At 35.2% G+C, this 71,689-nt stretch overlaps 7 protein-coding genes and 1 pseudogene across 12 annotated transcripts; 2 read left to right on the top strand and 6 right to left on the bottom strand.

The window, feature by feature from the left end:
• Window positions 1-4,464: 4,464 nt before the first annotated feature.
• On the bottom strand, window positions 4,465-5,083 carry LOC122282589 (annotated as a pseudogene).
• A 6,049-nt stretch (window positions 5,084-11,132) lies between these two features.
• On the top strand, window positions 11,133-11,942 carry LOC122281665 (pEARLI1-like lipid transfer protein 3). The gene has a single exon (XM_043093390.1). It carries the CDS (start codon window positions 11,231-11,233, stop codon window positions 11,690-11,692), a length of 462 nt encoding a protein of 153 aa, XP_042949324.1. The 5' UTR covers window positions 11,133-11,230; the 3' UTR covers window positions 11,693-11,942.
• Window positions 11,943-14,628: 2,686 nt separating this feature from the next.
• On the bottom strand, window positions 14,629-15,967 carry LOC122281664 (36.4 kDa proline-rich protein). The gene has a single exon (XM_043093389.1). The coding sequence runs from the start codon at window positions 15,817-15,819 to the stop codon at window positions 15,133-15,135; it is 687 nt and encodes a 228-aa protein (XP_042949323.1). The 5' UTR covers window positions 15,820-15,967; the 3' UTR covers window positions 14,629-15,132.
• A 10,567-nt stretch (window positions 15,968-26,534) lies between these two features.
• On the bottom strand, window positions 26,535-27,274 carry LOC122280670 (14 kDa proline-rich protein DC2.15-like). The gene has a single exon (XM_043091647.1). It carries the CDS (start codon window positions 27,186-27,188, stop codon window positions 26,799-26,801), a length of 390 nt encoding a protein of 129 aa, XP_042947581.1. The 5' UTR covers window positions 27,189-27,274; the 3' UTR covers window positions 26,535-26,798.
• A 3,290-nt stretch (window positions 27,275-30,564) lies between these two features.
• On the bottom strand, window positions 30,565-32,757 carry LOC122280377 (NADH dehydrogenase [ubiquinone] 1 beta subcomplex subunit 8, mitochondrial). The gene is made up of 4 exons (XM_043091253.1): window positions 32,525-32,757; window positions 32,287-32,373; window positions 32,072-32,167; window positions 30,565-30,867 (listed from the first exon to the last, which is right to left on the bottom strand). Exons 1-4 carry the CDS (start codon window positions 32,660-32,662, stop codon window positions 30,808-30,810), a joined length of 381 nt encoding a protein of 126 aa, XP_042947187.1. The 5' UTR covers window positions 32,663-32,757; the 3' UTR covers window positions 30,565-30,807.
• A 3,810-nt stretch (window positions 32,758-36,567) lies between these two features.
• LOC122280633 (L-lactate dehydrogenase B-like) lies at window positions 36,568-38,493 on the bottom strand. The gene is made up of 2 exons (XM_043091611.1): window positions 37,657-38,493; window positions 36,568-37,273 (listed from the first exon to the last, which is right to left on the bottom strand). The coding sequence occupies exons 1-2, from the start codon at window positions 38,263-38,265 to the stop codon at window positions 36,830-36,832; spliced, it is 1,053 nt and encodes a 350-aa protein (XP_042947545.1). The 5' UTR covers window positions 38,266-38,493; the 3' UTR covers window positions 36,568-36,829.
• A 16,684-nt stretch (window positions 38,494-55,177) lies between these two features.
• On the top strand, window positions 55,178-60,830 carry LOC122281332. 4 transcript variants are annotated; one of them, XR_006230199.1, is made up of 5 exons: window positions 55,178-55,569; window positions 57,628-57,705; window positions 57,798-57,882; window positions 58,640-59,319; window positions 59,957-60,096. XR_006230199.1 is itself a non-coding variant. In XM_043092731.1 (5 exons), the coding sequence occupies exons 1-5, from the start codon at window positions 55,270-55,272 to the stop codon at window positions 60,098-60,100; spliced, it is 705 nt and encodes a 234-aa protein (XP_042948665.1). In that variant the 5' UTR covers window positions 55,178-55,269; the 3' UTR covers window positions 60,101-60,830. The 4 variants fall into 4 exon arrangements, 3 of the variants coding, with proteins under 3 accessions (XP_042948665.1, XP_042948667.1, XP_042948666.1); XM_043092731.1 differs by having other exon boundaries at window positions 58,640-58,728; window positions 59,948-60,830; XM_043092733.1 differs by lacking the exon at window positions 59,957-60,096 and having other exon boundaries at window positions 58,640-58,728; window positions 59,131-59,941.
• Window positions 60,660-63,872, bottom strand: LOC122281334 (autophagy-related protein 8f-like). 3 transcript variants are annotated; one of them, XM_043092736.1, is made up of 6 exons: window positions 63,685-63,872; window positions 62,870-62,980; window positions 62,691-62,746; window positions 61,479-61,531; window positions 61,099-61,217; window positions 60,660-60,964 (listed from the first exon to the last, which is right to left on the bottom strand). In XM_043092736.1, the coding sequence occupies exons 2-6, from the start codon at window positions 62,904-62,906 to the stop codon at window positions 60,873-60,875; spliced, it is 357 nt and encodes a 118-aa protein (XP_042948670.1). In that variant the 5' UTR covers window positions 62,907-62,980; window positions 63,685-63,872; the 3' UTR covers window positions 60,660-60,872. The 3 variants fall into 3 exon arrangements, with proteins under 3 accessions (XP_042948670.1, XP_042948668.1, XP_042948669.1); XM_043092734.1 differs by having other exon boundaries at window positions 62,870-62,911; window positions 63,685-63,866; XM_043092735.1 differs by lacking the exon at window positions 63,685-63,872 and adding an exon at window positions 63,492-63,660 and having other exon boundaries at window positions 62,870-62,911.
• Window positions 63,873-71,689: the final 7,817 nt, after the last annotated feature.

Genomic DNA, 71,689 nt, shown 5'->3' on the forward strand with positions numbered 1-71,689 from the left:
CGTGCAAAATACGTTTGCCTAATTGGATCAAATAGTTGTTTGACAAAAATAATATATTTTTTTATAGAACTTGTAAAAATAGTTGATGTCATATATAGTTTAGAAGACATTACTTCAATTTTTATACAAGTAATATAATTAGTAGAATATTACAAATGAGCTTTAACAAACAAATTGACTACTACGATCAGTACTTTAATTCTTGCCAGCACACATGTATTAAGAATTTGCTAGGAAACCATTAGGAAAAATATACAATTTCTAACATGCTTAGAGGACCATTCATAGACTATGAGTTACCCATCAGAGAAAACCCTACGGGCTAACATGGTCGTCCATCCCTGCCCCAACATAGTATGGTCCAATGAAAATTGTACCAATGGATTGGGCTAGTGTTTCATTACTGCCCAACATAATTGCTTCTTTTGTGATATTCCATATTTTTGTGTATTTTAATTAAATAATTATTTTATTTATTAGTAATATTGGTTCTCTTGTTTTAAATTTAACGTGATTTTCATTGTATTATTTTGTGATTACTAAGTTATGAAATTTATTTTAATGTGCTTTCTTAATATTAATTATTGTTTAGTATTCAAATTTCTCTCTATTTTAATTTATTTCATTGTTGGGCTTTATTGTTTTATTTTATAAATTTTTAGTTGTAGTGATTTTATTTACCTTTTTTCTATTTTTTGTGTCTTTTTATTTTATTAGACCTGCATTTTTCGAATAGGGCTTGTTTGTAGTGGGTTTTCTTTATTTTGGGCCAAGCCAGTTTGGCTTTATGAAGCCCAACTTGTGGGCTTGTTTTCAGCCCAATCCTCTCTTCCTCAAAAGGTGCCATTATAGCCAGCCTTTAGGGCTTTCTTCTTCTTTTCTTCTTCTTCTGCATGCCACTGCCTTCCTTTTTCTTCATCTTCTTAGTTTCATCTCTTTTCTTCTGCAAATTAAAGTTGTTGCCTTAGCTCCCTTGCTTCATTTTCATTTGGTTTTATTCCTTTCCTATTTCTCTCTTTGATCCTCTTTTCTTCCCTTGCTAAACCCGTGTATTTCCCTTCTCTTCATTACATTTTATTTCCCATATTTTTTTGCATTGCAGGCCTTATCTGTGAGCCTCCATGCTCGCCTCTCTCTCTCTCTCTCTCTCTCTCTCTCTCTCTCTCTCTCTCTCTCTCTCTCTCTCTCTCTCTCTCTCTCTCTCTCTCTCCCTTAGTATTTTGGGTTCAAGTTTGTGAAAAATCCCATTGCATTTCCATTTTTTTTTCCTCTACCCGTGCTCTGAGAAGATTTTTTGGTTTCATCTTTCTTCATCTGCAAATCTGGTTGTGCCGTAACTCTCCTCCTCATTTTTTTGTTTTGTAATAGCTTTCATTTTAATCTCTATGATCTTGTTACTGTTTTTCTACAAATCCGAGCCTTCTCTTCTCCTCTTCTGCATTATTTTTCATTGGTTTTACTCTTCACTGCAGCTCTGTTTGTGAGCCTCCATGCTCGCCACTCTCTCTCTCTCTCTCTCTCTCTCTCTCTCTCTCTCTCTCTCTCTCTCTCTCTCTCTCTCTCTCTCTCCTCTATTCTTCAATTATGGCTAAGCAACGAGTAATAATATACATCATACTCTCATCCTACTTTCATCCTATGAAATAAGATGTGGCACATTCATCACTATTAGATGATAAAAAAATATGCAATAAATAATCATTTAATAGTGATAAATATACCACATCTTACTTAATTGGATGGAAGTAGGATGGTAGTATATATGATGTACAGAATTTTTCAAATGGAAGTGATTCAATCATATTATTTTTGATTTTCGGATAATGATATACGGCCTACAATTAGTTTATAATTAATTTACAACTCATTTTAAATCAACCAATGTAATTGTGACACCTCTTTAAAATATAATTTTAATTTTACTTAACAATCATTCATTTTAAATAGATCAGTAGTAAATTAATTGTACATTAATTATAAGTTTATCACTTTTCTTGATATACAAGCACTTTTGCCTCTACCAATAAACTCACGAATTTATGCCCGTCTTGATCATGAAATGCTTTCATGACATCAATTTTTATTTTCGGCCTATCGACGTTTTTATCTCCGGTGATAAATATGCTTTGTGGTGTTGACATGACATCTTTTTCAGCATTTCTTGGTCGGAGTACTTACGATCACATGATGCCATGCAAGCATCTTGAAGCTGCACAAAGATTTTTATTTCCTCGTGATAACTTTGTACGGTCCAGCCCATTAGTAGAACTAGGCCTTATTTCTTTTTGAGTTATTGACTCAATGGGGACGTCCATGGGCTACTGAATGGTAGAAGCTCCCTCTTTTTAAGAGAGAGTTTGGAATCACAAGTGTTTATCATTCATATATATATATATATATTTTAAATATTATCTAAATATAATTTTTTTTTAATTTTTAATTTATAACTTTTTCATCTAATCAATACCTAATCATAATAATCTTTTCAAACTCTCGGACAAAACATAAAAAAAAAAAAAATACAACTTTTAAATTTCAAAGAAAAATAATATTAAAAATTTATATTCAAATAATTTTTTAATTTTATTATAATTTTATTCAATATTTTCTCTCTCATTTCTCAAAACTCAATAAAAAATTTTAACTCAATAATTTCAGTAGTATTTAAAGATATTTTGAGATGAGTAATACTAGATAGAGTCATGATCAGTTGTGCAAATGTCGTGAATTTAAAAAAAAAAAAGAATGTGGTCTAGTATTAAAAAAAAATTTGTATAAATCATATTTATTTAATTTTTTCAAAATAAGTAGATAACATTTACGTTTTCTATAACTACAAATATATTTCTCTTCTAAAAAATTCTAAAACAATATGGGCGCCTCTGCACCCAAATGTTTTTTTTCTTTTTTCTCATGTTACCTTCTTCGTGGTCTGTATACAACGAGTGAAAGATATTACATATTAACTAATATACATTTTATCTCTTTATTTATCTCTTTTAATTTACTGTACCTAAAAGAATATTAATATATAGGTGATAAATTAAACAAATTACAGTACTCTGATTAGGCAGTTGCGTAGAAATTCGATATGAAATGATTTTATCCAAAATAATAAGAGTGGCCACCGATGACCGGAATGTGTCGAGAAAATATTTTGACAAGTAGTGTATTTTTTTTTTCTCTTTTTATATATTTTTTAATCATCATAAATATTTTTTAAAATAAATAAATAAATCACATGCAAAATTATTAAAAAATATTTTTTTAATTACTAAATTAAAAAAAAAAAAAAAGGTGTCGGCACGAGAATTAATATAAGTAGATATATAGCAATTTAATTTAGAAAAGTTAACCCTTTTCTCGGCGTCACAGTACAAACTACTGTTGATTCACATGTTGAACACAACCTAATTAGTAACCACTCCGCCATCCAATTTTCAACGCGAACTCGTGACTGGCCGGTTCAACAATATCAGCTTTTGATTCAAATAAATTCTTTAATTAATGGAAGTGTTTTGCTTAATCATGAGAGGAATTCTTGTCGGCTTCGTGAGTAGTATTCTTGTGTCTGTCTTGCACATAATAATTTCATAAGCTGAAACTTGCATTAAGCACTAGCTAGGTTGGTTGGAAACAACCGGCCTGATCTTCATGAAGCTAGCTAGGGAAATCGAAACAGGTGGAAACAATATCATTAGCTTGCATAAAATTATGGAAAAGGCGCCGGCCCATATATATTGAAAGTCACATGCATGCGTCATGTGAATATATAATGCATTCTACAAATTTTACTACAACGTTAACATGCATGATCTTTAGTGACTTTTCTACGTTGCTCACTAAACCTAAACCACCCCTTGGGGTAGCAGCCACGCACGCGCGCGGGCTTTAATTCCACAGAGACCTCGATCGGCCAAACCCTTCATCCAAAGTTTGTTTTGCAACTTATTTAATTTGTAGAACAAGAAATCAATACACCGATCGAGATCACGACTTACGATATATTCCTGTAACAATTCATTGCGACGCCCCACCCACGTGATATATTTCAAGGTAGAGTACATCCTGGCCAGATGCCTCTTGAACTAATTGCAAGTCCTATGACAGCTTGGCTGAACAATTTGCTGCAATTCGTACATTCTTAAACTGGCTAAATTACTACTTCGTCAGCCAGAGAAATGGGTTTTAAGGTTCCCCTTGTGCAGATATATCGAAGCGGAATAATTCTAATTTTGAAAAGCATGGCATACAGCTTGCTGAATTGTACGTACGTACTATATTATATGCAAATTAGTCGATGGGCATGATATATAATTAATATATATTAATCAGGAAGAGTACTATACTGCATGCATGTTTTCTTTTCTTTTATACCATTCCAATTAATTTTCCTTAAATAAGAGTACAAGCCTTGACCCTTTTTGAAAAACGTGAATTCACGCAATCAATCGTAATTTCAAATTAATTAAAATCCATGCATGAAATTAACCACAATTACAATCAGAGTTGTAGCACTCTTAGAGCAAGTTTTATTGACATATATATATATATATTATCTGAAGAAGGGCCCAGCTAGCTAGCTAGGCACATTTGAAGCCAGAGGGAAGCTTCTTCCCACAAGTATTAACAAGCAAGCTCAGCGAAACGGGAACGTTAAGGTTGATGCCAAGGATGTTGGCTTTAATGGCAGTGCAGAGGCAGACAGCGACTTCAAGATCGAGAAGCCCTCCGAGAAGTGAGCAGCAAGGGGTATCTGGTGGGGTCCCAACCACGTAATTAAGGCACCGACGGTTCCATTAAGCAGCTTGGCACAGACTCCCAGCTTTAGGGCGTCTATGGGGCAGCTATGCTTGGCAAGAGTCGGGTTTGGGCTAGGGTTTGGATTAGGTTTAGGGCAAGTGTGACAATTACCATCACTAACATGGGTGAAATAGATAAGGTTGATTGAGATCATGAAAAGAGCAGCTGACAAAGATCTCCTCGAATCCATCTCTCTCTCTGAAACTTCACTCCCAAACTCAAACTGCTAAATAATCAGTATCGATCGATAAGTACTAATGATATTGTTTAAAGTGGTTTTGCTATAACCGTGTAAAGACTTGTTATTAGGGGTCGTATTTATAGAAAGAGCTAAATATGGACACGAGACATGCATGAATACAGAGTAATTTAGGTAAATATAGAGATCAAGTGGACAGTCAGTATTATTAATTAAGCTGGCAAAAAAACAGGAGATTCTGATCTCCCCTAACAGAAATTTCATTTCATTAGGGAGAAATTGATACACAAATTCCCTTTTTTTTTCTTTTTTTCTTTTTTAAGATTCCCAGCTCTCAAGTTATCATTCAATTATTTTAGTATATCGATGAAAAAAAACATGAATATTTTTCAATGAATAAAACAAATTCAAAAAACATTAAAACCAGAAAATTATTTTCTAATTCAAACTTATAATTAAAAAACGTATTTTTTAATTGAATTTTTATTTTTTTAATTTAATAAGATATTTTGTACTTTTTGAGAGTTTTAAGGGTGGTTAATTTTATCGTTTTAAAAGGAATATAATATTTACAATAGTAATACTATATACAGTTGTGAAATATATAAATATTATGTAATCATTTTGAAAAAAAAGTTGAGTCTACTATTAAATTTTTTCTTTTATGTATGTCCTGTATTTATTCATTTTTTTTAAAATTATTGTGTGGCGCTTACACGCTCACAACTAAAAGTATTATTTCTCTATTTACAATTTAATTTCTTCATAATTTAAGAAAACCTAAATTGATCATTATAATATATAGAAATTACAAATCAGAAGATAAATATGTGCATTTTTCATCTTTCTTTAATATAAATGAATTAGTTTTGATTCAGTAGATAACAGAACTGATCAATTACTTCATGTTAAATAGGTCGTGCCCCTTTGAGATCTAAAATCTTGCAATAATCAGTTATCACCTAATTAATTAGTTTATAAATTTAAAATCGCACCATTAATTCGGACTGATATATAATTAATACATCATTATATTAACATTTATATATATATATATATGTGTGTGTATATATATGGCAATTCATGACGTGGCTCATGTTGAAATTAAACTAATTATTCCTAGAAAATTAGACGTTTGATCTACATCGATCGATCGTCATGTCCATATCATTTGGAAATTAAGTAGCCATATGTCATGTCAATCGTAATTGCTTGATCGATCAATACTTTTTGTGGATGTGACTCGATCGATCGTGTAATTTATAATGCTTATCTTTAATTTGTGGAAACGGCGACATGAGAAAACGGAAAAAGGTATTAACTATATATCATAATTGGTCACATTTGAGCGGTGAGCAAATGCTAGCTAGAGGGATGGATATTCATATTTCAGACGTATGCATATGGTTTAGACAGCTTGTACGTACGTACGTACACTGCAGATTTAGTGAATAATTATTTTTTCTATAATATATTGATCAGCCTTTTACTTACAAATGAACTCGATCTCTACATTAATATTGATATATATATACACACACACACACACGCGAAGAGAGAGCTAGCTAGTTTATAAAAATAAAAAATAAATCTCTTTAATCTAACATATTGTCAAGTACTAGTACTCATGTGTCATGAAAATTACATCCTAAGTTGCACTGATTTATACATAAAACATAGCCTTATTACAGAGGGAGCTGACAAAAGTGTGCAAAATTATTGCATGCAGTTGAGACAAAACTACGCGCGCGTTACGTTGTCAGTACTATATATTAAAGGAGATCGAGAGATTTAATAATATTAATGTTGTAAATGAAAACATTAATGTTGCTGACTATTTTTGTAACTTTTATACCTTCTGTAAATTCCATTTAATCAGATCAGGTCCACGTAAAAATTAAAACAAAAATTCCAGCTAAAGGGCGCCGTCGTTTCATGTTACTAACTTACTATACATGATACGTGGTATGATACCCTTTGACTTACTAATCATGTAATTGATCAGCTTGATCTGTTAATGCTGGGTATCGATCGTCATGTTTTGCGTGTGATTTGTACGTACGTGTAACGCTGTTTGTATTTGGTAGTTGTGGCTATAATTAAATGCATGCCCAGCTAAATATTACCTTGACTCGTGAAAGCCCTTACGTACGTACATGATGACGGCCGAAAGCCAATTTGACTGATCACCATGAAATGCTTAGCAATATAGTAATTAAATCTTGTACGTACGTGCTTTCTTATATACATGCACGACTAGTACTGTTTATATCCGCTCGGAGAAGATTCAGTACTCAAGGAATGAAAGGGATCATTCATAGAGATGTCCCTAAAGATCTGTGATCATTATATATAAGAATATCAGAACCTCGCTAGCCAGCCATAATTAGGATTGACAAATCCATGATATACCGCACGAAGATCGAGACAACAAGCTAGTCCAATATATATTAATTATTCGTTAATATTAATGCTCAATTTCAGCAAGAGAAATTCATAACGAAATAATTGATTGCTACTTTTAATTTTGCACATGCCTGCATGCGTTATCTATATATCTAGCCGAAATATCATAGCCTCGTACTGCATGTTCCCTAAATCTTTTAATGGGTCTTTTCATCTTTCCGATCCCGAATTCATGTCGTGGGAAGGGAAACAAATTTTTTTAGAAAAATAATCTTTCTTCATCCAACTTATTACATTAAACGATGGATACAAGGAGCACAAACAATGAGCACGCTAAAACATTGTAATTCCTGAGAACATAAGCCACTGTCCAGTGCTGCAATGTTACGAGCAAACCTTTAATATCTTGAATCATTAGTCCAACTAAGCTCCAATTTTCAACCTTTCCATTGATGCCATTCACCACATTCAGTGCATCACCTTCTAACATCACGTGTTGCAATTTCAAATGGACATATAACACCACTGCTTTAAGGGTTATTGTTGTCTCTGCCAGTTTTGCATCTGGAAACAAGTCTCAGGTAGATTGCAATGTGGCCACTACCTTCCCTGCATGATCTCTGATAATTACCCAAATTCCAACCTTGCATCTAATGCCATCCACAGCTGCATCCCAGTTAACTTTCAGCATATTGGGTGGGGGAGCTAACCAGTGATTAGCAACCTGTCCAGAATTCACTCTAACTTCTGAAATGCCTTCCTTTTGATGTGCAGCTTTGTAATCAGCTACAACTTGAGCAGAAATTTGTACAAGAGTACCTGGATGCAGAAACTTATCCTCAAACACAAAGGCATTCATTCTTTTCCGCACCTAGTACACAGTAGCAGCAAACATTGCCAATTCCTCTGCACTTAAAACTGATATCAGGTTAGTTACCAGCTCCTGAAAGCTAGTTTCCATAATAGACACTTTCTGTAACTTCTTCGAACTGGAACCCCACACATCTTGGACTGAAGGACACGACCACAAGGCATGAGTAGTAGATTCAACTGCCAAAGTGCAAATAGGACATAATGAAGACTCAACCATCTTCCTCTTGAATAGGTTCTGTTTTGTTGGCAAAGAATCATGACAGGCCCTCCACAACATCATTCTCATTGCATTAGGAATCTGGATTTTCCATAATTTAGTCCAAACTTCACACTTCCTTGAACTGTGAGAAGATTGTCCCTTATCAGTGGCCTTCATCTAACCTAGAAGGTGATAGGCACTTGTAACTGTGAACTTGCCATCCTTTGAAGATCTCCAAATTAGTCTATTAGGAGCATTACTCATACTTAGGGGGATTCTACTAATCACATCCACCTCCTCAGGCACAAAAAGATCCCTTAATAGAGAGATATTCCATACCCCACGAGACTGATCAATCAAATTACTAACCCTCCAACCCTCACATCCTTCCCTCACCTGATATTGCACTTTATAAGATGATGGACTGGGAAGCCATCTTTTATGCCATATGTTAACTGCTGTATCAGTACCTATTCTCCAAATCAAACCTCTCTACAAGACCTTTATTGCTGCCATAAAGCTCCTCCATAAATAAGAAGCATTAATACCCACTTTGCTCCTTAGAAAATCAGTTCTAAAGAAGTACTTGGCTTTTAGCACTCTGGCTGCTAATTAGTTTGGCTCTTGTAAACAAATTTGTCACGTACACTCATGTAACGATTGGCGTCCTGTATTAAAAAGTACCGGTATTCTCAAGATTTTTGAACGATCAATTGTTAGACATGTAAGTACTATTGGTATCAGAAACGACAATCTGTGTATAGATAAATATTAGAATATACTTATTTGATTAAACATTTAATCTTTAAGAATATAAATAATTCTAATTAATTTATGAAAAATGCTAAATGTATTTTAAAAAAATTTACAAAAAAGCTTATTTCTCCGCATGTCAATTATTGATATATATGCTGAAAATCATGAAATTTAAAATTTAAGGCTTGAATTTTGAAAAAAAAAAAAAAACAAACAGAATCATGAGTTTGGAAAATAAAATTATAAAGGTTTGGGTAGTGAGAAGTGTTAAGAAAATTATGTAAAAGTAATAATAAAATAATGAATAGTAATAAAAAATATGTGAAAAGTAATAAATAGTAATAAAAAGTAGGTAAAAAATAATAATAAAATGATAAATACTAATAGAATATTTGAGAATACATCACTCATGTACTAACAGTAGCCAAACGGAACGTATCAAGACAATAATTTACACGCTTCACAGTACTGTCCTACGCATCAAGACAATAATTTGTATAAAACATCTCGTGAAGATCAGGTGAACCAACTTATTACCAACTTCAGATTAATATTGCAATTTGCCTCTGCACAAAACAAAACATTTATAGTCAATTATATTATGAGGAGCAGGACGCATGCACTCCAGACATGATAAAATGATCGGTACTGTTGAGGCGACTGCTCTTTCTTTTAGTAGAACTAAAGATGGCTCCACATGATAGCGTGAGAAGAAAAAGAAAATAACATATATACTCCAGACATTGTTAAAGAGGAATTAGTTTCCGCCTGATGAAGAGTTTCGTAAGTTTCATATAAAGATCCCGTGGAGCCCATAATGGTTCTAGGGTTGCCCGTGAACTTCCTTCTAGCAGCAAACCTCCGCCCAGAACATGCCAAGATTAAAGTATACTAAAAAAAACATGTGTGTGTGTGTGTGTGTGAAGGAAGTCTGCTTGTCCAGCTAGCTAGTTAGTTAAATCTGATATATTAATTGACAAGAAAGAAATAACTTGCCGCAGCTTCCATAATATCATAATATATATACTGCTTTGGACCTTGAGGGATTTCTCAGTTGTAGTCCTAAATCAAAGGATCTTGCCTCTGTTCGAGTGCTAGGTGCTCATGATTACTAATTTTTCTTGAAAAATTATGTGGCTATCTATTTATTGGACAAAAGAATGTTACGAATCGCGCGCGTCATGAAGTAGAGTACTAGACATTGGCAGTTAAAGTAAAATACAAAAACGAAATAAAGATCCAGAGATCATGATCATCGGTTAAACAGATCATCACTGTGAATCGACAGCCAACCAGAATTTTTATTTTTTTAATCTTATTCATTTACCGTATGTGTCTTAGCCATGATTTGAAAGTAGTAACCGTTACAAGAAACTAATGATCTCTCTCTAGATGGAAGTGGAAATGATATTCCAGTACTGTCGCTAGCTAGCTAGCTCGTCGATCACTAATCTCAAATATTAGTAGGAATTAACTCGAATTTTTCCCCAAGGTGAATGATATACAGTCAGTATCTATGGATGATGTAGGGCAAATCTCATTACATACATTGGCCTAGCTCATTACCTTTAAGTTAGAGGTCCAACTTTAATCATGCATCTGGGTTCTGTGGATGCAGTAGAATAGAGGGTTCAAATAAGAAAAACTCGCTGGATAGATCCACCGATATTGATGATGCTAAGGCAAGACCGCATGAACATGATGGCAACTTGCCATGCCCCACAACCCACAAGCATCCAAAAGTTTTCCAAAATTTCGTTGTTTTGCCAGCTAAAATCCTTGGACGACACATGATGGGTGTTTGGGTTTATTATGTGATATTTTAATTATCTTCTAATAATATCAGATTCAACACGATCTCCCTCGATCTTGAAGCCTATAAATACCCACCCCTCACTTCAAATGGTCTATAACCTGATCATCACAAGTTCTTCTATAACTAATTTTCTGGTTTCGAACCACTGTAAGTACTACCACGTACTAGGGTTTGGGAGATGGCTTCCAAAAGCTCTGTCTCACTGGCTCTATTCTTCTCACTCAATCTTCTCTTCTTTGCACTTGTCACTGCATGTGGCAGTGGCACATGCCCTGGTCCAAGGTCAAGGAACCCAAACAACCCGAACCCAAACAACCCGAACCCAAATAATCCGAACCCAAACCCAAATAACCCAACCCCGAACCCCAACCCTTCCCGGGGTTCATGCCCTAGGGATGCCCTAAAACTTGGAGTATGCGCTAATTTGCTCGGCGGTTTGCTTAACGTTACCTTAGGCAACCCTCCGGTAACTCCTTGCTGCACTCTCATCCAAGGCCTTGCTGACCTTGAGGCTGCTGTCTGTCTTTGTACTGTCATCAGAGCTAATATATTGAACATCAACCTCAACATCCCAATTTCTCTCAGTTTGCTTCTCAATGTTTGTTCAAGGAGAGCTCCATCTGGATTCCAGTGTGCGTAGAATTAGTACAAATCTCGTTTCTTATTATTGTATGTCCATTGCTTTAATTTCCCTTGTTTGAAACTATAATATTCTAGATCTATTGTTATGTGAGTGGTGTGAGTGAGAATTTCCAGTTTTAATTGCTTGCTACATATAGTTGCTTTCGGATTTGAGGGATTATAATAATGAATAAGTCTCCTTACTGATGTTCGCTTGTGTACTTTTTATGCATGAGAAATGGAATATCATTATCTTTCTTTCGATCGTCTTTGTTCTTTTTGTTTTTTTCCCCATTTAATTGAAACTTTTTTCGTTGATCTTTCGAGGAAACTGGTTCATCCTTCGAAGTGAGGACGTGGGAGTGATAATGACAAGATAGCTAGCTAGCTAGGGAGAAGTGATCAGTACTGATCTCGTCTCTCCTTCCTGCAGAGCTTTGTTAATTATTTGTTCAACATGCGTGCCTTCATTAGGTAGCAATTGGTACATATATAAATATATATATATATATAGAAAAAAATTAAGAAATTTAACGAGAAGATTAATTCTATGCTCTGGCCAATGCATGCGCCCAATCCCCGGATGCCCTTAATTGTCATGCATGGACTCTTATAAAGGGGCAACCAATATTGCATTTTATCATATTGAGTATATGTCTGCTATTCTCAAGTAAAATCGACTAACAATATTAAATCGCAACATAATTCATGAGCCTCTTAACAATATTTAATTAAATATCTAGCCACATTTGATCCAATGTACGTAGACTCTTCATGTAGTATATATATATATGTCTAGCCACGTCAGACAATAAACATGCATTCTCATACACTAGAAAGTAATTGAACATATTAATTCATTATTTCAATGGTCGGTACATGAATTCAGCATCTATATATAGCCTCAAAGTAGATGGTTGGATCGTCAAAAGAATTATCATGGTTGTTATATAAATATGCCGTTTATTCCTTGGAGAGCTAGATCAGATCAATTTTATATATATATAGTACATCTCCTGCTTTAGGCACTCAAGTAGGTACGACTCCTTCGCATCCTTAATTTATGGTCCATGATGACAAAATCTGTGGCGTTAGGCAACCACTACATGTGCTGTTCTCCCCGTGACTCAGAATTTTATGAGGAAAATACGATCCCCTCATGATCACATGGAAGAAGGAATATAAATCTTTTCATTTCACTTCATCGATCGCCGTTTACATGCAATGCATGCATATATATATATATGCTCCCATTATATCTGGTCTCCACTTAACACGACATTCAAGAATTTAAGCCAATCCATTAATCATGTTGATCATCCAAAAGTTTCTTCAAATTAAACTTTCGATCTTTGTATGTGTTTTGGAGGAGGTCGGTAATGCAATGATACCTAAAAGGAGATAGTTGGGGAACGCCAAAAGAGATCGATGCTGATAATGACAGCTTACCGATTTGTTTAGCAAGAGCTAGCTGTCATGTGGAATCATGAAATGAAGACGTAATTACTCGCGGCCACCAAATTAAATAACAACAAAAATATACCGAAGTTCTTCAAATCGTCAAAGTCATAAGACAAAATTAATGGAGATTTACTCGATCGGTCATGCATTTACTAGCTAGGATCCTTTTTCTTCTTCTACGTACGTACAAACCCACTGTGTGGGGAATGAAGGTTTTATAAGTATTTCTGTGACTTGGGTTTTGTGTATCTACGTTATACAAATTAACCCACTGTGTGAATGATCATCTGGAACATGAACATGAACTAGTAAAAGGTACGACGTCTTTAGTATTAGACTTTCGGTTCGATTAATATTCCTGATTCTATCACATGAACTAGATTGTCCCCATGACCTAATTAATTTGTTGCAGTTCTCCCGTGAACCACTTTTGTCAACAAGCTTAATTATAAGGCCCGAGAAAAATGACTTTTTGGAGGCATTCCATATATGGATAGACAGAAAATACCGCTTATATATTTATAGATATATGTTTGTTACGACGTCTTTCCAATCCAGGGAATACAACGGCAAGAAATTTAAGGAGTGTGAACTTTTTTCTCTTCATAAACCCCGGCCCCTGTACACGAATTTATAATATTTCTTCCCTCTCCGATCCTTGACTGGCCGGTAATGTATGTTTTTTACCGTTTTAGATGGAGTACTTCTTCCCTGATGATCAGTATCGATCCTGAAGTGAGTGGGTAATATTGAATATTGGTTTTGGTGTAGAAATACGTACCTCAATCCAGGAAACACATGATCAGCTAGCTAGCGTTTAGATATTTTCAGATCAAGTCACTTGAAAATTATAATTACAGGTACTACTGTATCATATCAATATATAAAATGTGAGGTTTTCTATGGTAGCTTCCAACTTATAAAGTAATTTATAGTAAAACGAATTCGAAAATGGATAGGAAATTGTAAAAGTAAACTTTTAAGCTGATATATATAATTTTCCGATATATGACGTTGCCTGATGACCATCAACTTCTTTTTTTAGCCCCTTTCAAATTTAAGTTTTTATTGTAACATGATATTCTTTTCGAGATAAACATCGAATTAATGGAATTTGTGGTAGCTAGCTAGTTAATTTCGTCTCGAAAATGAAAAGAAAATTTCCGGATCACTTCGGTAATTAATATTCATGTTGTGGAATAAATGATTAACTTCCACTTCGCATTGAATGTTATATATATATAAAAGTTATCCATTCATCTAGTTAAGCTCTAACTCAATGAAGTCAATGAACTTAAATATTCCTCTTCCAAGAATAATAGAAGGGAATACATGAAGGCCCCGGAATACTCCTTAACCATTTTGTAAACCCATCATGACATAATTGTGTGTACATGTGTACGGGTGTGTGTGAAAGAGAGAGAGAGAGTTGACAGCCGTAAAAGTACTACTAAACCTGTAAACCATACTCAGAAACTACCAGCTGCTAGCATCTTTAGTTTTTCGAAATCAAGAATTTATTCAAAAACAGAAACGGCCAAGAACGTGCACACGAAATATATGAAGCTCCACCTAAAGAAAAAAAAAATGTGGTCCTAATGTTAGGAACATCCAAGAAGTCTAGAAGAGACTGACAATCCGATCCCAAGCAAAGAGTTATTGCAAGAAGACCCGCGTATTGAGACTTTTTCTCTCTCTTTTCTGAGCAGATTACTTCAAGACTTAACAAAGATAGCTTAACCCTCTTCAAATACAGTACCTCATTAGAGACATAGTGGAACCATTAATTCTCCAAGCCGCACGAACTCATGTATCTTTCTTTTCTACCGGACGCAGTCGCAGCACCACGACAAGTCAATTACTTTTCAAGGAGTAACTCAAAAAACAAAAGCACCGGAGACACAAAACCAACAAAACTCTAATAAGACTCGGAAAAATTATTAAATAACGAACAGCTAGCATCAGGTAAGCGCATTATGAAAGTAAAAAAAAAAATACTCATAGGAGAGGAGGACACACGAAACCAGGAGGAGGAGTCATCCCACAAGTTATTAGGACTTGAAGGGCGAGGGGGATGAAAATGTTGAGGTTGAGAAGCTTAATCCTTATGGTAGTGCAAAGACAAACAGCCGCCTCAAGTTCAAGCAGACCTTTAAGCACCGGACAGCATACATTCTCAACAGGGTTGCCTAATCCAACATGCACCAAACCTCCAAGCACGTCTACACAAAGCCCTAGTTTAAGGGCATTGATGGGACAAGTTGGTTGAGCGGAAGGCGGAGGGTTGAGACCAGGAACACCACCTCCACCTCCACCACCTCCTCCTCCACCACCACCGCCACCTCCTCCTCCGCCGCCGCCACCGCCGCCTCCAGAAGGAGGGTTGCCAGTGTAGGGTGGGTAGGGAGAAGAAGGCGGTGTAACTATAGGTGGCGATATAATAATTGGCGGAACAACTGCGGGAGGCGCAGGCGGGTTTTTGGATGGTGGGGATCCTTTTGGGTGCCCTCCATGATGTGGGGGATTTTTCGTAGTTGGTGGTTTGGGGTGTGGTATTTTCGGATGGCTTGGACGGTGGGAAGGTTGGTGTGGCTGTGTGCATGGAGCACAAGCAAGTGCTGGTGGCAAAACGTTCAACGTGAAAATCAAGGAGATGAACAACAAGGCATTGACCTTTGGACCCATGGCTTTGGGTCCTCGAAGCAGCTCACTGCTAGTAATTTCGATTGGGTTGCGATGGGTTTTAGTGTTTGATCGACCTAGGACTATATAACCGAATTTTATGAGCACCCGTGACTATTTTCTCTGACAAGGAAGCAAAACTGAGGGCCATGTATCAAATCAGAACACCAATTTTGCTAAAAACCAGGGAAACTTATAGAGCATTTCAAGAGTTCCATTGTGAAATTAAATTGAGCGAATTTCAATTTCAAATCCGTGACTGTCTGATCGGTACAACTGTACGTGAACGTATTCGACGTCAGAACCGCTTCAGTTTCACAGATTCCCATGGCTTCTACTGTTTGTTTTCCATGATTTCTTATATATATATATATATATATATACACTTTATCTCTTTGTTGCAGAGTCTTGCTTATATATCTCTCATCAGAGTACTGATTCTGCATGGTTTTAAACCATACCTACCAAAGTTGCAGCAAGGCATGCATGTCATGGGCCGGGTTACATTAATTTCTTGTCCATCCTAAATTTATTTTTTTTTGGCATATAATAAAAGGGAATTTGTGGTCTAGCCGAATCTAAGCAGATCATAGAGGCATATATATATATTGGCTGAATAGAGGCATGTATATATTATATATATAGAGCATAGGGTTCGCAGTACGTACAGACATGTATTATTGTTGAGTTCATTTCACGATGTGGACACGTGAACCATATATATGTGTGTATATATATATATAATATTTTGCTTCTCATTTTCGACCCATTCTACCATTATTAACATGATAATTGCGTTTAGGCACTCTTTATTAATTTGGTACGAGTGATCCATTATACTTGAATTTTCCTAAGATAATAAAAAGTAATTCATTATTCATCAGTTCTTGTTGAGAAATAGCAAAGCACAGTGAAGACAAGTCATTTGCTGAAATGCCTCAATGGGCTGAAACTATTTTACTCAGGTATTACAGAATGTATTTTCACTACAATACAGCACTCGGTGCTTTGTACAGTATTTATAGAGTGAAAACCAAAACCAATCTTTGCAGAATAATTCTAGATGCTTCTACATTCTTCTTCTGTAGCATTTACACGTTTTGTGCATGTGTATTGTGAGGCAGTCTGTTGAGCATTCTGTTGTGGGTGCCGTGAGCTGGTGTGCACAGGTGTAGAGTAATCAGTTGTGCTAACATCCCCCCGCGATGCAAGGGGCACCTCCTTGAGAGTGAGACTTGATCGTAAAAAAGAGAAACGAGCTGAGGAGAGTGGCTTTGTAAAAATATCTGCAATTTGGTCTTTGCTTTGAAGAAACTTGACGACAAGTGATTTGGCAGCAACACGATCACGAACAAAATGATAGTCCAAGTCAACATGTTTAATTCGTGAGTGCATAATAGGATTAACAGATAAGTAAGTAGCACCAAGATTATCACAAAATAAAGTCGGAATATCAGTAAGAACAATTCCTAATTCAGTTAACAAAGATTGTAGCCAAAGTATTTCACAAGTGGTGTTGGCCACTGATTTGTATTCAGCCTCAGTGGAGGACCTTGCAACAGTGGGTTGTTTCTTTGACCCCCAAGAGACTAAATGAGAACCAAAATAAATGCAAAAACTCCCAGTAGATTTACGATCATCAGGGCAACCAGCCCAATCCGCATCTGAAAAGGCAGTTATTCGAAAAGAAGAAGTTGGTGATAGGTGTAATCCAAAAGAAGGGGTGAGGCGAAGGTAGCGGAGAATGCGTTTAACAGCTTGCCAATGAGAGAGACGAGGACAATGCATGAATTGACATACTCTGTTAACAGCAAATGAGATGTCAGGGCGGGTAAAAGAGAGATATTGAAGGCTGCCCACTATACTTCGATAAAGTTGAGGATCCTCAAAAGAGGGTCCATCAACAACAGTGAGTTTAGTGGAAGAAGCCATCGGAGTAGTCATAGTTTTCGACTGATGCATATTGGTCTTGTGAAGTAGATTAGAAATATAACGATGCTGAGAGAGAAATAAACCAGAAGAATTTCTACAAACTTGAATTCCTAAAAAATAATGGAGAGTGCCAAGATCTTTAACAGGAAAAGATTGACGCAAAGCAAGTATAAAATCATTGATCAGAGAAGAATTAGAGGTTGTAACAACAATATCGTCTACATAGACTAATACATAAATAGAGGCAGATGCATTGGAAAGAATAAACAAGGAGGAATCGGATGTGGAAGCATGAAATCCTAAATCCAACAGTCGTGAACTCAGTTTAGCAAACCAAGCCCTAGGGGCTTGTTTCAAACCATATATTGATTTTCGCAGAAACCAAGCCCTAGGGGCTTGTTTCAAACCATATATTGATTTTCGCAGTTTACAAATAAATTGAGGAAAGTCAGGATTTACAAACCCAGTTGGTTGATGCATGAAAACATCCTCCTCCAGATCCCCATGTAAGAATGCATTCTGCACATCCAGTTGATGAAGAGGCCATTTCCGAGTTACTGCAAGAGAGAGAATTAAACGTATAGTGACCGGCTTAACAACCGGAGAAAATGTCTCAGAATAATCGAAGCCGACTTGCTGGTGGAACCCTTTAGCAACAAGTCGAGCTTTTCGACGTTCTAGAGTTCCATCAGCATGTCTTTTGGTTTTAAGAACCCACTTAGATCTAAGAATATTGAGATTGGGAGAGGGAGGAACCAAATCCCAGGTGTGGTTTCGTAGGAGGGCTTCGAATTCGGTGGCCATAGCATCACGCCAAGCCGGATATTGGGATGCAACGGTATATGAAGTTGGTTCTTTAGGAATGGCAGGAGATTCGGTTAATGAGGCCAACGGTTTGGGATGAGGCCAACGGTTTGGGATGAGGCCATGGCAAGGTGCCATCCGTGCGATAAAGAGGACGGGAGCTGTGGGTCTTTGACCTGGTAAGCATTGGGTGGGAGGTAGATGTGACGCCCCCAAATTCCGTTTGGGATCGGACGGACATTTGAAGCGTCGAGACATGCAACACAAGGTTACCTGCCCCTGTTCATGACATATAAGATGCAATAATCCTAACATGCATCTAACATTATGCAATATTCGCAGCGGATAATTTTTTTTTTCTTTAGCAATACTATGCACCAAACTGAAAATATCTCAATACTTAAAACATACTTCATACATAAAGATCCATTGAATAACTAAGATCACAGCACTATTCCAAAATAGTTATGATCCAAAAGTACTGAAGATGCAACTCCATCGTACAAGTAGTAATTTAACTACTATATTAACATTAACGACGCACCGTCGTTCAGTCGACTGTGTCTAGTTGGTCAGCTCCTGATCCTCCTTCAGGTCCTGTAACAAGATCTATCATTCGAGGGGAATGGTAGTTAGGACTACCACAGTGAGATTTGATTACAAATCTCAACAAGTTAACAAAAAACTTCCATACAGACTAATGATGCATGTATGACAGTAAAAGCATAAATGCATAATCAAATTTATAAGTAATTAAAGCATAACTTAGCGTACAACATAGCATAATTGACATAGCTTAAATTGAATCATGAACTGAACTTGACTTGACATGAACTTGATCTGAAACTTGACTTAGCATGAACTTGCTCTGAAACTTGAATTAACATGAAAAATACATACTCCACAGTTGTTGTGGCCCCATGTATTCTACGTGTAAATACATACTCCACAGTTGTTGTGGCCCCATGTATTCTACACAAACTTGACTTAACATTAAAAATACATACTCCACAGTTGTTGTGGCCCCATGTATTCTATGTGTAAATACATACTCCACAGTTGTTGTGGCCCCATGTATTCTATACATCACTATGCAGTTAAATACATACTCCACAGTTGTTGTGGCCTCATGTATTCTACATAAACTGAATATACTCAAGATGAAACGTGACTGGAATATGAAAGGACTAAAGCCCTGACATAACATAACGTGACTTGAACATAATTTGAAATACATAACCAACTTGAGATAGTAACATTTCGTAACATGGCATAACATATAACAGACAACATATTTAGCATGACATATTTGTAATGTATAGTAATACATGACAGAATATATTGTGTAACAGATAAAAATTGATGACAGAATAAATTCTGTATAATAGACAATTACATGATAACTTGGCATGTCATGACATATATGATAACATACATACATACACTGTAATTCTTTTACTTAGCACACATACACAGTAGACTGCTAGTAAGTTAAAAGCTAACTTACCTCGATCTCCGCGTTTCTTATAAAACTTCAAGTGCGATCACGAGGAACTGTAATTAGTGATTCTAAAAGTTAAAACTAAATCACTAATAATTTGAAATATGGAAAATACTAACTTAAAGAGTAAAATTTTCATTTTACTCTCTACATGTGGGAAAATGACCGTTTTACCCATAACTTAAGGATTTTGCATACTAACTCTAAAAGTTTCCAAAATTTACATTCCTCATGTAAATCTTGTCCTAAACTTAAATATCAACTCAGAAAAATTTAAAACAAAACACAATTATGAATAACACACTATAGTCGAAACATCCATAGGCCATTTCCCTTTATTTTTGTTGCAATTCCTTTCAACTTCAAAACTCATGCTTAAACCAAAATTTTGCAACCAACATCTTCCAATCCTAAGTTCAAAACCATACTTAAAACATCCATTTAGAAAAAGCTAATAATCAACACCAAACTTTTTTGTAAAAAGATCCAAGCACTTGAATCACAAGTTTTGACCTTAAATCAAAACATCTCCAAGAATTTCAAAAAATCAAATCTTACTTCTAACATATTCATAATATCATCCTAACATCAACCATGCTTTAAATCATCAAACTAAGTCACCAAAATCACAAAATAACATTTGGAGTTTTTGGTTTTACACTTAGTCCAAAAACATAAACTTTTCCCTCAACTAGTTTTGATAAATCTCTTGATCTATGACTTATAAATATATGATCTTCAAACCAAACCATCACATGGTTTAAAAAGATATCCTAAAACATATATAAGCTTCTAATTCAAGATCATATGGTTAGAAATTAACCAAAACATAAATTTAGCCAAGAATATCCACACTTTGACTTATTTGAATATCTCTTTGCATAAAATTTCATATATTTGAAACTAACATCAAATATCTTCAAAATAATAATATAACATGTATATAAGATGTTTAGGATCCTCCAATAAAATTATCAAAGTCATTAGAATAGGTTTAGACCACCAAAGAGTTAAACTTTCTCAAAACAGAAACTGTTTTTCCTCTTCCAGTTTCTAAGTTTCTAAATCTAAGAACATCTTTCATCAAAACCTTTAATCATGCAAAAATCCTCAACCAATAGTCACATATACATGTTAACAATACTCCATAAAAATTTCGAACCAATATCTATCCATTAGCTTGGTCAAAAACTCCAAACTATAACATATTCTCCAGTTTATCTCCTAGAATGACCTTTCTATAGTTTACATAATATTTGACTGACCAAATGATCTTCAAATGGAGCAAATAAGATATCCATGTAAACTAGACTCAAAAAGGAACAACTTATATGAAGGAGACTTTATGATAAAACACTTACAACAGCTTCGAAATGGGCATGCAAAAGATCGACTAAAATCTGTCCGAGAGAGAGAGTTTGATAATCTTTTATTAGAAGGAGTAATTGAAGATAAGTTCATGGGTGCTGGCTGGACACATTTATGGACGAGATAAGGGAGGTGATAAGGCTAGAGTTGAGAGTTAAGTGTGGTTTTCTCCTACCTAAAATATCTATAAAAGATTATCTCATAATATTCTATCCAATAATATCTACAAAAATCAACTTAAGATATTTTTATCTAATAATATCTATAAAAATCAACTCAAAATATTTTTACCCAATAATATTCACGAAAATTACCTCAAAATATTTCTTTTTATCCAATAATATCTACAGTTTTGAACAGACGTTTTGTCCGAAAATATGAAAAAAAAGTTATTGCGCCATAAGACTTTAAATAACCCTCCGAGTCTAATGGCACAAACCATAATACATTTTGACACTTCTAACTATCTCCAATAATCAAAAATACACTTCTGATACCATAGTAAATAATAACACTAACTATGTAGTTAGACAAAAACCTATACGATTAATGGATTTGTGAAAACTTATGGGTTTTTCACGAGATTCCTAAAGTTAATAGAAATTTCACAATTGAATTTCTAGCGGGCTATTACAGTAGAGGTCGGCTGTGATGAGGGTAAGCTGGGTTTTGGTGAAGTCGGCGCAGGAGGTAAGGAAGCATTAGAGGTCGGCTGTGATGAGGGTAAGCTGGGTTTTGGTGAAGACGGCGCAGGAGGTAAGGAAGCAGGGGAAGGATTCAGGAGATGAGTATCGGGTAGGGTTGAAGGAGGTGAACTAGGTTGGGCCGAAGGAATAGAGGAGGAGTGGGCCTGAGAAAATGAAGAGGGCTGGACCGAAGAATTAGAAAGGGAGTGGGCCGAAGAAAGGGAGTGATCTGGAGAGGGATTATGGGCAGCACGTGAAGCAGAAGTGATGAGAGGGGAAAGGCACGTACCAGATGTAGGAGAAATGGGCCGATTAGAGAGTAAAACCGAAGAAAGGTTTGTGGGCTGAGGTGAAGGAATAGAATTGGTTACGGAATGAGTAGAGGCAGAGAAAGGAAATCTAGTTTCATCAAAGCGAACATCACGGGATACGTAAATTCTACCCGTAGGTATATGTAAGCAATTATAACCCTTATGATTTAAACTATACCCAATAAAAACACAAAGTTGAGAACGCATGTCCATTTTGTAACGATTAAAAGGGCGAAGATTAGGCCAACAAGCACATCCAAAAATTCGTAAAAAATTATAATCTGGTTGTTGACGAAATAAAAGTTGAAAAGGAGAAATATTTTGTAAAAGAGGGGTAGGCATCCTATTTATTAAAAAAGTAGCAGTTTGAAAAGCCTCAGCCCAAAATTTAGATGGAGCCGAGGAATGGGCTAGAAGAGAGAGCCCAGTTTCAACAATATGACGATGACGTCGCTCTACGCTACCATTTTGAGCATGAGAGTAAGGACAAGTAATGCGATGAGCAATACCAAGATTGAGAAGAAGAGAAGAAAAGGGCGAAATTCACCACCCCAATCAGTTTGAACGACAATGATATTTTGAGAAAAAGTATTTTGCACAAATTTAAGAAAAGCTAAAAAAATAGTAGATACTTCAGATTTAGCATGTAAAGGAAAATACCAAATATATTTAGTAAAATCATCTACAATGGAAAAGTAAAATTTAAAGCCATTAAAAGATAGCACAGGTGCCGGTCCCCAAACATCTAGAAATAAGATTTGAAAAGCATGAGTTGATCTAGAAGGAGAAGGTGGATGAGGGAGAGTGTGACATTTTGCTTGAAGACAAGCATTACAAGAAGTAAACTGTGATAAAGAAGTTGTGGGGAGATTATGTTGGCGAATGGTAAAAGAGGTAACACGGGAAGACGGGTGGCCTAAGCGGGAATGCCAAATTTGAAGAGTTGTTCGTTCACCAATAAAAGCTTGATGTTGTATGGAACCAGTAGATCCGGAAATGACGTCATCATGGGATGAAAGTACGTACAAGCCATTCTTAACGGGGCCTTGAAGAAGTACTTCCCGGGAACGTAAATCCTTCACAAGAAAACCAGAAGAATTAAACTCAAAGAAGATAGAATTATCAAGACAAAATTGACGAACAGACAATAAATTTTTAGAAATAGAATGGACATGAATTAAATGACGAAGTAGAAATTTGCCAATGGGTGTTGGAAGGAGGCCAGTGCCGGTGTGCTGAATAGGAAGAAAAGACCCATCACCAATAGAGACTTGATCAGGTCCAGCATATGAAGTAGATTCCAAATTTAAATTGGAAAAATCAGATGTAAAGTGATTCGTAGCCGCAGTGTCAGGGAACCATGAATTGGAAGGTGACAAAGGAGCAGGAACCGAAGTATAGTGAGTTGTAAGGGAGGAAGGTGGGAATGGTTGATAATTATGTGTGAAGCGATGATAACACTGGAATGCAAAATGACCGACACGGGTACAGATTTGACAAGTGGGTTTGTTGGAAGCATTAGTAGAGAAGAAATTGGGAGGTCCCGAAGAAAAGGTTCGGGAACCACCTCGACTACGACCACGGCCACGACTTCGGCCTTGACTGGAAAAATTGGAAGTGGGACGAAAAAGAGTGGAATTAGCCGAGAAGGACGCTGAAGAAAGAGTGGTTTGGGTCTGATGGGCAAGACGCGACTCATGATTTAGGAGGTAACTATAGACCTAAGATGAGGACAACGGTTCAGGTCAGGTGGTGATGGAGGACACAACCGATTCATAGTCAGAGCCTAAGCCAGCTAAGAGGTAGACGATGAACTCATGGGGATCAAGAGGATGACCAGCAGAGGAAAGAGATGAGGCTAACGCTTTTGCTTTATGAAAATAGGTTGAAATCGTGTCTGAGCCTTTTTTGAGAGTTGCTAATTGGTACTGTGTCTGCATAAGATGGGCAGTAGATTGAGCCGAGTAAAGGTTGGTTAGAGTGGACCATATATCGTGAGAAGTGGGACAATCAACTACTTGAGCAAGAACAGGGTCGATGAGGGAAGAATAGAGGGCAAAGATGATCATTTGATCCTGGAGAAGCCATGAGTTATGCGCTGGGTTGGGTTTGTCATCTATGGAGGAAGGAGGAAGGGGAAAAGAGCCATCCACGTAGCCATATAATTGATAGCTTTTGAGAAAGGCTAGAATCTAAGCTTTCCAAAGTGGAAAGTTGTCATGCGAAAGTTTTACAGTAAGAAGATGGGCAGCAGAATTAGTGAGAGATGGAGGTAGGGGAGCCATTGAAGGATTGTAAATGGACAGAGGTCCTATAAAGCTGCTGATACCATGTTGAGAAATAGCAAAGCACAGTGAAGACAAGTCATTTGCTGAAATGCCTCAATGGGCTGAAACTATTTTACTCAGGTATTACAGAATGTATTTTCACTACAATACAGCACTCGGTGCTTTGTACAGTATTTATAGAGTGAAAACCAAAACCAATCTTTGCAGAATAATTCTAGATGCTTCTACATTCTTCTTCTGTAGCATTTACACGTTTTGTGCATGTGTATTGTGAGGCAGTCTGTTGAGCATTCTGTTGTGGGTGCCGTGAGCTGGTGTGCACAGGTGTAGAGTAATCAGTTGTGCTAACAGTTCTGAAATTGAATCAATGGAGTAAGATTTTTCTTTTGATTTTGTTTGTTGGGAAATTTATCAAGGTAATGAAAGCCTTGATCATAACAGTCACACTCCTAGAAGATTTAAGAATACAATATCGTATAAATTACTAGCTTTATATATTCAGCTGCCACGTACATTAACATTGAACAATTAAGTTAATCACTTTTTACGTATAATTTTGAAAATAAATTTATCATTGTGAATGGGAATTTTCAGGGATATTTTTTCAAGATGGAAGATGTGGAAAAGAAATATTTGGATTTTCCTTGTAAACAAAGGAGCAGATACAAGTATAAATCATGAAGCCATTGATTATGCGTACGGAGAATTCATATATGGTATCGAACAGAGAGTGGTGTAGGAAATGTATACTGAAAACAGTATATAGGAGAGTGCAAAGTGAGGATTGCACTAACGATAGGTATCTGATCTACTCAAACCTCCAATATCTTAATCAAAGTCTCAACTTTCTGTCACATGCAATTCTTTAGAAACCAGAAAATCATAGTCGACGAATTTAATTAGCTCCATACACGGAAAATATCTTGATGGAAATTTCAAAAACAAGCCATAGTCTTGGGGAGATAACAGCAAGATCCAACGTCTATGCGATCGATGCAACGATTTAATTTCCATGCCATTTGTTGAGACGAGATGCAAGTAGTCTTATAGAAGTCTCGTGTTCTGCAGTTGTAAGTACGTGCTTCACTTTGTTACAGATTACTATGATACCTACACTATATAATTATATTGAACGCTCTCAAGGAGATCAGCTGCCATATTGAGACGATCGATTCATGTGCTTCCTGCTTGATTTGTTATTAATTACGCACTAGTGATGACAATCTCTCTTTTTTCCCCTCTATTAATGCATATTAAGTGAGCTGCATATTAAAGAACATAGGGCTTCGTTCGTTTCTACTTTCTACTGCAAATTCACCAATCAATCTAGTAGCTAGTATTCCATTTGCTTTTATTAGGTGTCCATTTATATGATCCTTAATAAATATTATTTACAAAAAAGTAGTTTGCTGTCCTCCAAGACCTATATAGCATCTTAGCATGCTGTTGTTTCCGCTGCTAGATCTACGGAATGAATGAGAAGGCCCCCATATTAATCTGATTGGAAGCGGCTTTTCTGAAACATTTTTTTGTTTTTTTTTTTTTTTGACAAGTACAGATGATATTAAAGAGAGGAATATAAATTCTGTTCTCTTCCATCTTGGGGAACAATAAATTACACCCATGCGTGAGGAGTAGAGATCACAATCATGACTCAGAACCATTGATTGAATCGAGCTTTCCTAGCTAGGAACCAAATCTTAAAGCAGATTAAAGAATCCCCATAATCTCCTCCACATCATTGTACAGAAGATTGAAACAGCATAAATTCTTTCTAGATGGAACTAATCGCAAGCTATACTAATTAGAGAGCAAGAAGTAAACACAATGAACACAAATAATTCACTTCATTCTGAAAAAATGAGCTTATTTTTACAGCATCCGATGATCCCTACTTAGTCAAAAATAGACGAAGGTGAGGAACCTTGCATCCATCGAAACAATGAAACAGCAACAAATTATTGATATATAAATGCTTATAGCATACGTAAAGAAACAAGCCAGAGGCCCAATCACACGATTAAATGGATCGATGGGGAAGTAGGAAATTAAAATAAATAGTAAACGATAGATGGTGAAATCTAGTGTAGATTTATGCGCACTGGAAGCCAGTGGGGACCTTCTTTCCGCAGTAGTTCAGCAGCAAGCTCAATGACAGAGGGACGTTGAGGTTGATGCCCAAGATATTAGCTTTAATGGCGGTGCAAAGGCAAACAGCTGCTTCGAGATCCACAAGACCCTCAATGAGGCTGCAGCAAGGGGTCTTTGGTGGGGTACCGACAACAAGGTGTACCAAGTCATTCAACAAGTTGGCACACACCCCCAACTTAAGGGTGTCCTTGGGGCAAGTGGGCTTGTGATGGTGGTGTTTGTGACCCTTTGGGGGTGGTGGGCAAGGGACATCAGTAGAACTGACCATAACAAAGAAAAGGAGGTTGAGAGAGAGGAGGAGGGCACCGGATGCAAGAGTCTTAGAAGCCATTTCACAGAAAGTCAAAATAATTATTGGATGGTTTGTGAAATAGGGAAAGGACTCTACAGCAACTTTGAGTGTGCATTTGATGAAGTGAGCCTAGGGTTTTATAGGAGATGAATGTGCTTTAATTTCCTCGTTTTTCCTTTATGGCCTAAAACGGAACCCATGTGGGCACATTGGAAGGTAATACCCACTAGCCAGCACAACCTGGCAGTGCAACATGAAGGACAAGCATTTGGCACTGACTATATATGGAGTCTTGGAGTTTTCTTCATTGTTAGCTGTCAATTGCCTTTCTAGAAAACAACATAATATATATATATATATAGGTCATGTAAAATAAAGTGTACATGATTATTATATAGTGCAGTCTATTTTCTCGATCTATTCCATTTAGTACTTTGCTTTGATCTTCTGGTGAATAAGATCGAACTACAATAATATAACCGAACAGACGAGAGGTTAAATTAAGTTTTGTACATAATTCAATGGTGTTTTTTGTCAGGGAAACAAAAACCCTATAAATTCATGGCCCTGGGTACTGGTAATTATTCGCTCTTTATCTTTTAACAGAGGGAGCAAGCTAGCAGTACTGAGGGGAAAAGGGGACAGCCCTCGGCCCGATCGATCATCCAATTCGCTCCAACAGACAGACATGGTTCTGTTTGTTTACAATGCTGGTTTACATATAACTACAATTCAGAACGCTACAGGCTTTCTAATCTCCAGCTACCAGGGCGATGCACATGTCATGGGGATCATTATGATCTCTAGATGCTCAGGCTCAATTGTAAAGCTATTGCTCTTACTGCTGATCTCGTATAATTAATAGAGTATGATCTCTGGGTACAGGGTCACAAATGACCCTGATGCAGGTGACTAAACTCGGGATCGAGTAACTTTGAAGCTTGTTAAGTTGGGATCAAATCACGCTTGGATTTACTAATTACATGAGTAACCTATAGCTAGCTAGTCAGTATATACAAATCTACTAACTTCCATTTCCAATGTTGGTACGAATCTTTGTGATCAAGAATATTACGACTATTCAATTTTCTAAGTTTCATTTTCAGCCAAACAGAAAAACCCATGTGCCATGTGAAAACATGTATGATTGGATTGAAAGTAGGAGTAGTTGATAGGATTGAAAATGCCTTAAAAAAATAAATGAAAGGTTCTCAGTACTTTTTCATAACTAAGTGCACCTTTTATCGTTACGTACCAAGGGATGAGTACATGCTATATATGTGATCGGGTTTTCAAAGGTTTTCAAATGATTTGTAAAAGTTCAAAATTGAAAAACCTCTTACATGCAAGTCTTTGTAAAAAAATATGCTACATCTCAAAAAAATATTATTTTTTATTAATGAGATCCGCTTGTTAACCAAAAAAACTTGTATAACATTTGTCTATTTAAAACTTAAACCTAATATTACTCTTTCTATATTATGTCACCAAGAACATCGTACCATCTAGCTAAAGATAATTAATTGTACCATACATAGGAGTTTCTTAATTCAAAAAAAGAAATTATGAGTTGTGAGATCATCACTAATCATAATTAATAGTCGAAAAATTTTACTCATCATCTCTACACTATACGCTACACATGATTTTTTAATTTTTTTTTTCTTATCAAATATGTGGTATATAAATGATGAATAGAAAAATTGAATTAATTTAATAGAAATAAAATTAAAAATAATTTTAAAAAATATTAAAATAATTAAAATAATATGTAAAATGAGGAGAAGGAAAAGAAAACCTTAGCTGTCCGGAAGGACTACCGAACGGACATCACACGGAGGAATGGATTCCGGTTTCCATGAATCCTTTCTCATGTTTGTAGCATCACTCGCGTCGCGACATATTACTCGTGCACCGAGAATCAAGATGATTAGACCTGCCTGATCATGAACCCACAAACCTACAAGCCGTCACCTTTGTGATCATCGATGAATCCAATTTGCAGCTCATGATCATCGAGGTCTATGTGATAGTGACAATAAATCTTTGACAGCACTTGCAAATTAATGACAAATCCTACTGGAAAATATGCAGCAGATCCATAAATGAAATGAAAGATTAGTTTGAATCGATCGAGGTACGACGCAAGCAACCAACATTACAGATCGAGTACAGATCACCCTAATTGCTTGTCATATATATATATATATATATATATATATATATATCGAGCAAGCTACATATAATCGTGAAATTATAAACGTTACGTAATCGCTTTGAAAAAAATAAAGTTTATGATTAAAAAATTAACTTTTTTTTATATGAATCTCATGTTAATTCATTTTTTTTTTAAATAACTACACGCTACTTATATAATTACGATTATAAATATTATTTCTCAGTATATACGCTCTTTACATGAAGTTGGCCTTGCGAGTTGCCACTGTCGCAAGCACTGGGCGCATGCGTAGAGATACCCAAGGTGGATGTGTTATTATGCGGTCAATCACCCGACAGAACTCAGTTATGTCATATGTGCTAGAGTTAAAAATTTACAGGAGGAATTCTAACATTTATGCCAGATCACCATCCAGTTGTAAAGCGGTCGCAACTTTTGTTTTCTCTCAAGAAATATTAATGGAATTAACGATAAAAGATTATATAAAGCAGGAGTTAGTCCCCAATATTAACTTCGAAATTCATAAATGTCAAATTGCCCAAAATTAGAGTTTCTTTAACACGAGCCAAAAAAGCCTTTGCAAAATCACTACTCTCGCATGAGCATGAGAGATGCATAATTAACATGAGACAGTTGTGAAGAGACCAAGGAAGAGGTAAAACTTAGGCATGGGAGGAGGAGGCGCTCCTCCACGAAAGAGGTCATAGTTCTGCACCAGTCGCCCCAGAATTTTGCCAGATGCGGGAAGCATAAATACATTCAAGTAGATTAAAAGCTAATGATCGATCGGACAAAAGAAAGAAGCAAATCGAAAGCTAAATATGTCGCGAAAAGACAACACTGATTGGCACAATAGAACACAAACAACAAGCTATATCCAGGCACCACTCTACATGTCAATTGTCAAGTCACAGTCACACACTTAAAAAATGTTGGCTATCCCTGCGTGGAGACCATATCACAACAACTCCTTTTGATTTATGCCACCATGTAAGCTTCAAAATGGATATCTTCCATTTTATCCAGCTGCTCCTCAAGACGCTATTCATTCCCCCATCATTTTCATTTATCCTTGATTTTTTTACTGTTTACATTTAATCAGTGACAAAATGCTTATTTACACACCCAAAATAAGCATTTTACACTAGTACCGTTCTCGTAGATTTACACCACCATATTGCAGGTTTCCTCTGTGACGACCGATAGCCTATCCCAAATACTGCAACACAATACACATTTACAACATACAGTAATCATAAATAAAACATGAAATTATGCGTCTTTAGTAAATAACAACATAAACTCATTCAAGCAAAATCAAAATTTTCTTCATGTTTGCGGATGTTTGTTTTGCTGACACATAGACATGGCACATTATTTTAACCATTCAGGCTCCAAAAGCATACAAAAACGGAAAACAATAAAGGGGACACCACACAAACGGAACAACAAGAACTGTTCAATTAGTTGCCCGTGGATCTAATTAGGTTCACCACCAAGCTCCACTCGCAGGTTGTCGTATGGGTAGACTTTTGGTGTCTGCTCAACAGAAAAAAAGGAAATGAAATCAGAAAGTAATAAGTTATTTATAAATGTGTTGGGTAAAGAGCAAAAGATCTACAAGTACCATATAGAAATGAATATACAGACAGAATTTGATACAGGAAACATATAGATCTACCAGATTCAGTGCATGGGCAGAGGACCCATACACTTCCTAACATAATAGCAATTCAAGCTGTATGCATTATCGTTTAAGCATCTAAAAGAACTAGTTTTAGCATCATATTTTGTTTCATTTCTACTGGTGCAATTTAAAGTTGTTTTCTTTTTTAATGGGTCAATTCTGGGGATTTGCTAAATTTGAAGAAGTTCAAACATCAAAGACCACTTTCATCTGTTCTTTCATCCAATGGGCCACATTTTAAGGTGTTCGAGTTGGAGATCAACTTCAAAACTAACTCTTCAAAACAGCAACAGGGTTCTGCAGTAGATCATCCTTTTGAAAAGATCACTCTCATTTGTATATAACGTTCAATAATTAAGCAGAGGAATCAAACCTTTTGCAACTGCTCCATGAGTTTAAAGCACCCAACAGTATCAATAGATGTCAATTGGGCCACATGAAACAATGAAGTTGCTCTACTATCGCAGGCAAATTGATGGTTATAGCTAAGTTAACAACTTCTACAATAATTAAACAAAAGCATGAACTTTATAGATAAAAACCAAGATATCTACTTGATATGATAACTACGTAAAATTTCTGTCAAGGTATTGCAAGAAGCAGGAAACCTAATTCATCATGAGCTCATTCACTTGAGAACTACTGAATCATCTTTGAGGTCCCAAATTAAGATCAAATTGAGGTAAAAATCTCTTTGGGATGTTTACCAATGCAAATAGGAAACCATGTTCAAATTCATTGCAATTTTTGAGAAATCCTATCTTCTGTGTCATCTACAAACCAATTTTTGCATATTTTCTCTTCTACCTGATCACACTCCCTTCTTGATATTTTCCAAATATTTACTTAAAAAAATTAAATTTCTATCTCTTTGTGCCATAAAAAAATAGCAAGAAGCTCATCCCAGAATAACACAAGGAAACACAAATTCGCTAAGTGAAAAATCAATCTAGATGTAGCAAATCATACCTAAGTTCCTTATAACACGACAACCTATCATTAGCAAATCAATATATTTGGAAAAAACAAAGGATCGAGTTGGAGCTTTTGACTTACAAACGGTGTCTTGGAGGCTTTATCGTTCCACACAGCCAACAATCCCAGAGACGCGAAAAAGCTCAAACCTCCGCACAGCCAAGCCAATGCTTCATACTGTTTTCGGGGAAAAAAAAAACACACATACGATTGCACTTCGATTTCTACAAAATCTTCTAAATACATACTTAAGATAATTAGATATAGAAGCTCCGAGGGTAGGAGTAATTTATTACCTTTCCAACTGTATCGGCAATGCGATCTATACAGGGCTCAGGATATGGGGTCCCGTTGTCCCAAACCAGCTCGTCATTGACAGGAACCTGAAACAAGGGAAAAAAAAGTAAATTCTTGTTAGGAATTGGATGTCTTTGTTTTGAATGCTACCCAAATTGTAAACAAAAGAGGACAATCTTCAACCGTGTGTGGGATCGAAATTCTAGGGATTTGGGTAAAAGGGGTCAGTGTACTCACGGGTTTGTCGGGGACGAGGTGTTTGCCGACTGGGAGGCCCATCCCGGAACGGAGGCGAAGAGAGGAGGCAGCAGAGCGACAAACGACGCCGTTTCCGCCCATGATTCTAGAAGCCATGTTGCCCAATCTTCCTGCCATTTTCGTAACCTTGATTTGCCAGTTTTTTGGAACGAAACAGTAAACACTTACCTCTCTCTCGCGCTGGTGTATGTACAATGTGCGGGGCTGGGGTTCCACGACACCGTTGGAAGTGTTGTTCCAGTTTTGTTGGGCCGTGGAAGTGTATATTGGGCCCCTAAAGTATTCTGGGTCAGCAGATTGCATGGCTTGCCTTATGATATTATTGTCCATACATTGATTTTTTTTTATTTATTTTTTTTTTTTTATGAAAATGTGTTTCTCTATAAAAAGAAATTATCAATCTGGGTGACTTGAATAAAATGTTTGATATTTTATTTATAATTTATAAATTGAGGGGTTTATTTTCTAATTTTACCATTTCCATGGTATTCTCTTATTTGTATTTTCTTTATTTTAAACAAAATTATTGAAAGAAAAAGAAAGATATAAACGGCTTGACCGTCTTTTCAAGAAAAAATTCAAGATCTATGTTTGAATTCAAAGATTTTATTTTTGGGTCCCTCTTCTCAACAAGTACTCCGTTCTCAATAGTTAAACAGCAACGAATAAAATTCTAACACGCTAGCAATCCTCATGTAAATTTTATGAGCCACATTATAGGATAGTAAAATCAAATACACTCTATCACGATTTCCACTACCCACATTACCGCAATCCCCTCTACACTTGACAATGCCGCAACTCCACCTGCACTATACACCGTCACACTGTCGCAGCCAGGCAAATCTCTCCAGCCCATCGCAGCCAGCTTCTATCTCCAGCCTGTCGCACCCTTCACCCATCGCAACCTGACGAATCTCTCCAGCCCGTCGCACCCTTCACCCATCGCACATGGTAAATGATTTTCAGATTGAATTAAGCATCATGTACTTCCTTTGTTGCATAGCAAACCAATGCATTTTCAAATTGTATTAAGCATCATGTGCTTCTATCGTATTTGTAGCAGAAATTGATAAGCCAGGTGTGGGGCTAGGGCTCAACGGGAGGGAAGGAGGGGGTGGCGCTCAAGCCCGACGGGACGGAATGAGGGGGTCGTGCTTGAGCTCGACAGGAGGGAATGAGGGGGTGGGGCTCTGGCTCTACGGGAGGGAAGGAGGGGGTGAGGCTAGGGCTCGAGGGAGGGTCCGTGGTTCCTGAGGGAGAGGAGAGAGAGCAGGAGGGAGGGAAAATGAGATCTCAATCCTATTCAGTGCAGCTACACTATTAGTAAATGAAGTGTCTATATGTAAACTTTCTATTAGATGCCATCTTTTAGGGGAGAGCGAGGTGACCTACGGGAAGATATTCTCTTTATTTTATCTTATGCTGAAAGGAAAAGAAGATTTTTTTTTTTTTTTTTTTTTGAAAAAAACCAATTTGATAACATAGAAAAATTTGTCTTCTTCAATAACAATGTTAAAACAAGAACTTTGTAAAATCATTTTATGAGCATGTTTTGTTTTGTAGTAATTTATATTTTGGACTCCTTTTTTTTTTTTTTGAAAAAATAGTTGAGTAATATGAGACATGCAAACCGAGTGCTTGATTCTAATTCTGCATTTTTTGCAGGAGGAAAAAAATAAAAGAAACAAAGAGTCTCGAGTAAAGGATTAATGCAACCTAGAGATCATCATGCATCTCGACTTTATAAATGCCTCCGTGCTCGAACGAGTAAGGTTGTGTTTGGTAAATAAAGTAGTTGGTTATTCCTATTTATAAACAGTTTATTAATATTTTTAAATTATTTATAATTTTATTTTATTTTTTTTTATTACTATTCATATATCATTTAAAATCAGCTCTAACATATGAACGTATCCTTAAACATATATAGAAAATAGGGATGATGTTTCATGCATTTTCGCACATCCAGTACCTTGATCCACTCCATCTCGGTCTCCCCAAAAAGCTAGGATCCATCTCCTGTGAAACAGGTGGCCGTGGTTTTATGTGGACAAAGTTGCGACAATTTATTGTAGAGAAAGTACATCAATTTTATTGAGGAGTATTACAAACACGGATGGATTATATTAAATAAAACTTATAAATTGATATAACATTATAAAATCGATTAGATCTACTTTATAATAAAAGTAATTTTACAATTTAACATATCTAATATCATATCAAATCACATCAATTTATAATTTTACTTTTGTACAATCTCTTTATAATTAAAGTATTTCCTTGTTTACTTGCACCAAACCTTAAAACCAAGCTCAAGGGGTAACTAATAATAAACACTCATTCACTCTATATATATATGGGTTCGTTTTGGTTTCTTTTTCTCTTAATGGGAGGCAATAGACAAGCTAAGCAAATCACTCTCAATAATTACATACAAGTCTATATAATATACAAAAGCGGAATGCACATGACGTGCACTTGTGGGATGAACCAGATACTTAGTGAATCTTATTTTTCCATTAGAAGGGGCTCATATATATTTGCAGTACCTCCTATGAATAGTTTGTGGGTATGAAAAGTTCCTAACGTGTTAGTTAAGTGCCCGGTTCTTCAATAGATTGACCTATAATGATATCTACAGCTTCTAGTCCATATCTATATCTTATATAATTTTTTGAAATTTGCTCTATAGTAGCATGTCATCATGATTAACTTCTACCTGATTTTTTAATCATCAAATGAAAATTTATTTTATAAAAGCCATCCCGTTCACTCTCTATTTATGTTATTTATTTTGATAGAAAATTAAAATGATTAGCACAATTTCTCATCATGAGGAAGTTATCTCATGTTTGCTTTTGGATGAAAAAATTACTAATTGAAGTGGAAGGTTTCTTCAAACTATGAGTAGCTAGATCAAGTATTCAATCAAATGATATTGAGCATGTTTCCCACCTTTTCTCAAAAACCAAGTAGGCTATCTCTTTGCAAAATTGTGCTCAATTTCATATGTGGCAATTCCGCTAAATTTCTTCTATAGTTGGGGGAAGAATCAGTACAATCAAAATGAATCATTTCATTCCGAATTAAAATATCCAGAATGAATCAAATCTCTCCAAATGGGATTTAAACATATGACCAATCAATTAATAGCCGACCACTAAAGCAACGGTAGTATTTATATCATTTGTATGTGCGGCTAATTTCGTATGATTTTTAAGGTAAAAGAGCACCTAATCAATTCAAAACAAAAATAATTAATATAAACAAAGGTCCATGATTTTCCTTCCCCTGGAAGGCTCTTCCCAGCTTGTTGGCCCACAACAGGAGGGATTGGAACCCCAGAACACCATGATCTCTAATGGGTGAGATAAAGGTTTTTCAAAAACATAAAGGCTATCAAACAAGCAGCATTATTATCAAATATTGGCCCCAACTTATTATTGTTGTTTATTGCGATGAATTACACTCTTTCTCATAAAAACTACTTACACTAAGGAAATGTCAGCTCCTTACTCATGTATTTGATAAAAGCTTTCACGTTACCTGCTTACCCGATTTCTATATACACAACCTTTCCTTTGAAAAAAAAAAAACATCCGGCGATCTACAGCTCCCGAGGAATAAAAATCACTCTCAAACAACAACGTCTAGAGATGGAGATAAGCCGCAATCAAAATATTAAAATAGAGAAAATATTTATAAGCGATAATGAACATAGAAATGAACATATCATATACAAATACAATAACATCCAAAATAAGAAGATAGATTAAGATAAAAATATAAATAAAATGTAAATCGATCGACTACCACATGAGATTTTGTTCTAGATTAACCGAGAAGTTGAGCTAAGCGATCTATTGAATGAAGGGCACGAATGAATGAACTGATCATTGATTGCCCCTATATATGTAAAACCTTATATATTGAAGATCTTATGGTTCAAAATTTAAATTATATGTACTTTTCTAATTCTTATTGGTAACAAAAGGACGTTTTGCAATATACGTACGTACGTACCAAAGTAAATTATTGTGCTTATATATATATTGTTATCGATCGGTTAAACAAACCGAAACTGGCCGGGGAAAATAAACTGAAATTAACCAAAGCATATTAAGTAGACTAGTCCACATAATATATAAAATCAAGGGACACATGCATGCCCTAAGTTGGCTCCCCAACGGCAGAACATTTCAAACTCCTAAAGTCTCCACACATGACATGCATGCTGATGCAAAAGGTAGCTACCGGTCCACTGCGAGTACTCATGTGTCATATCTTCAACTGGTTTTGCACCTCGAGGATGGTCTTAGCCGACTCCCTCAGCTGTTGCGCCTCCTCATCCGTGAGATGAACGTTGGCGACGCCCAGGACACCGACCCTACCAAGCTGTGCCGGCAAGCTCAAGAACAGGTCCCCACCTTCAATTCCATAGAACCCCCTTGCAAGTACGGATATTGGGTGGATCTTCCTCTGGTTTCTGAGTATGGACCGAGCCAGGTTTGCCACCGAGTACCCAATCGCCCACGACGTGTACCCCTTGAGGCTGATCACTTCGTAAGCACCGCCGATGACCGCTTTGTGAATATTCGCCAAGGTTTCCTTTTCGTAAGCGATTTGTTGTTTTTCTAGGAAGCTCAGTATGGGCACGCCGCCGACACTTATGCTCGACCATAGCGCCACCGAGCTATCACCATGCTCCCCAACTATGAAAGCCTACATTAATTAATCATGAAGCAAACGGTGGGTTAGCTAAGCAAGCTGCTGTTCCTCATATATATGGGCTTTATTTAGTCGTTTTCGTACTTAGTAGAAAAGGTTATCACAACATAAATGGATCAATGAAAGCCAAGTGTAAAGAAACTTGTAAATCTTTCTCAAATTTCCCACGAATGGATGTAAAATTCAAAACACTTTGTCAATTGTTAGTATAAGTTATAACCTTACTAGTTACGACCAAACTTGCATGGCTTCTCAAGTAAAACTAAAATGACATATATCTTGAAAAAAATGAAAATCGATGTTATGTTTTCAAACAAACATTATCCGACGGAGCAGTACTGTCTGCTTAAACGGAACTTGGAGCTCCATGCACTCACCTGCACATCCTGAGCACTGACGTCAAGATGATCTGCAATGAGGAACCGAAACCGGGAAGAATCCAGATTCGTGCCAGACCCTATAACCCGGTTCGACGGGAAACCGGATATCTTCCATGCCACGTAAGTCAGCACATCCACGGGATTGGAAACGATCAGCAGAATAGATTCGGGGGAGTACTGCGCGAGCGGGGGTATGATCTTCTGGAAAAGAGCCACATTCCTCTGGAGGAGGTTCAGCCTAGACTCGTCTTGGATTTGGCGGGCCCCGGCCGTGACAATGCAGAGATCTGATCCCGAGGTGACAGAGTAATCGACTGAGGCGATGATTTTGGTGCGGGGGAGGAAGGCGGCGGCATGCTGAAGGTCGAGCATTTCGCCGCGGAGCTTTTCAGCCTTGGCGTCGACGAGGACGAGCTCGTCGGCGAGGTCTTGGGTTAGGATGGTTTGGGCTATGGCCATGCCCACATTACCGGCTCCGATGACCGAGATCTTGGTGTGGCGTTTGGTCGGGGAGGGAGGAGCGGCGCTGTGGATGGGCTTGAAGAAGGCCTGGGTTAGGTCCAGGCCTCCCGGTCCCAATGACAAGTTTGAAGAACTCTTCTGCATTATGAAAACTGAGAAAATTATTGATGGAAGAGATTTAGCTGTTTGTATAACTTTGTACGTAGGATTTGTTGCGTAGAGCAATGGCGGAGTTGTGGACTTTTATATTGATCGGAAGGAAAGAAAGAAGATCTAGAACAGTTGGAGTAGGGAGAACGTTCAATGTTCTCGATGAAAGAACAACCGACTTAACTTATTTCTCCTGGACCGAAACATTAGGAAGTATGTACCAACGCCCTTTGCCTTTTTGCTTTAACCACCCTCTCTAAGTAAAGTCTACCACGGACCATGGTTTTTGCATTTAAACCAATGGCAACTTTATTTTACCATGAAAATCTTATATATTCTATTACTTTTCATTTCTATTTTTAAATTATATTCGTCCATTCATTGATAGATATATAAAGATAATAAATAATACTTTTAACATTTAGTTTGACCTATAAAATAATTAAGAAATAATAAATAATATTTTTCTTTCAACTCATTACTTTATATTAGATTAATGGCCGGGCGGTGTTAATGTGCCGCCCAGCTGTGTCTATTAGCACAAACTTTCTCTTTTACTTTTTTAGTTTATTTTTTTACATTTTTAATATATTTAAATATTTAAAAAAAATATACAAATATATTAAAAGTAACTTTTTTAATTATTAGGTAAAAAAATTAAAAATAAATAAATACATGAACAATTAAAATAAAGGGACAAACTCATAGAACATATTAACATTTTCCTTAAATTAATTTATAGGACAGTGCTATTGTGTTGCCCAGCTCTTATTTCTTGGCATGCCTGCTAGCTAGTGCAATCTGTCTATTTTTTTAAACATTTTTTAATATGTTTTAAGTATTTTTAAAAAGAAAAATATATTAACTATAAAAGAATTACATAAAAGTAATTCTACAATCTGACGTAACTTGATGTAATATGTCAGATTGTAAAATTACTTTTAATATAAAATAAATCTAACGGACCAAGTGAAATCAAGTTAATTTATGAGTTTATTTTTATGTAATTTATTTCTATATCAGTTCTTTTTATAAAAATACTCACACATTCACTGGTGGTAATTATTTTAACCATTTAAAAAATATATATCTATATATATATATATATATATATATTAACGGTCAAATCCAGGGACAAACCCAAGGCAGACTAGCATTTTCCTAATTTATATACTTTCGACGCGATCCAACTTAACATAATCTTTAACCGACATGGTAAGGTGAATTATTAACCCTAGCTACTCAGTACACAAATTGCACAAGCTTTTGACAATGCAAGTGGACCAACAATATGCACGTAGGGAGAGGAGTCAGGACCCACACCATGTTAGCGTGTGTGTTGAACGCGGACAAGAAGGATCGTGAGGGTCAGGCGCGGTAGGCTGGTAGTCAAGGTTTGTAGAGCAAGTAAAATGGGAAGAACGAAGGAAAGTAATGAATCAACAGAGTGCGCAATACGCACGGTGTTCGTGCACGTTAGGTCAGCAGGCAAAGTCAAGGAAATGAATTCATCATGATGAAGAGGCCCGCTTTCTTGTGGGTTTCTTATACCGACTCCAATCAAAGCCCGACCTGCCAGCCGGATCCTTACGTTCTATATGGCTAAATTTCTTGGTTTGGTACCCACCCCACTCTAATCAAAAGCTAGCTAAATGGTAATGTAAACGCGTCGAATATCTTTGCTTTTGAACGGGAGGTATTTGAGTTGAATAGAAAAATCTCCGATTTGGGTTCATTTGTATTTAATTTTGTGAAAGTAGAAGTTGAAGACTTTATTCTCGATATAAACTTCATGTTGTGACGTGCTTTGCAAATTCGTTTCGATTTTCATTTTCTCCTTGTGAATTATTACTTATTTTAAAAGTTTAAATTATTATAATATCATATAAAATCACTACTTATTTTAAAAATTTAAACTGAAAGAAAATTATTAATTTTATTATTTATATTTATGTTTTAACACTTTTATCATTAGATAAATTATTATGTGAAAGAAAACTGAGAATATATATTTTTAATTAAAATATATTAAAAAATGATGTTTATATATATATATATCATATTTTAAATTATTTTAAAATATCATACGAAGAAATTGAATAATGTTACTTTACCCTTTCATTTTGGCTATTTGTGTATTTAATTTTTTTTTCTTTTACTTATTGATTAAGGAAGTAACTATTAGTGTATTGATATTTTTTTTATATTTTTTAAAAATATTTAAAAAAATTAAATATATATATATAAAATAATAATAATTAAAGAATGGAATTTGGCCAAGATGGCACGGCACCCTAGCAGCACTCTAAGAAATTATATGACCGGAAATAATAGAAATATTGTCGCATTGCTTAAGCATATTTAAAGTGAGAAAAAAGGTATACGGAAACTTTTTCAAAAAGAAAAAGGTCAAAACAAAGTGTTGGTTTATTTTTATTAGATAAATATTTACGGAGACATCAGCTCTAATAGTTGAAACTTGAGAGATTTGAATCCCCTGCAATAGATGATGAATGGTACTGAAGACTATATATAGGTGGTCCCATTCTGCAATAAATTAGTAAATAAATCAAAATATTAGTTGCTCTCTAAAGGAGTAAGCCTAATTCCAATATAACCAACGGCAAAGAAGACTTTTTTACGAGTCTAAGAACATGGTTTCCCATATCTAAACCGGAAGTTTCAAACATTCATATGTCCACCAAAAATAAAAGAGACCGCATTCATATCTTCCTACATGTGGTGTGGTTACTCTTCTCTCTCTCTTTTTCGAGATTACTATCTACTTAAGAAATTGTAATTCTTTTTATGATTGAATAGATAGTCTTTTTATGATTATGAGATTCACGCTAATTAGAAGTATTTATGGAAAAATTGTAATTCTCATGTCACATTTTAGTGTTTTGATTCTACGGAACGTTCATTCTTGCGATCACAAGTTTAGCATTCTCTACTTACTCTAGAGTTGCTTGCCATTTTGTGGCGACGAAATCCCATTTTGTAATGTTCTAATTGAAGACTCAAACCACATAGGCTATATTTCAAAATGACTAGTCAATAATATAATTTGAGTCACATTAGACCATTATAAAGAGTAAGAACTTCTTCTTTCCAAATAATGTGATATCTCATACACCACATACTCTTATCATTTATCATAATATGGTATCGCAATAGATCCATTGTAAATAACACGGCTCAAATCTTGCATTTTTTGTTGGGATAGATTTTGATATCATTTGTAATGCCCAATGGAAAAACTACATCACATTACCTATTGTGACGCCCCCAACTCTCACGTACGGACACGTGGAAATCAAAGCGTCCAGACGATGACAACACGGGTCACACATCCCATCGCCAAGTGCCAAGTGTGTGTACATGCAACAAGTGTACTATAAAATCACGCAGTGGATAATAAAATTTTTATAAATAAGTACCAGAATTTTTGTTTAATACAAATCCGTTTAAACCACACATAATAAAATATTACAAGTCTCAAATATTGTTTCAAACCAAGTTACAAGACTTAAATTTAGTAGAGATAATTTTTAAACATAAAAGACTTCAAGTCAAAACTCTGGCGGAGCCGCCTCCTCGGGTTCAGCCTCTTCCTCTTCCTCAACATTTGCATCAAAATCTACGGTACCAAAATGGTGCCGCAGGTAAGTAATATTCCAAAAGCCACAAGATAAAAATATATTAAACTCAACAAAATGCATGAAAGAATGCCAAATGCACATATTCCATAAATTCACATTTTTTCCACGCACGCTAAAAAACTCATTTTGGCCCAAAAACATATCTTTTAAAACCAGTCCTTGCCATTATCTCAGATAATGGTCCAAACCAAAGAAACCACCATTTTTTCAGAAAATGGATCACAATAACCTCAAACAAAACCTCGTCATTTTTCCAGAAAAATGCCCGTATCCAATATCCAAAACTCGTTCCAATTTATTGCGTGTACCATGATCTCCCTAGGGATCATCCGCACACTCTGGCTCCTATATCACATCACAGGTAACGACTACGCATGTGACACCTAAACGAGCGATACACAGTCTCGCGCCTAGCGCGTACCTGGACCAGGCCATCTTCTAGTCCCCGCCAACCTAGGGACTACGGAGTCGACACGACAGCGTTACTGTATCGTGCGATCTGGTCGTCACCCAACGATAACCCAGGGAATGTCACTCAGTATTATCCACTCCCGAGTGACCAGAGGAGCTCCACCGAGATAATACCCCATCCCGGCTTGGGGTCGTGATACACATGCACCCAAAAATCTATTTACACTGATAAAACTAATTTTTCTCAGTTTAATATATGCACATAAATGTACCATGCAATGCACACCTCAAGACATAATTTGTCCAACAAATAACAATATCAACAATAACCAAACAACTCCGTCCTCAAATCCATCCAACTCCTCAGACTCAGTCCGGAATAACCAACCAATCAATGAATTTATTGTAAAAATAATAATATATTTAAATCTAAAATAGAGTTTGAAAAATACTTACAGCGCTATATGATAATTTTTGAAAGATCAAGGAGTTGCAAATGGCGGAGAAAAAGCAACATAACAGTGTAAAATATATTGTGGTCGTGGGTTGTAAAATACCCACTTTTGAACAGGGATAAATCAAGACTTGGCATTGATAGAGAATGACCTAGAGGTGTTTATGAAACTAATGGAAGTGAGAGTTGGCCGTGGATAGCGGTGGAAGCGAAAAAATGGCAAAACAAAGATGAGCTCGTGGGAGCTGCTCCGACAACGGATCGGAGCTGGAAATTGGTGGTTTAGGACGGCAAGAGATAGGTGATGAAGTGGTGAAGAGATTGTGGCCGGAGGTGGAAAGACGGCGGCAGAAAAGCACAAAAACCGTGCGGCTTGGAGGAGCTCATGGCGGCTAACGGTGACTCGGATGGAGGTGAAATTTAGTGGAAAGGTTCACTGGTCGGAGGGAAAGAAAACTGGATAGGTGGTGTAGGCCACGGTGGCCGAACGGTGGCGGTCTGGGCAGAGAAGCAAAATGGCGATAGTGAGAAGAGAGAGAACGTATCGCGCGAGGGAGAAGAACGATGGGGAAGAAGAAGAAAAAAAAAAAGAAAAGAAAAGAAAAGAAAAAGAAAAAGAGAAAAAGAAATGATGAGGAAAAGAAATGAGGTCCAATCCTCACCTCTGGAGTCCAGAAACTGATCCGACGAAAATAATTTTAAAAGATATAAAACGATTAAAATAATTTAAACATTACATCAATCTAAAATATAATAAATAACTAGTAAAAATTAACAACTAAATTTTAAATCCAAAAACAAACTAAAATAAATTACACAGCAATTTAAACTCAAAACGATAATTAATATTAAGAAAGCTCCACAAAACAAATATTACAATTAAATAAATCTAATTAAAATACGATAATTTAAAATAAAAGAACTAATATTTTAATTAAATTAAAATACTCCTTCAGTGAAAATATACGTAAAAACGGGGTATCACATCCTCCCCCCTTAAAATAAATTTCATCCTCGAAATTTGCAAGATCAAACACTAACTTTAAGGCAATCCACAAGATTCCACTGAGGCCAAGTTTAAGAAACGTACCGTCATTTACTCAAACAAATAGGGATACTACTCTCTCATGTCTGCTTCTCTCTCCTAGGAGAAATCTTAAGCTAACGGATCTCCCCATGCCACCTTTACCAAGGGTATCGTCTTGAATCTTAACTGTTACTCTTTCCAATCCATAATCTATGAATGAACAATCTCATAAGTAAGATCCGGTTGCAGCTGAATACGCTCTGGGTTGACAAAGCGCGGCTCTTATTGTCCAAAACTCTTCTTCAAGGATGATACATAGAAGACATCGTGAATTTCCTTAAAATATTCTGGCAATGCAATTCTATAAGCAACAGATCCTACATTCTCCAAAATCTGAAAAGGGCCAATATATCTCGGATCCAGTTTCCTACTTTTACCAAAACGCTTAACTCCTTTCATGGGAGAGACTTTGAGATAAACCCAATCACCTTCTTCGAAAGATAAATCTCTCATTCTTGTATCTGCGTAACTTTTCTGACGACTCTGAGCTGCCGCCATTTTATCCCTTATAATCCGAACTTGACTTTGCATCTCTTAAATTATTTCAGGCCCAACTATTTTATTCTCCCCGACTTCATCTCAACACAATGGCGATATGCACTTCCTCCCGTAAAGAGCTTCATAAGGAGTCATCTGGATGGACGCATGGAAACTATTATTATAAGCAAATTCTATGAGCGGCAAATGATTTTTTCAACTTCCTTGTAATTCCATAACACATGCTCACAACATATCTTCAAGGGTCTGAATAGTGAGCTCTGATTGACCGTCCGTCTGAGGATGATATGCAGTACTAAACTTAAACTTAGTACCCAATGCTGCCTGCAAACTTTTCCAAAACTGAGATGTGAACCTTGGGTCCCGATCCGATACAATACTCTTCGGTATACCGTGCAACCGCACTATCTTTTTTACGTACAAGCGAGTCAACTTACCCAAGGAATCAATGTTATTAACAGGCAATAAGCACTCTTAGTTAACCGGTCAACAATCACCCAAACCGAGTTCTTTCCACTAGGAGTCCTCGGTAAGCCCACTACAAAATTCATCGTAATGTCGTCCCATTTTATCTCAGGAATAGGGAGGGGTTGAAGCATACCAGCGGGTCTTTCATGTTCGGCCTTAACTTGACGGCATGTATGACATCCCTCAATATACAAGGTGATATCCTTCTTCATCCCTTCCCACAAATAATTTTTCTTCAAATCCCGATACATCTTCGTACTGTCGAATTGAATAAGGGGCCGCATGAGCTTCTGCCATACTTCGCTCTTTGAAGTCCGAATCTTTGGGGATTACTCTATGATCTCGGAACCGAAGAATTTCATCCTTATCCATACTATAATGCAATGTCCCTTTAGATTTTCTAACTCTTTTTCTAATATCTAATAGTTTCGGGTCCTTCATTTGAAGAGTCTTCAATTTCTTAAAATCAACTACTCGAATATCAAGAATTGAAGATAACACTTCCTCTTGTTGTGAACTTTCAATAAGAAGTCTTCTCATCCCGCAAAGTAAAGAATCCAATCCTGACAATTTAGCTTCATCTTCCAAGTGCAACTTTCGACTCAAAGCATCTGCAACTATATTTGCCTTCCCTGGATAATACTTGATCTCGCACTGGTAATCACTAATTAACTTTAGCCATCGCCTCTGCCTCATGTTCAGATTCTTCTGAGAAAACAAATGTTTCAAACTCTTATGATCGGTGTAGACTTCACAAACTTCTCCATACAAATAGTGTCGCCAGATCTTAAGAGCAAACACAATCGCAGCCAATTCTAAATCATGCGTCGGATAATTCTTCTCGTGATCTTTTAGCTGATAAGATGCATAAGCAACAACTCGTCCCTCCTGCATAAGAACACATCACAATCCAAATTTAGACGCATCACTGAAAACTACAAACGGCTTATGCGGTTCTAGAAGTGCCAATACTGGTGCAGTTGTCAATCTCTTCTTAAATTCTTGAAAACTTCTCTCGCACTTGTCTGACCAAATAAATTCTGCATTCTTTCTAGTCAAAGCAGTGAGAGGTCCGGATAAGCGAGAAAATCCCTCTACAAATCTTCGATAAAATTCGGCAAGTCCCAAGAAACTCCGAATCCCACGCACGGTCGTTGGATGTTGCCATGACAAAATAGCTTCCACCTTGTTAGGATCAACAGCCACACCATCTCGAGAAATTACATGTCCGAGAAATTTAACTTCTTCCAACCAAAATTCACATTTGCTGAGCTTTGCATACAACTGGTATTCTCTTAATTTTCCAAGTACTAAACGAATATGATAAGCATGCTCTTCAAAATCTCGGAAATAAATTAAAATATCATCAATGAAAACCACCATAAAGGAATCCAAATAAGGTCGAAATACCCAATTCATTAAATCCATAAAAGCTGTAGGGGCATTGGCTAACCCAAAAGGCATCACCTTAAATTCATAATGCCCATATATCGATCTAAAAGCAGTTTTGGGTATATCCTTATCTCTTATCCGCAACTGGTAGTATCCTAATCTCAAATCAATCTTCGAGAATACAGCTGCTCCTTGAAACTGATCAAATAAATCGTCGATCCGTGGAAGAGGATACTTATTCTTGATGGTTACCTTATTGAGTTCTCGATAATCAATGCACATTCTGAGAGTACCATCTTTCTTCTTAACAAACAGCACTAGTGCACCCCATAGCGAAGTACTTGGTTGAATAAACCCCTTATCTACCAATTCTTGCAACTGAACATTCAACTCTTTTAATTCAGCTGGTGCCATACGGTAAGGGGCTTTATGCACAGAGGCCGCTCCAGGTTCCAAGTTAATAACAAACTCCAATTCACGAACAGGGGGTAGCCTAGGCAAGTCATCCACAAATACGTCAGGAAATTCTTCCACAACTGGGATATCTACCAATGACTTCTTCTCAGATGGTGTAGACACCATTTGGACTAAAAAGGCATCCGCTCCACAAGCAATCTCTCTTCTCGCTTGAATTGCCGATATAACTACCGGCTTTTCTTTTAGTTTACTTCTCGTAAATTTCAAATAATCACCATATGGGAGCTGAAAGCTAATTACTCGACTTCTACAATTAATACTTGCAGAATATCGATATAGCCAATCTATCCCAAGGATAATATCAAATCCCAACAGCTTGAATACCACCAAATCTGCATCAAGAAACCTTCCACCAAAATTCAAAGGACAACCCAACGCAACTTTAGAACACCACACCACTTCACCATTTGGGAGAGTCACTACTAATGATTTTGGCAAAGGTCCCGTAACCAGATTACATATCCAAGCGAAAGTGGAAGATACAAACGACTGAGATGCACCCAAATCAAACAAAGTGCAAGCATAAAATTCATATAAACGGACTCTTCCTAAACCAATCGCATTAATTAATGAAATCCAAATACAAAGAAGAAACCAAATCACACCAAAAATCAAATCCAAAATTAAATCAAATCCATACATGTAATCACTCCAGAATCGTGGGTCGCTACGAGCAAAGTGTCCCTGCTGGCCACAATTATAGCACCGATCCCCACCCGAAGGGCACTCACCCACATGTGCTCTATTACACCTTCCGCAAACTAGCATCCGTCCTCCCATACGCACTCCCAAGGCTACTTGTGGTCGAGTCCCGGTCCGCTAAACAAATTTCTGAGGCGAACCAGAACTACTTCCTTCTCCAATAAAACTCCGCATCTTTTGTCCTGGAGGGAAGCCCATACTCAAATTAATCTCTCGTTCTGCAAGAGTGACCAAGTCAACTAAATCCTAAAAAGTGGTAATCCAGTGGCAGACTACCATTCTGCATATATCAGGTCGCAGACCATCCTGAAAACGCTCGGCTTGCATCTCCTTCGTGGCGATGAGATGAGTAGCAAATCACCCAAACTCTACAAATCTCCGGGCGTACTGTTCTACTGTCATACTTCCTTAGACCAAACTTGTAAATTCTCTTGCTTTTTGCCGCCTCACAGAAGTAGGAAAGAAACGATCATTAAATTCTTTCTTGAAGCGCTGCCAAGACACAACGGCAAAGGACCCCAATTCTGACTCTAACATTACTCTTTTTGTATCCCACCATTCAGAAGCTGTACCTTGTTACAAATAATTGGCATAAAGCACTTGTTGCGCCTCGGTGCAACCACATATTTCAAATGTCTTTTTTAAATCTCTAATCCACTTTCTAGCCTGAAGTGGATACTCTTCTCCCATGAAAGATGGGATTCTATGCACTAGAAAGTGCTCATAGGTGCATCCAGCTTGCACCGCTCTACTAGGCTCTCCTTGTTGTGGCCTAAAATTTTGTTGCAGGAACTCAGTCATTTGCCTTAACGCTTGAGCTATGGCATCATCTCTCGGCAAATCATCCCGAGGCTCTTGAGTAGGCTTTCTTGGCCTTACCATCTTCCTGCCACAACACAACCTTTGACCCCCTTTAAATATCGAATAAAACAAATAACATAAAACCAAAACTAAAACCAAAACCACATAACAAGAAAATAAAATATATTAGCATATAATAACATAACTAAATAGATAAATACAAACAAGCTAACTCAAATAAATTCAAATCAAATAAAACAAATCACATAGCAAACTTTAAATAAAATAAATTTCAAATCACAACTTTAAAAACTTTATGGTACTATACCTATGGGACATGTGGTTTTACCCAGAGCCAAACCGCTCTGATACCACCTGTGACGCCCCCAACTCTCACGTACGGACACGTGAAAATTGAAGCGTCGGGACGATAACAACACAGGTCACACATCCTATCGCCAAGTGCCAAGTGTGTATACATGCACCAAGTGTACCATAAAATCACGCAGCGGATAATAAAAGTCTTATAACTAAGTACCAGAATTTTTGTTTAATACAAACCCGTTTAAACCACATATAATAAAATATTACAAGTCTCAAATATTGTTTCAAACTAAGTTACAAGACTTAAATTTAGTAGAGATAATTTTTAAACATAAAAGACTTCAAGTCAAAACTCTGGCGGAGCCGCCTTCTCGGGCTCAGCCTCTTACTCTTCCTCAACATCTGCATCAAAATCTACGGTACCAAAATAGTGCCGCAGGTAAGTAATATTCCAAAAGTCACAAGATAAAAATATATTAAACACAACAATATGCATGAAAGAATGCCAAATGCACATATTCCATAAATCTACATTTTTTCCACGCATGCCAAAAAACTCATTTTGGCCCAAAAACATATCATTTAAAACCAATTATTGCCATTATCCTAGATAATGGTCCAAACTAAAGAAACTACCATTTTTCCAGAAAATGGATCACAATAATCTCAAACAAAACCTCGTCATTTTTTCAGAAAAATGCTCGTATCCAATATCCAAAACCCGTTCTAATTTATTGCGTGCACCATGATCTCCCCTAGGGATCATCCGCACACTCTGGCTCCTGTGACACACCACAGGTAATGACTACGCATATGACACCTAAACGAGCAATGTCCAGTCTCGCGCCCAGCGTGTACCTGGACCAAGCCATCCTCTAGTCCCCGCCAGCCTAAGGACCACGGAGTCGACACCACAGCGTTATCATATCGTGCGATCCGGTCGTCGCCTAGTGAAAATCCAGGGGATGTCACTCAGTATTATCGACTCCCGAGTGACCAGAGCAGATCCACCAAGATAATACCCCATCCCGGCTTGGGGTCGTGATACACACGCACCCGAAAATCCATTTACACTGATAAAACTAATTTTTCTCAATTTAATACATGCACATGAATGCACTATGCAATGCACACCTCAAGACACAATTTATCCAACAAATAACAATATCAATAATAACCAAATAACTCCATCCTCAAATTCATCTGACTTTCGACTCTTCGGACTCAGTCCGGAATAACCAACCAGTCAATGAATTTATTGTAAAAGTAATAATATATTTAAATCTAAAATAGAGTTTGAAAAATACTTACAGCGCTATATGATAATTTTTGAAAGATCAAGGAGCTGCAAACGGAAAAGAAAAAACAACGTAACAGTGTAAAATACACTGTGGCCGTGGGTTGTAAAATACCCACTTTCAAACGGGGACAAATCAAAACTTTGGATTGATAGGAAATAGCCTAGAGGTGTTTATGAAGCTAATGGAAGTGAGAGTTGACCGTGGGTGGCGGTGGAAATGGCAGTGGAAGCGAAAAAATGGCAAAACAAAGATGAGCTCGTGGGAATTACTCCGGCAACGGATCGGAGCTAGAAATGAATGGTTTAGGATGAAAATAGGTAGGTGATAAAGTGGTGAAAAGATGGTGGCCGGAGGTGGAACGACGGCGGTGGAAAAACACAAAAACAGTGCAGTTTGAAGAAACTCGTAGCGGCTAACGGTGGCTCGGATGGAGGTGAAATTTGGTGGGGAGGTTCACCAATCGGAGGGGAAGAAATGGGTAGGTGGTGTAGGCCACGGTAGCCGGAGGGCAACGGTTTGGGCAGAGAAGCAAAACGGCGATAGTGAGCAGAGAGAGAACGTATCGCGCGAGGGACAAGAACGACGGGGAAGAAGAAGAAAAAAGAAGGAAAAGAAAAGAAAGAAAAGAAAAGAGAAAAAGAAAAAGAGAAAAGGAAAAGATGGGGAAAAGAAATGAGATCCAATCCTCACATTTGGAGTCCAGAAACTGATTCGACGAAAACTATTTTAAAAGTTATAAAATGATTAAAATAATTTAAACACCACATCAAGCTAAAATATAATAAATAACTAGTAAGAACTAACAACTAAATTTTAAATCTAAAAACAAACTAAAATAAATTATATAGCAATTTAAATTCAAAACGATAATTAATATTAAGAAAGCTCCACAAAACAAATATTACAATTAAATAAATCAAATTAAAATACGATAATTTAAAATAAAAGAACTAATATTTTATTTAAATTAAAATACTCTTTCAGTGAAAATACACGTAAAAACGGGTATCACACCTATATTCCAAAATGATTAGTTAATGATACAATTGGAATATCATTAGACAATTATAAAGACTAATAACTTCTTCTTATTGAGTAATGTGAGATCTTATACATTACCTACCTTATCACTTATCATAATGGAGTATCACACCTTTCACAACCTCATATCTCTTGGGTCCTTCGCCAACTCCTCACACCATGTTATGACACCTATGATGACTATATAGTGAAAAGCATTAGAGACATAAAGAGATCTCACAAACTAACGTCATCGTTAAAGGTTTTTGTTTTTAGTTCCCCACCCTAGTGCCCCCTCCCCCACATTCATTTTGGTTTTTTTGTTTTTTCTATATCACTTCCTCGCACCCCTTCCGCCAACTTTCCTTTCCTTCTTTTTCCTCACTCTTCCCCTGCGCCCTAGTAACCCTTCCCTCCTTTCCTTTCACGTAGGCCCCCAGACAGAGAGCCATTTTTCAATTCCCTCATACCCCAATCCTATCAAGTCGCCGACAACCCTCTACCTCCAAGTATCTCTCCGTTTGATTTTTGAGAAGATAAAAGGAAAATAATGGTTGTTCTCTGTTTGGTTGTTGAGAAAATGGAAGGAATATGAGAGAAAAATGAGAATGGAAGGAATATGAGAGAGAGAGAGAGAGAGAGAGAGAGAGAGAGAGAGAGAGAGAGAGAGAGATTGTGAGAGAGATGTCAGTTGTTTGCTATCGGTGAGGTATAGGAAAGGCAGTGGCAGTGGCAGCGTCTGTTCTTTTATGAGGCTAGCTTCAACAAACGATATCACCTATTTGTTGAGGACGGTGATGCAGGTTTGCGATAGAGGGAAGGGAGGGAGGAGGGGGAATTGGGTGGCAAGAGGAGGGAAAAAGAAAAATCTTAAACTAATTTGATATAGTGGCGCATCAATTTATGGTATTGTGTATCTAGTAGCACTCTATAATAATATACTACCATTTTGACTTGAAGATCGGTTCCCTCACTAATCATACAAGAGTAATGCTACTCAACCTCTCCAATCTCTATACACCACATTTAAAAAAAAAATTATTTTTTATTTTTTGAGTTTATTATTCTTAAACTAATTAAATTTTTCTATTTATTATCTATATATTAAATATTTAATAAAAGAAAATAATAATAATTTTCTTTTAAAAAAATATGATGTATAAAAATAAATAGTAAAAGACTGCGTAACTTTTTTCATCATACAACCTCTTCCTTGGATTGGGTAGTCCTTGATATAATAGGCCTCAGGAGACCTTTACTCCCAACAAATGGCATTTCAATTTTTTATATTTTTTTTAAAGGCGAGGATTGCTTCTCCAACACAAATACAATTTAAATAGAAAAATTATATTTATTATTTTCTATTTCATACATCAATATGTAATTTATAATTCTTTCCATTCTATTTAAACACATATATATTAATATATAAATATGTATATTTAAATAAAATAATAAAAATATTAAATTACATATTAATATCTAGTGTGAAAATAATAGGTAATATTTTTCATTTAAATAATTGCTCGCTATGTTGTCGCAAAATTGCCTGGCTCGATGCTCTCTGGTGTGGTTAACGAGTGATTTGGAGGTTTCAATGTAATGTTGAGAATACCTTAGAAACGGTTGGACTTCTAATATCTCAAAAGCAGCCTACCAATAAATAATTGACAACTATTTTATGGTTGCACTACATATGATTATTGTGTAGTTTAGAATTGCAAGAAGCAAAGCAGAAAGTTCATCATCTCTATCAAAAGCTTCTTGGCCCCCTCTAACCACATAGGATTTGCAAGATTTTCAAAACTAAAGGGTTTGAGTGGAAAGATAAAATAGGAGTTAATGGGGGATGAAAAAATATTTGAGAGAGAGAGAGAGAGTAGAATTTGAGGAAAAGAGAGAGGAGAAGATGCCAAAATTCTAGAAAAATATGAAAAATCAAAACTGGAATCTTGGCCGCTGCTCTTCAAGAGAATGAAATCGGAACTAGCTTTTTTCAGATTTGAAAACTCTAGAAAAATTTGAAAAATCGCTCTTATGAATAATAGAATTTCTCACAGGTAATACTGATGCTTTTTACCCAAACAAAGGGTTTTTGAAGGTTCAGGATTGTTTACTCAGATTCCTTGAAAGTCTTTCCTATAAGCCTCTCAACATGTCTCACATTTTTAGTGTCTGCCTCTCCAATCTAACCTCAACAATTCATGTGCACAAAATCAAAGGGTCTTTTAGCCACAAAGAGAGCTAAAGCCAAAAAAGATTTGATCTTTCTAAGGGGTTTCCATTTTTTCATGCACTGGTGGCTCATTGCCATCGCGAAGATCCTGAAAGCAACCATTTATGGGTTGAAAATGTCTAACGAGAGCTTTGCTAGAGCTTAGAGACATAAGAGATGGGCATCGACAAAGAAGAAGAGAGGGGTAGAAAGCTAAAAGCCTATTTTTGTATGGTGCTTAGAATGGTTTGTATGTGATAAAGTCTATTTCTCTTAGAGAAACGCTTCGGACAGCAAAATCCTATAAATGAAAATAAACGGAGACGAATGAATTAGTGACACGTAAGTGAACCTTTATCTAATCTAGTGCACCGTGCTACATGTGAGTATTTCTCACTTTCTGTCTAGCCCCCCCACGCAACCCCCCCTCTCTCTTACCGAAAACCCCTTTGTCGAATTGAAGACCTCTCTCTCTCTACTGCAATCTGCTGGCAAGCATCATGAACCAACCCGTAAAATTATTCCTGGATTATGTTTGAACCCCGTTTTTGGTCTCCTGTGTATTATTTTCTCATCATTTTCCCTTCATTTTTTGTTTAACTTTGCCTATTCAAATGCTCTAACAGTTACCATTTAAACCAGACTTAATTCCTTTGCAAAGAACTAGCCCGTGAAATTTCTGTGCAAACAAGTAGCCTATTTTTGAGCTTCTTATTATTTTCCCTCATATTCACCATCATCTATCTGGAGAAAAAGATCATCCAGAAGCTCCCTTGTAAAAAGCCTCAGAGACACAGTCGCCAAGCATTTTTGCACAAATTGGTGCACTTCTGGATCCTTCACTTTGTACAATGCATCTGGTTTTTTGCCCTAAAGAATTCAAATAAGTTAAATCTAGACTTTTTCTTTTGACAAGTAAAATGGGAAAAAAAATCTAGCCTTTTTTTCGTTTGGCTAAAGAAATGAAAAGCATGCCCAGAGAGAGTGTGTGTTTGGCTAAAGAAATGAAAAATATGCCCAAAGAGAGAGAAAAAAAAGTCTAGCTTTTTTTTTTTGTTTGGCTAAAGAAATGAAAAGCATGCCCACAGAGAGAGAGAGTCAATGTCCAATTAGAATTTTAAATAAATCTCGACGTGAACCAATTCCTAATTTTTGCAGTTATGGTTTTTGTGCGTGAATGAGAGAGAGAGAGGTTGGGGATGGTTTTCGAAGGAGATAAAAGGAGAGAAACGGAACGGTAGAGAAGCGTTCCTGGGTTATGAATAATTCGATCCCCTGCAGCGCGGCTCTTGTTTGAAAAATTGTAAGCCTTACGTGTGACTTGGTTATTGGACTCCGATAAATAGACTTTATAAGAGTCACCGGTTTAAAGTTTTTCTCTTTCTCTTATTGTATTTTTTCTTACGTGGCAACCACTAAATGGAAGATTGCTTTTAGGTGTTTATTAGCCCGACCATTACAAAGCAGCTTTGTTCAATGTTTGTCACAATCTTTTATATAAATATATTTTAAATGAGAAGTATTTTATAAAATAATTTATTAAAATAACATCATTTTATATAAAATATTTTTATTTTAAAACATAATTATACAAAGAGGTGTAAAAAAAAATTGTAGATGGATGATTAGTCAGGACTAAAATGTGTGATTGGATCAGAGATTTGATCCATTGCAAAGCGACATCTCAAATGCTTTTTAAGCTAAAAATGAAAAATTATATTAGAATATCTTTACACCATATATTATTTATATGATATAATTTAATTTTAAAGATAAATTTTAAAATTTAAGTTTTACAAATTAAATTATGTCATATAAATGATATGTAATATAAAGATATTTTTTAAAAAATAATACTACTCATAATCTCTTTTATCACCATTTTTTTATTATTTTATAATATGTTAAAAATTATTTATTATATTTATTATAAACTTATTTTAATATCACATCAAGACATATTGAGAAAACAATAACTAATAAAATTTTCTTTTTTCAAATAATCATTAAAGTAAGCTATGGAAGAAAGAATTTATGAGTCGTCGCAAATGCTGTGTCTCAAAACGCAGCGTTATGGCTTTAAGCCTAAGCCTAAGCCTATACCTTACAAAGAGACTCGAGAGGAAGCGACTCACTGACCCAGAGACAGTAGGAGAGACGGGAGGGGGGAGAGCTAGCAGACCTCAATGGAAAAGGCAGTAGAAGAGCTAGAGCGAGTGCAAACCCAGATCCTCCATCGCATCTCAAAACTTGAGCTCTCTTTCTCATCCCATGACCTCTCTGCATCTTCCCTCCTCGCTCCTCTTCCCTTCTCCCACGCTGTCTGCGACACCCAAGCTCGCCTCTCCTCCATCCTCCGTACCAACGGCGTCAACGACTTCTCTTTCAAAAAGGTCCCTTCCGATTACTACGATTGGCCCCTCGAATCACGAAGAGACGCCCTCGCCGCACCCACCATTCAGCATCTCTGCAAAAGCATCGTCTTGGTAACTCTCTTGGTCTTCTGACTCCTATCTCCTTTTGTTGTTCTCTGACTCTATTTGTGCAGCTGAACTGCATATTTTAAGATTTATTCGTTGATTTTGGAGGACGCATGTATGAGGATGTTCCCTTGATTAGTTTTTCAGAAATGGGTCAATGGTCGCAAAACCAATACATTTCCCTTAATATTTTAGGGCTACATTGGCAATAAGTACAATAATCGGGGGACCAAATTGAGACTTTAGGGATCAAATCGATTACTCTGCCCGAATTAGGAGGAATCAAAATGTATTTTAGCCTAACAATCTTAATAATAATCATTTTGTTCGTGTGAAGTAACCATGATTGTCTTCTATGATGTCTTACTTATAAGAAAAAAGATTGTCTTCTATGATATCTTGGTTTATAAGCACTCAATGGGAGTGGGCTGTGGCGGAGCCAGATACACATCAGTGAGTGCAAATATATGTAACTGCTTTACCGTTGCACCCACAAAAATATTTGTAGGATTAATTATGAGAATTTTTTTTTTTTTTTTTTTGGAGCTACACCCATAAAAATAATTTGATTCAATTATGGAATACACTTTAAAAATTTTAATCATTAAAAAAATTTATGTTCTCACAACATACATAAAATTTATTTAATGAAAGTATTCCCAAAATGTCAAAAAAATGGGATCTCAACTCTTAAAGCCTCCTACCCATAAGTCCATCATTCTCATTTACGGAAATCGAGAATAGAAATCATTGCACCAAATCATTTTTGACTTCTTGAAAAAAAAAAAAAAAAAACTTTTGGTTTTACCATCAATCAAGATTGGTTACTACTTAATTTTGCATAGCAAATTTATATCATTTGTAAGTTTCATTATCACACATGTTTTGTATATAATTAAAAATAAATCGTGCGATATGCAATACTTTTCGAATATGAAAATTTGCACAAGATAACTGTAATGAGTTCTTTTATTGGAGAATGAAATATTTGTTTCAAATTTTGCACCCAGTAAAGTAAAATCCTAACTTCGCCACTGGGAGTGGGAAGTGGCGCAGCTTATGCTTTTGGAGATTGAACGTTTTGGTTTATAATCTCTCTCTCTCTCTCTCTCTCTCTCTCTCTCTCTCTCTCTCTCTCTCTCTCTCTCTCTCTCTCTCTCTCTCTCTCTCTCTCTCTCGGCTACATTATCACTTAAAGAGCTTAATTTGTTTGGTGGCTCAAGTTGGCACACAGAGACACTTTTTAGGAATAATATTCTGAGCCATAGTTCAGGTAATTGGCCATGAGATTTGTTTGTCTGCTATGTTTAAAGCAGTGTAACTTCAAAGGAAAAATTCAGAGCCTGGCATCACCTAATCATATAAGCACCTGCTCTCGTGATAAATGCGCCATGATGTGACAGTTCAAAACTTATTTGGTCCTTCTAGATTTTTTTGATACTTGATATATATGTGTGTGTGTGTGTGTGTGTGTGTGTGACGTAGTTTAGGACATTCTTTGTACTGAACGTGGCTTTTTGCCTATTCTTTGATTAATATAATCTATTACTTCTCTCAAAAAAAATATATATATATGTGTGTGTGAGAGTACTCATAGGTATAAACATTGGATCTCTGACTGCATGGATTGAACTTTTTGATGGTTGGTTTTCTTGCTTATTTAGTATGTAGTGTAGTCCACCGAAATTAGTGTTAGATGCCTCGTAATACCATTCAAGTTATACAGTGTCATAGTTTGTAACGGACTAAGTGTCCATGACCTTGTTCTTTCTATTGTAACCAGTAGCTAGGCATTCATCATGTATTACTTCTTGTGTACCTGGGCTTTGCCTATTTCTATGAATATAATATCTTTGATTACCTATAAAAAAAAAAAGTTATATGGTGTCAACAATAGGACTTCTGCGTTTCTTTGTGTTTACTAGTTGGCAACATTGTTTATGTGTGTTTTGAAAATAAGCAATAGTTTTGAAGTTTAGCATTTAACTCACCACTTTCCCATGCATTCATGTTAGGATCAACTAATTGTTTTGCTTTGGATCTAAAGTTATCTCATTCCATCAGGTTAACACTAAAGCCCAGACGAATGTAATTGATTGTAGCGATCGAAACAATTCAAAGTATTATGTTGTTGTTGTTCAGGTGCTCTCTCTCTCTCTCTCTCTCTCTGATTAACAATCAGCATTCTGACCTGCCTAAAATATATTGCATTCTGGACAATTTTTTTGTTGCAGTATACTGCTCGATTCAATGCTGAAACTGTTAAAAACTTTCTGTATTTGCTCAACAACGGAAAGATAGCTAAAAAGAAATTCAACAGTAAGTTTTCATCTAGTTAATGATCAAAATGGAGCGAACTTGCATCAGTATATATCTATTGTTGTTTCTTACTAAAACAAAGCAAAAGGGGGATCTTTTCTACCATAACCCCCCCCCCCCCCCCCCCCCCCCCCCCCCCCAAAAAAAAAAAAAAAAAGGGTAAACATTAGTATACATTGCTGTAAAAAACAACTAAAAATGAGCATACATTGTGCAACTCATCCAACATAGATCATCTTGATATGTTCTTGACTCAAAACTTTTCAACTCACAGATTCATTTCTTCTTACTTTTGTTTTACTCTATTAATAACTGTTGCAGTATTTCATAATCCAACAAATAGTGTTGAATATACACTCCTCTTATTAGACCTGTTACCTTTTGTTGCATTGGATCAATCTCTTATATATATATTACTTCGAATGTTGGCTTATATTTTTTTTATTTGTTTATATTTTTACCTGATTCTATGTTGGAGTCTGTTTGTGATGATTTGTTTTCTTTAAAATTCTCCTACTGAAATACTTGGAAAAAAATCCATCCAAGAAGTGTTAATGGTTTATTTATGATGAGAGAAATGATTTGTACAAGCCCCAAATAAACATGCCTCATGCAAGCTCTTGTAAAAAAGTGGACCCCACCTTAGAAAAGTGTAAAAAAACTGTTCTTTATTAGTGGGACCCACTTTTTGACAAAGGGCTTGATGGAACTTGTCTATTTGAGGCTTGTACCTAACATTACTCTTATGATTATGCAGTGAGGCTTGCTCCTGAGGAGACTTCAGTGGAGCTAACTGGATATGAACACAATGCAGTGACATGTATTGGCATGAAAACAGAAATTCCGGTAAAACACTCTCTTTGTGCAATTCATTTGTAAGATTTCTCACATCCTAAAGAGATTCCAACTTGATATGGGAGTTGAAGTTCGTTCTTGTTCATGTTGTCTGATTTGATCTTTTTGCTGCTTATATTTTATCATTGACTGGATTTTTCATATTCTGCATCATTCTTGAAGTTTTATGCGTTGTTAGTTACCTGACCTAGTAATTGACTGTATGTTCATGACTCTTATATAATGATTAAAAGAACAGGGAATAGGGATGAATCTTCTATCTACAATTATTGGTCACTAGCTCTTCCAACATGCTTAAGTTTTGAAGCTTTGTATAAGGTCTTTTTGTTATAATATGTTCTTGACACATTTTCCAGACAGCACTCTTAGGGTGTCCTTTCCTACTTTATGTAGCAGTGACACTTTGGCCCTTTAGGTTTAACTGCCTGGGCTTGCTTACGGCCATGAAGCCGGTGTCTTCAAACAGGTGTCAAAAATGTTCTGGTAGGAAAATGCAGCGTTCTCTATATTCAATGTGTATTTCATCCTACAGGTCCTCCGTTTATGACTTGAATCTTTCCAACCTTATGTGCCTGCTGTTGGGTAGGTTTACCGTTCAATATCGTTTCTCTCATTGTTCTATCCCAGTATGTGAAGCTTAGGATTCTATATGTCAGTTTATGTCACTTTTGGATTGTATTCTGGTGGCCCATTGTATTGATTGGCTGCAACTATGATTTTCTGCCAGTCGGATACATCTGTTAAAAGTGAGTTCGTTAAGGAATTAGCTTGGTAATGTATTAATGATTTTTTGGAGGCTTGTTTGTGGTTCATACCTAGATAGTGCTCAAAATTGAATGAATGAAAGATTGTGTTTGTTTTTGTTTTTCTTTTCTTGGTAATGATATTAAAATTCTTATTTGTCAGAGCCACAAAAAATATCACAAATTAGAGAGGAAGAAACATCAATGAAATGACATTGTTCTTTTTCTTTTTCTTGCTCAATAATATAGTTGTTATATCTATCCTTCAGGGAGCATGATAGCATGTATTTTGATATGAGAAATGATATTTGGAGTCATAGAGTGCTCAAGCACCATGCACTTCTTTTGAAAAAATTTAATTTTTCAATCGTGGATCCTACTCTTTTTCAAAATCACAGCACTTGCACAACCTATGACTGTATTTAGCATTACTCAATTGATATGGTAATTTTTACATTCTACTGAATCGGTTTCAGGTGATTTTGGATGAAGCAATTGTAAAACTTCACCCTGATTTCTTCTGGTTGGGTGGTGGGGAGGTTGATCTCAAGCTAGGGATCAGGACCTCGGAATTCATCGACTATGTGAAACCTTTCATCGTCAACTGCAGTAGCAGTTGATTACCTGAGATGAACCATCATCAAACTCATTAGAGCACAAGTAAATCTTAGATGACTGCCCAGTGGAGTCTGAAGCAGGCCATTCTTCAGCTGCTGTTAAAAATCCATTGATTTTTGCATGTCACCCATTTTTGGTGCAATGAAAATTTTGCTTTTTGGAGCTGGTGTTTTTTTTTCCCCCTTTGTGGGCACTTAGTGATACAACATCACGTCATTCCTAGTTTCTGGAACTTGATGAAAGCTGCATCTTTACTTGTCATAAAGATGAAAACAAATTTATTTAAAATTGACTTGCATTGTAAAGTTAAGAGACATTTCTAATGATTTTCAACATACCATTTCAATTGTCATGGACAGCAGCAATCATTCTCTAGATCCTTAATTTATCAAGTTAAAAATAAAAACCTTTTTATTGGATGTGAACTTTTTAATACGCTGGTAATCTCGCGCACACAAGATCAATGGGTATAATTTTATGGTTCCCATAAAGCCTTTTCAACATTTTAAAGCACCTTGATGACAGAACAAAACATCAAAAACAAGAGTGACTGCATGATACTGCCTAAAAACAAGAGTTTCAACCTGCACATATATATACCTTGGATAGAATAAAAATAGAAGCTCGGTTTTTGCATGTACGCAAAATACTCGAAATTACATTGAATAAGGCAATGGTGATGGCAACAGGAAAATGAAATATGATGAAAAAAAAAATATATATATATATATATATAAAATAGTGCAAGTAAAAGATCAATGGCCACGGTAGGCTCTAGTGCCCAAATGTGTTTTCGCCACTGTAAGTAACATAGAGAAACCCATCTTCATCCTTCTTCTCCTCGTATATAGCAGACATGATTGCACCTGTGCAAACAACCCCCCCAAAACAAAAGGGAGAAAGAATTTAGTAAATTAGTAAGCCATCTCAAATCAAGAAGGCCAAAGAAAGCATTATATTGTATAATATGATGAGATAACATAATACATGCAAGGTTTACCTGTTGGCGGAAGAACATTATCCACGAATATAAAGATTGCCTTTTCTGCACTCAGTTTAATCCTTTTGCGGATGACATAGACGAATTGTCCCACTGTCAGATCAGCTGGAACAAGGTACCTGTGATTTTATAAAGGAGAGCACAGGGGGAAAAACCACCACAACAATGATAAGAGTTAACAAACTCGGATTGAACATGTAACAACTATCTTGCACAAAGCCATTTGACTGAAGGACCAATATTACAGAAGCAAGATATGTACAGACTTCGCCTTCAAAAGAATTAAATAAGATTACACTTCATCAAGATCATGGACATGGGAAAAGAAATGAGGAATGCGATAAGGGATTTTAGAGCAAATAATATTAGGAATTACTTACTTTTTCTTGTCGATGCTTTGGATATCACTTCTCTCTGCTTTCTCCACAATAACCTTGAAGTTGTATGAGAAAGTTTCCAGAAAAGTAAGCTTAGGAAACCAAAAGGGTAGAATGCTGATTCCACGCAATTTTAATCTTGACAGTAATTGATGCAGAATTCATCTTTGAGAGGAAAAAAATAAGAAAAAAGAAAAAAACCAAGCCCTTGATTGAAACAAAACAATCCTGGATATGGAAGAACAAGAACAGTGCACTACATAAACGCCAACACGGTCCACCTAAATACTCTGGTTCAACATGGGTATGACTTTGCAACACTTCCACATATCTTATAAAATTTCTCTACAGAAATATTGCAACTGAACACCATGATCTATTTTTCATTTGCTGAGGCTTTCCAATTTCCAAGGAGAGATTAAACATAAGTGTAAACAAAGATAGAAAATAACTTATCACACAACCTAAAGACTTATAATTTCCTGCAAAGACCCAGTATCAGTCTCTTTTTTCCCAAATAAAATCATGCTTTTCCAGAAATGAAACTCAGTTCTTTCATTGTCCGGCTATAAAGTCTGTGAGAATATTAGATTCCATTCTATTTGAACATGACAAGCTGAATTAAAAGTCAGAGACTATCTGTACTTTGCAGGCAATTAAACAGTAAACAGCCTTCAATGAGAAAGTTCAAAAAAGGGGACTTTGTTATGGAACATACAAGCTCGAAAATTGAAACAAGGAAATTTTTTTTTTTTTTTTTTTTTTTATAAGTGACTAGGAAAAATATTAAGGATGTGCCCAATGATGATCAAAAGAAACTTAAATGTCTCCACACCAGATATAAAACAAAATAAGCATAATCAGATTCCGTTTGGTCTACGCAGGAATCAGCACTGTCATTTGGACTAATTCCCAAACTGAATGGCAAAAGTGGATGGCGCTTGATCATCTGGCTAAAGCTTCAATAAATATATATTCCCCCAAGCAGGTACTCTTAGTTAAATGTTATCTTTCGATGATTAATAAGTCACTGGCAATCATTAATCCCACACAAATTTGTAGGGAGAATCTTCAAATGCAAATTAAAAAGTACTACCCAGTTTATATTGCTCCAGTCATGAACTGAAAAATCAGTAATATATGCAAATATAGATAACATACTTCAAACACACAAAATAAAATAAAATCAATTGAAAGGCAACACTTATTGCTTACCGGAATCCTATCAGGGTATTTCTCCCTAATCCTAGCAGCTTCTGCACGCCTCTTCTCTGAAGAAAAAAGATATCATATATTTGTAAATTTAATACATAACCTTTCCTACCGTATAAAAAATCTGCACAATCAGAAATAACCAAAAATATAAAATAAAAACAACAGTACATACTACATACCAAGATCGTGCTCTTGCTTGAAGTAACTCTTTGCCATTTTTCCTGAAATTACAATCAATATTGAATAAATTTTCGGCTTTTCATTCAGTCATTGAATGATAAATTATTCCCCTGAAATTTAAGAGCCATATTATTATTGAAATATCGATCAAACCCAGAAGAATACACGACACAGCATCAAGTTCGTCAGACATAACCTAGAATTACACCACGCCAACTCAATATTTTAAGTTTCTTTTAAGTCATCAACATTCATGAATAACATCAATGACAACAAGAACATGCGTTCGATCAAGGCCTCAGTAAAAATAGAGTATCATTGCATAAAACCTCAAAAATAGAATTGCTAAGAAAAAACCCCAATTTTCAAATTGAACAATCTTCTTAGTATCGTTTACCCACAAACGTTTGCAACCAGAGAAATGGACAATAGATAACAAAATCTGCATCACATATAAAAAAGAAGAGGATTTATCTACCCAAAAACCAATTAATAGAGAAAATACAGTGCAGACTCTTTTTTTAAGAAACAAAAAGCATAAATCCAACTAGCTTTCTCAAAATCGAGCAAAAAGAAAACACCTTTTATTAGCTGCAAAAGAAAACAATAACAAAAACTCACCAAAGAGGAAATGGGATTATGGGGGCTTTGCGTTTATAAGAAGGCGAGTCGATTAATCAATTTTCAAACAGACAAAGAAGTGCGTGAAATCGTTACACTAATCGAAACAGTATTGAACTCAAGGAAATATAAAATCAAAGAAAGGTTAGAGGGAAAAGAAAAAACTTATGCAGAGGAACCGGAAAAGAGATACCTTTTTCTGATCAGAATTCAATGAAGCGCGCGGGTGCGGTAGAAGAAAGAATTAAAAAAGATTGGCCTTTTCAATTATTTATCTTTGATTCTATACACTTTTTATAATAAATTAGTAATATATATCTTATCCTTAATAAACAATCATTCCAATCGCAAAAAAAAACTTATAAACAATCATTCTAAATTGGTAAACTTAGAGTGTAGTTCCTCTAAGTCATACGTCTCTGCAGACGTGGCGAGCGAGGATCTGAAATCCCAATCAACTATCAAGAACTAGCAGGATGAATCATGCGGTCCAGATTCATCTGATCCTTGGAAACGCAGTGGATAACTCTACTTTGAGATCATGCCTACTCCTAGAGAAATATAAAAGTGAATAGAATATAGATATGATAACTGCCAAGTTTTAATTTTTTTTTTTTTTTTTTAAGGCTGTTATATTTATTTCCCGTTACGTTTAAATAAGTTTTTGAATGGATTTAGTGATTTCTTTATCGAAAATCTTATATATAATTATTTTTACATAATTTTTATATATTTTATTAATATGATTGACTGTATTATTTTTTTAATATAAAATAATTATTTTAACTAATCATATTAATAAAATATATAAGAAATATATCAAAATAATTATATATAACAAAACTTCTTATAATAAATATGCTCGATTAATAAATCAAATCAAATCAAATAGATTTATTATATTATCTATATATATCATTAAATATATATATATATATATATATATATATATATGAGATCGGTGTGAAGTACCTGTTTTTGTGCAATTGGAGTGTTATTGCCAAAATCCGTCTAGAAAGATATGCGCTTTTGTAGAGGGAAAAACACGAATTAAAAGATCAATACGTTTTTGAATTATTAGGATGTATTATTATTGAATATTTGAGAGCTTGGCTCATTATCTTTTAATATATAATTAATATATATATATATATATATATATATATATATATATATATCACAATAACTTTTATCCTAACTAGTACATCTTTACAAATAATAAATATATTCTATAAACTATATAATTTCTGAAGTATCTTCTTTGAATTCTATTGGCCCACTTCATACTTTATTTTATTTTTTATTTTACTTGGTACTTCACATATTAAAAAAGGTTAAAGATATAGGCAGTCGTGCAATTTGCGTGTATTTTCTTGAAAAAAGCATAGATCACTATTAAAAATTATTTTTTATATGAGTTCTAAATTTATTTATTTTTTTCAAATAAAATTTATTATTAATTCTATATATAGAAAAAAAATATATATATATATATATTAATTTTCTAGCATTTATTAATTTCCCATTATTTGTTTCTTTAACTTTCCTACTCATAAGTTTTGCTTGATTTTATCATTACTTTTCAAGTAAATAAAAAATACAATTAATCTTAGGGGTGTATAACCGAATCCTAATTTTAAAAATGGGGCAATTTTCCGTCCTTATTATTTCTGGATTCGAGCAGTTAATCGGATTTAATTTGGATTTAGGTGTCCGGATTTTAATCCGGACTTATTAACACTTTAAAAAAAAAAAAACCTGTTTAAACTTTAAAAAATGTTTTTATAGCATTTTTTTTAATTATGATATCATGTTTAAATTACCTATATTTTTTTAAAAAAAAAATTGAAACACTTCTTAAATTTTTTTAAATAAAATAAATAATATTATTATTACATCACAATGTAAAATATTAATTTATAAAATAAATTATTATTGACCATCAATTTTACCCACTCCTTTCTTCCAGAAGCCGTTAACGCCATAGCCATAGAGGTAATGTTCATTGTTGGCACTCTTATGCTAATAAAAGCTAAATTTGGTGGTTTTCTTGACTTATTTATGTTTTCACTTCTTCTTCTTCTTCTTCTTCTTCTTCCTTTTTTTTTTTTTTTTTTTTGCAAATAAAAGATATGTTCCTTGGTTTGTTACATTATCTCTTCTGGGTATTACTCTATACATTTGATTTTCATTATCTAAATTGGATTAGCTGGATCGGAAACAAAAGCTTTGTTATCCTGTCGCTCAGATACATATAAATTCCAAGTTTTGGACCGACCTGAAAAAAAAAAGGCCCCGTTCTACTCCCATAATTAATCTTATTGTAGCTATTAACTCATCATAACTTATCTTTTTTACTCTATTATTACCGTTTAAAAGAGTTATTACAAAATCACAATCATTTAATTAAAATATAATTCTTAAGATTCAAAGAAAACAAAGGTTGCAAAGTCTTTTGAGTGATGGGGAGAGCGTGAAAAACAGACTAAAGCCAAAAGGCAACAACAACCAAACGCAAAAAGCTTGTCTGCAAGTTTCTTTAATCACTGTTGGAGCAAAATTAGGTTAAAAACGACATGGAATTTCATGCATTTTCTCATGCCCACCCGACAAGCACCCAACCCTTTCGGCTTTTAGTTCAAAAAAGGTTACCAAACACCAATTACTCTACACACACAGGCTTTATCTCTAATTATCCCTCCTCACTCACTCTTAACAAGGCAACTTTAGGAGCATGGAATTAAGGGAAGAAAAATTATACTTAGCAGTCCCATGCTATGCACCTATTTTTATTTTTTATTTTCTCTAATAGATGTGTGGCATAAGACTGCTAAATAGAATAACTCTAAACTCATACTGATAAGAAATAAGTAGGAGATCGAGAGAAGATCAAGAAATTGTTAAACAATAAATCTATTCATCATTATAATTCTTATTATTATCTCATCATCTTATGATATGGTATTATATGATTGGTTCATAAGTGAAAATTAATAAATAATTTTTAATAATTTAATATCACATCATACGATAATAAGAAGGCGATAAGAATTAAGATGATGAGTAACATTAATATTGAATAATAATAAGAGTTTAGAAAGCTGGATCATAGCTGTAACTGCGAAAGAAAAGCTCTGAAATTGTTGGTTCTTTGAAGTGCAAGGGGTGGTTCAGATGATTGGGCCTGAGCCAGCACTCTGCTTACCCACACAAGTATGGCCAGAGACCATCGTATTTATATTTTGGATCATCGGCCCCAAGACAATGTAGTAAGAAGGACTAATGATCTGACTCTTCATGTGATTTTGTTTTCATCCCCTTTTTTTTTAATAGAATAAATTATAATTATGCTCTTCCTTTGGACTTTATTATTTTTAATTATATTTGCGCGATAAGCAATTTTATAAATTAATCACTTAAATGAAAATTACTTAAAATACAACTTATGGACGGATGTCCAAATCGCTAGGCCTGATTTGGATAGTTAGTCGAGATGGGATGAAAATTGAAAATTAAATAAAATATTGTTATAATATAATTATTTTTATTTGAAAAATTTAAATTGTTTATTATATTTTATTTAAAAATTTAAAAATATTATAATAATTATATGAAATGAAATGATTTCACTAAACAAATCATGCCTTAAAAGGAAAGAACCGATGTTACCCATATTGCTTTTGCTTGGGGTGAAAGTTTGAAATTAACATTCATCAAATGGACCAGTTCCTAAAAACAAAACAAAAGAAAAAAAAAAGGCAGCAAAAGAAAATTTCCTTTTAATTTGTTTATTTGGTGGGGGGTCATAGAATGAAAAGGGGTTGGTTTCTATGGCTAGAAGATCACATGGGTGTTGAGATAAACTAAGCCATCTTCCCCATATGTCCAAATCATGGTTTTCCTAAACAAATGATGCTATACCAAAGCAACATGTCCCCCTGGTCTCTCTCTTCCCTCGACTCCACACAAAAACACCCATTCTTTTGTTCTTTTTAATCATGTGTAGACAAGCTTCTCTTATTATTGCCTTTCATGAGGTTCAGAAGACAAATGCAGTGGAGACAAGTTCAGTCAAACTTTGTTGTACCAATCTTCAATATGTCTTTAAATATTCCAACAAAAGATATATAAATACTATTATAAACACTTGAAAACATGGCTGCAACTTGCATGGGGGCTTCTTCTTAAAATGGCAGCAGTACTCAGGCAGCTTGGCTCTCATATAAATGAACATGTATATATATATATATATATATATATATGTATGCGTTCACCATGATGATCATGCAAAGAAACATGCATGCATGCAATACATAATACATTATGAGAGTGACATTTTACGTGTGAATAAAGTTTTGAGAGAGCTGGGACAAGCACACGTGAAATTAACACGGTAAATTGTTATCCGATTGAAATTATTGTTTGAGTGGATCCCAGTTGATTCAATCAAACACCATCATTAATAGAAAGCAGTACTTTAAAAAATTTCGAAAAAATCAAAAGGTAATTAAAGAAAGTTTTATATGTTAATCATGAAATGGCCAGTTACCTAACTTACACCCAAAAGCGAAGCAAGTCTGCTCAAATTGTTGAAGTTTATGCACCGATTAACAAGCAGCTTGTCATGTCGGTCTTACCGCAGTCCAATTGATATTTTTAACCATTTTCTTGGATAATCAGGGTCCAAGATTCTTTCTTTTTTATATTTTATATTTTAAAAAATTGGAATGATCCATTCAAAAGATGTTTGAAAAAAAAAAATTATTGTGACGTGATTTTGATAATTACGAAAGTGATAGGACTCTTTCCAATATGAATTTTAATTTTTTTATTTCATTAATATTCTTAAGAAAATGATGGATCATTAATAGGGTTGAAATGGTTAATTATTATTATTATTATTAAAAAATAATAGTATGATTATTAAATATATATATGTCTAGTAAATATGTCTACTTATATATATATATTTTAATACTTACAAAAGTGACTATTAGTTTTTTTTTTTTTTAGTGGTTAAGGATCTTAAAAAAATTATTCTTTAGTGGATCATTTATACTAAGGTATAATTTTGTTGGACACATTTAATAGAAGAAAAATCTAGTTATAAATACAATTATGTATTAATATGTGCATCAATATAAGATGATTGGTTAAAAAATTGATTTTATTGAAAATAGTGCTAATTTAAATTTTAAATATAAAAAAATCAATATTAGTACTCAAATTAATATGCGACTTTACTTGTATGTAAAAACTCTTTAATAGCACCCTAGCATTGTCCTTATTATTTTTGGTTGAGGCTTTTTGCCATAATTGTTGTAATGTTATGGATACTTTTTATTAAGTGGGTGAATTTTTTTTAGTAATGTCGAATGTCTAAATGTCGTGTTACCAGTTATTTAGTTTTAATAACGAGTCAACATGCTTGACAATTGCTTGAAATTGACTCCCTAGATTGACTCGGGGAGTCAATGGGTTCCCTAACCACTAAGTATGGGTTACAACAAACAAAGTTTACCGTCAACGTTAAATTAAAAACAATCACTAGATATAGAAATATGCACACTTTGCTAACGATTACGGTCACATGCAATCATCATTATAGTAGATGATTCTTCTTTTTGTTTGTACAGATAAATTTCCCAAAGTTCACTCTCAAACGCCCTTCTTACAAATCTCGCAAGTTTTCTTGAACTCCGAACTCGACGATCTTTATTGTTTTGCACAAACAATATAAAACGAAATATTAGTTCTCATAATTTAATTTTTTCTAGTTTTTCACTAGCTATCTTCATCATGGTTAATTTGAAATTTCTTAAGGTCTTCTTGTTGAGCAAATCAACATTAAGAATTACAGATAAACTGTTAGAGATAAAGTTGACTGGATCTAACCTATTAAAAATTCATTACTAATAGTAATGAAAGAGATAGAGCCAATAATCTACCATAGGGATAAATCTTATAATTTAGCTCAAGTTGACTCAAACTCTTAAAAATAATGCATTTTATAAGGTAATCAAGACACAACTACTATAAATAAGGAAATATATCTCTATACAAAGAAGAAATCTCTACATATCTAGAAAGACCCTCAATGACCTCTCTATGCATTGTCTCCACCATAGGCAACGACTCCAAATTATCTTCTCTCAAGGGAGGCATCATTTTTAATTTCTCAAAATCTTAAATTCATTCATCGTATTAAGAGATACAATGAGATTATAAGATATTATAAAATCGTCTGTTATAATGAATTTATCCCAAATAATTAATAGATGTAAGCTTTATATCAAATTATATAAATTTTCTATCTTTCTATTTATTTATTTATAATTTATTACCATGTATAAACACTAAGAGCACCGTGTCGACAAGTTATAGGACGTGTAAATTCTATGTAATCATTTAAAAAAAATTACTTTTAAAAAAATAACTTTTTATGTTGGTATAAGGTATATTTATTATTTTTAAAAAGAGTATATTATGTCACTTCGTAAAAATATATTCTCTCTCTGTTTTTCTTTTATTTTTATTTTATTTATTTTTTAATTAAATATCTGTTGTCGAGGTGTTTGATTGGTGGGCACTTTACTACGTCGATGGGGGACGCGCAATGCGCACAGATATTTGCTTTACTGCATAGATGGATCTTTAAACTTCATTGGGTAAAGGTCTGACCACGTGTTTTACTTTTTTTTATTTGTTTTTTCATATTTAGAAAATAGAAATGCTTTTTGGACGACGCTGCTCAGTCCCTCAACTTACCCCTCAAATGTTCTCTGTATGCATTTTTCTCTTTATATGTATATATATATATATATATATTTTAAAGAAGAATAATACTTGTTTTATTCAAAATTATCGCTTGATATTTAAATTATTTTATTAATAATTAAGAAATTAACTATCAGTAATATTATACATTTTTTCTTAATAATTAAAGATGATAAAAAGTATTTAAAAAATAAAAAAAAATCAAATGCATTAGGATCAAGCCCATTGGTACATACTAGACAGCTCCTTAACATTTTTCTTTTTTAAATATTAAAAAAATACATAAATTCACTATTGATAATTATTTTAAGCATTTTAAAAAAACAAATACATTAACGACACACTTGATGGGGCAAGTTGAGAGGGTAAACTGAAATTTTTCTTAATAAAAATTTACAAATTAATATAATTTGATGTGATACATTAAATTATAAAATTATTTTTATTTTAAAGTAGATTTAACATATTATACTAAGATATAATGAATTTACTTTAGTAAAATCTTTTTATAATTATAGTATTATTCTTTTATTTAATCTGAATTTTTAATTATGACAAAATGGCAAGAAAAAAGGTGCTCAAAATCATTCAATTATCAACCTTTTTTAAATATCAAACCGCGTAACAGATAATCAGGTAACGTAATCAAGACTCAAAACACAGTGAAGTTAAAATTGATAAATAAATAACTTTATTTGCTAAAAAAAAATAGAAATGAAGAAAAATTACATGCGTCCTGTGTTGTACGGAGCAATGAATCAACAAAAGATAGATGAAAGGTAATGTTCCAATTGGACATTTTCACAGCTAATTTTTAATTTTATTAAAAAAAAGAGAATAAACATAAAAAATTAAAAAAAAAAATATTAATAATAGTGACGTTGATAGCGGGGGTATGGTTCGTGGAAGAGAAAATTTGTCTGCCATTGACTGGCTGGCCCGTCCGACCAATAATTTTGGATTTTTATTCCCATATAAAGTATTTTACCCCCAACGTTTTCTTTCTCTGTAACAAAACGACCTTTTCAATCTGCTTTTCAACACCCCGTCTCGTTGTAAAGGGCATCTATTCTTTTCATTTGTGCGTAAATTGTAAGGATAATGGTAGAGTGGACAGTGGATACTAATTATGGTCTCGTTTATTTTTAAAAAAATAAGGTGAGATGAATTAAAATTAAAATTAAAAATTGATAAAAATATTATTTTAATATTATTTCTGTATTATAATTTGAAAAAGTTGATTTTTTTATTTTATTTTATGTGAAAATTTAAAAAATTGATAATAATTATATGAGATGAAATGAAAAATTTTGTGAAAATAAACTAGGCCTAAATGTCCATCCTCAATATAAGTGTAAATATGTTTTAAATATTCTGGATCATTAAAAAAATTAATATATATATAAATTTATTAACAGTTA

Source organism: Carya illinoinensis, chromosome 11, assembly GCF_018687715.1.
Source record: "Carya illinoinensis cultivar Pawnee chromosome 11, C.illinoinensisPawnee_v1, whole genome shotgun sequence".
NCBI classification, from domain to species: Eukaryota; Viridiplantae; Streptophyta; class Magnoliopsida; order Fagales; family Juglandaceae; genus Carya; species Carya illinoinensis.

What these genes read in the sequence shown, in the direction of transcription:
- LOC122280633 (XM_043091611.1), bottom strand. Translation starts at nt 38,265, where the DNA reads ATGCAGAAGAGTTCTTCAAACTTGTCATTGGGACCGGGAGGCCTGGAC. An exon ending in TCAGTGCTCAGGATGTGCAG is followed by an intron (nt 37,274 to 37,656) that starts GTGAGTGCATGG and finishes TAATTAATGTAG; the next exon opens with GCTTTCATAGTTGGGGAGCA.
- LOC122281665 (XM_043093390.1), top strand. Translation starts at nt 11,231, where the DNA reads ATGGCTTCCAAAAGCTCTGTCTCACTGGCTCTATTCTTCTCACTCAAT.
- LOC122281664 (XM_043093389.1), bottom strand. Translation starts at nt 15,819, where the DNA reads ATGGGTCCAAAGGTCAATGCCTTGTTGTTCATCTCCTTGATTTTCACG.
- LOC122280670 (XM_043091647.1), bottom strand. Translation starts at nt 27,188, where the DNA reads ATGGCTTCTAAGACTCTTGCATCCGGTGCCCTCCTCCTCTCTCTCAAC.
- LOC122280377 (XM_043091253.1), bottom strand. Translation starts at nt 32,662, where the DNA reads ATGGCAGGAAGATTGGGCAACATGGCTTCTAGAATCATGGGCGGAAAC. An exon ending in TTGCCGATACAGTTGGAAAG is followed by an intron (nt 32,168 to 32,286) that starts GTAATAAATTAC and finishes CCCCGAAAACAG; the next exon opens with TATGAAGCATTGGCTTGGCT. An exon ending in AAGCCTCCAAGACACCGTTT is followed by an intron (nt 30,868 to 32,071) that starts GTAAGTCAAAAG and finishes TCTGTTGAGCAG; the next exon opens with ACACCAAAAGTCTACCCATA.
- LOC122281334 (XM_043092736.1), bottom strand. Translation starts at nt 62,906, where the DNA reads ATGGCAAAGAGTTACTTCAAGCAAGAGCACGATCTTG. An exon ending in CAAGCAAGAGCACGATCTTG is followed by an intron (nt 62,747 to 62,869) that starts GTATGTAGTATG and finishes TTTTTTCTTCAG; the next exon opens with AGAAGAGGCGTGCAGAAGCT. An exon ending in CAAAGCATCGACAAGAAAAA is followed by an intron (nt 61,218 to 61,478) that starts GTAAGTAATTCC and finishes ATAAAATCACAG; the next exon opens with GTACCTTGTTCCAGCTGATC.
- LOC122281332 (XM_043092731.1), top strand. Translation starts at nt 55,270, where the DNA reads ATGGAAAAGGCAGTAGAAGAGCTAGAGCGAGTGCAAACCCAGATCCTC. An exon ending in TCTGCAAAAGCATCGTCTTG is followed by an intron (nt 55,570 to 57,627) that starts GTAACTCTCTTG and finishes TCATTCCATCAG; the next exon opens with GTTAACACTAAAGCCCAGAC. An exon ending in ATTATGTTGTTGTTGTTCAG is followed by an intron (nt 57,706 to 57,797) that starts GTGCTCTCTCTC and finishes TTTTTGTTGCAG; the next exon opens with TATACTGCTCGATTCAATGC.